The sequence below is a fragment of the Callospermophilus lateralis genome, chromosome 2, assembly GCF_048772815.1.
Source record: "Callospermophilus lateralis isolate mCalLat2 chromosome 2, mCalLat2.hap1, whole genome shotgun sequence".
Taxonomy (NCBI): domain Eukaryota; kingdom Metazoa; phylum Chordata; class Mammalia; order Rodentia; family Sciuridae; genus Callospermophilus; species Callospermophilus lateralis.
In genome coordinates, this window is record NC_135306.1 from 104,095,344 (window position 1) to 104,167,432 (window position 72,089).

Genomic DNA, 72,089 nt, shown 5'->3' on the forward strand with positions numbered 1-72,089 from the left:
TTAAAAAAAACTGTGACATGTAAAAGAAAAGTCACAAGGTATATGATACAAGATCTAGGAGAGATTTAAGATGCTTTCTACATGGAGGTCTGAATAGAATGATTCATAATGATTAACAGTAAATATTTATTGAATAATAGTAACAATGACAACAGGAACAATGCTGATATCTGTCCCAGTTGTTTAAAAATACTAATGTAGGAACTTTGCATATATTAATCCAAATGTGAAATGAAGGTCTGATGGTTATTATTTTGGAAAGATAATACTGAGTTTCAAGGGAGATTAAGGTTATTATAGTATAGTGGGAAATGAGGGTCAGAATACCAAGATCTGGAAGCAATAATTTATTAGCAGCACCACAGCTCAGAGAGATAATTCCCAATGTTTAAGCCCCAAGCATAATAGGGCTTATACTTTTATATATAAACAAATTTGGGGTACTTCAAGGTAAGGGAGTTGGTGCAATTCTATTGGAAGGTGCAATCTACATTTCTTATATAGGTACAAGCTTGTCAACAATCTAGGGACTCAGCTCACATAGCTTAGGGATTTTTATGGCACTAATCCTAAAGGGGGATTGTTCTATTCCCACTACTTTTTTCCTGCTTCTGTTACTGCAGTTATCTGTTACAGTTACTTGTTAGCCACTTCAAACCTCCATGGTTAAATGTCAGTAAGCAGAGTTGCTATGTGTCAGTGTGCAAAACCATAGCCTATCTGCTCTTAAACTGCTAAAATTCTCACTTTGCTCTACCACAGGATCTATTCAATATTCCTAAAGGAACAATGTATTAAACACACTTTTGAGCTTTTGAAAAAGTGGAATTGCTGTTTTAAGTATCCTCAAGAGGTTTCAAGTGAACCTTGTTGAATCATACAGCATCACCCACCCTCACTCCTGGGGTGGGTTGTCATTTGGAAGGAGCCAAACTATCAGACTCTGTCCCCTTTTCCTCCTCCTTTTGTTCTAGATCCAACCCTAACTTCCTGAATGTATTCTTATGCAAGAGAGAGGTTCATAATGTACTAATATTTGGATGCATATCACCCAAATGTCACTCTGCTCATGATGTGTCTTTTCCTCAGATCACCGTGTCAGCATGGAGAGCTCCTGTGGCCTAATCACTCTCCAACAGGAGCCAGGTAAGTCTGATTTCCAACCCTTGTGTACCAGTGCTAGCCCAACCCCTGACCTGCAAGAGGCCTTCTATTAGAGCTTGTCCAACTCTTGAAAGCTGACCTATCCTTAGTGGCACTGAAGAGCATCTCTGTGACCTTGTCCATCCATGAGTTTGTGGCCAGTGTGTCTGCAACCTTAAACTATGAGAATGAGGTGAAAGTCCCTTTGGAAGCCTCCTTTATGTAATCAATGGATAAAGACTTTGATGTCTTTAGCTTTTAGGACTTGGTGGATGGGAAGAAAATGTGGCAGAATTACAGGACAAGATGGAGGTACAGGAGATGGGTTCTTTGTCTTCTCCCTTCCTTTAATGATTAATGTGAACTCTTTAAGATCTCATTCAAATGTGCCTTCACAAAAAAGTGCTGGTGTTGGATTCTTTTCCCTTCACTCACATCTAAATTCTGATTTTCCTGAAATCATTTAGGGATAAATCAGTTAGAGGCATTCAAACTCCAGCTGTGAAATTGACAAGACCCATTAATTTCTCTAACAGTCTTTATTTTCTGCAGTCCTGTCTTTTCATTTGTTGTTACCTTTCATTCCCATCCCTCCTATTTTCCTTAGGCCCCACACAACTATGAGGGTGTCATATCCCAGGGTCAGGAGGCCTACTTATTGGAGGAGGACTCATACTCCAGAGATGATACAATGTGGGGAAACTCCAGCCTGGGTCAAAGGTGGAGCTCACCCTGAGGTATGTTCAGGAGCTGCCCTTGGACGCTGATGGGGTCCTGCGCTATGTGCTCCCAGCCATGCTGAATCCTAGATACCATCTCCCTGGTGAGACCTTCTCCCCTTTGAATACTGGGGTGGCATAATAGGGAATTTTTTTCTTCATTTTGGGGTGTGCCAAAACTATTAGAAAGGAAAGCAGAATGAAAGTAATTTTTTGTAGAACATCTTAAAGATAGTTGCCTTGATATGAAAACTCCTCAAGTCCCCTTGGAGGAACTGCCCTGCACACTCAGCATGGTTGCCACCATCAGCTCCCAGCATGGCATCCAGAGGGTCCACTCCAACTGCCCCTTGAGCGCTGTTGAGTTCCTTGCAGATGATCAGACTTCTGCTCAGGTCATCAGTAAGAGAGGACTGTTGTTGCCAGGACCCTATTCCTTGGGTCCTGACTTTGTCCAGCCCTTCCCAGGTGGTTCTTACTTTTCCCTATTAACCCAGAGTGGGATGCACTGTGGTCCCTCCTCACCCAGGTTTAATGTGCTGAGTCTTCTCCTGATTCTCCCTCTGCTCCTGGTCATGGTCACAGGTGGAGGAAGCCTGTGGCCCTCAGCTCTGTCCTCAGCTCCAGGCAGCAAAGAGTGATGTTCTAACCTGACTCCCTTGATAATCCCCAACTCAGGTTTCCTTGGCTGAAGGACACAAGTTTAACAGGGACATGGAACTCCTGGTTTACTACAGGGAGGTGCACAGCCCCCGAGTATCTGAGGAGATGCGGATGCCTGAGAAGAAGCCAGGTACTTTTTTTCTCCTTTTGTACTCCCCTTTTGGCAGATGACTGCCTTAGAATCAGTCTCAAATATCCCCACTTCCATTTTCTATCCAGTAGCAGCTAAACCTACTATAGTGAAATATTGAAAGAGCGTCACTGCAGCACACAAAGAGATTGTCTTGGATGTACGCTGTGGCATTGTCTTATAGGCAAGGTTAAGCAGTAGATAGTTAGATGAATAATGTGAACAAATAATTCATAACAGAAAATACAGGCATTTATACACATGTAACAGTGATCAGTCCTAAGATAAATGCAAATAAAATGAGCATATGACAATAAATATTTTTAAATATCAAAGATTTGCAAATATAATGCTTCATGTTTCAAAAGATATAGTGAATATGGCACTGTCATAGATTACTGTGAACAAAATGTTTTGTGTCCATCTTTTCAAGACAAATTTTGCCATATATAGCTAAATAAATGCCTAATTTCGTATCTGCAATTTTTGGAATGTTACCTAAGGAAATAAATCTAAATACAAATAAAAATGTACACTGGATACATTTTAATAACAATTTTAATAACATCAAGTGTTAAATGATTAAAATTATGTCATTCACTATGCTGTGTCCTCATTAATATGATAAGTTAATATGTAGTTACCGAAATATTATACATGGGCATCTTGGAATAATTTGGAAGAAAGGCCTCCATGTAACTGGAAGTAAGATATAAGTCATACAAGCAGGTTACCACTATAAAATACATATGCCATAGGAAAAAACATTTTTAAAAAAAGGAAGTATGAACATAGTCTTTGGGATTAGATTAAGACAATGTTTGGTTTCTTAATTTCTTTTTTTTAACCCAGTGAATAACACTTATTGATAGATTCTTCATACCTACATATAATATTTCTGAAATTCTTTCTTTTTTTTTAAAATTGTGACAAATAATAAAATTTAACACCTTAAATATTTCGAGTGGACAGTTCTGTGACTTTAATTAATTCATCTTTCACCACAATCAACACTATCCATTTCTAAAATTTTATAATGCCCTAATTATTAATTTCTAAACTGTTTAGTGTCTTAGTAAGTTCAGTTTCTTACTTTTCCCTAATTTTTCTTATTATCTAAATCTTTCTGAACACATATGTGCTTTTCCTAATAACAAAAATTGGTACAACCAAGTCAGTCTATTGTTCTCTTGGCCTTCCTGGATGCCTGTACTGGGGTGAAGCAGCCATAAAGTATTCTTAGAAAGATACTGCCACCCAGCAGCATTTTCCACATGGTTGGAATGGAGGCATTGTTGGGGACAGTGACATGGTTGGGACTAGACTCATGCTTATACATATACAACCGCTGTGCAGACAGTTCTCTGGAGTCAGTTTCCACAAGCCATCCCAGGCTCTCATTACTGATGTGTGGCCAAGGTAATTTCATACACTTGAACTTGCAAAGTGGCATTCTTTGGGTGGCCTCACTTGGCAACCATTATTCCTTAGGGCCAGCTGTCCATGATGAGGTCCCAACCTCAAAAATGTTTGCTATAACCAGTTCATCTCTCATGAAGCTGCACTCTCTGCCTTGTACATTAGTTATCTTGTTTGATTCCTATTGGTGAGCTCTTTAGACCTGTGAAATATATTACTAGTGATTGGTTCTCAGAACATTATTTCATAATGTTCAATTTTAGAAGATAAGGATTGAGATCTCTGTCTCTTTTCTTGTCTGATATATTTCTAGGCCCATGCAGATGTTCTTATCTACTCCCATGGCCAGTTCTATAGCCCACAGAGGGACATCAAGGACATCCTTATAGGTCTCATGAATCTCTTCCAGCAATGACATTCAGGCGCAGCTTTGTAGCTCACATGTTTGGTCGAATTGATTTGCTGTACACTTACCCACAAGGAAGCAAATGAAATCTTGGAATGGTAACCTGACTCAGTAAAAACATTTTAGTGTTGTGTCACATAAAGCATACCAGTACAGAGGGGAAAGCACAATACATCATTTTTTAAAAAAACTTAAAAGAATTTACTATATTAAGGAAATGATATATTTTTAAAATTAAAATTTTAATTAAAAATAACTGCATAAAAATAACTTTTAGAAATAATTTTATAAAATTATTAAGAGTTCAATATGAGTTGAGTCCTCAGCTAAGATTCATAAGGGTATTGTATCACTTAGGAAAAAAAAAATCATATGATGTAGATATTATTACCTTGATTTTAGAGATGAGGAAACTGGAGATAGCAAGTAGTAAAGTTAAGATTTGAAACACCTTCTTTGAAAACAAGGAAGCAAAGAAAGAATGAAAGAAAGAAAACAAGAAAGCAGAGATTTCTGGAGTTAAAGATAATTTGAAGGAAACTAAAAGAGTTTTAGTAGACAATATACATGCAGTGCATACCATGTATCTGGTGGTGTTCTGAACAGTTCATATGTACTCAGTCCCATTCAACCTTTCTGACCTCTCAGGACAGTGCCAGCCCAACAATACCTAGGTGTCTCTTGTCACAGAAAGGAATATATCTTACTCATCAAAACCAATGCTGCCGCAGTCTGGCTGGGCACAAATCACAAGCCACTCAAGAGGAACAAACTTTATTTCTGAACTCCACCAACACACTCCACACACGCTTTCCAGGAACTCTCTCGAACACCATGCGGCTCCTCCAGGAACTACCAACTAGAAATCCCTCCTCTGGCACTTCCCCAACCAATACAAACTCTTCAGAAATCCCCACCAGAGTTCAACCAGAACTCAACGGGAACTCTGGGAGAACTTAAAAGTCATTATCTTAATGGCTCGCTGGCGTCACCTCTCAACCACTACTTCTGGCAAAAATACCATGTGTCATCCCGACTCGGCTGTGTCCCTCAACATCTCCCCCCTTCTGTTTAATTAAACAACAAGCAATGTGGCTTAGGGACCTTACCTGTTAGGCTGTCCATCTGATGAGCTGACCTCAAGGAGTCAGCCTCCTGTCTTAGGTTGGTACCACTGCAAATGAATCTTACCCGTTACTGACTACTGGTTCAGCATACAGCCATACTTGTGGATAGGCCTATGTACCAGTGGAGGGGAGTGAGGTTCTTTGCCTCATCTCTGTTGGCCCCCAAATTTGGCCTTTGCACCAGTGTGTGGGGGGGGTGAGGTTCTTTGCCTCACCTCTGTTGGCCCCAAAATTTTAGACCATAACTAGCAGAAGGGAGGAGGATACAGAAATGCCATGACACCAAGCCAATTGACAGCTCCTTTGGAAAAATAGTACCACCAATGACACCATCTGCAAAGATACGCCAGCACTACCACAATTCGCTGCACCAACAGATAGCTCACAATGCATACAAGTTATGCATAGTCCAGGAAAGTTCTGCAAGCAGTTCCAAGCAGAGGAATCTATCAATATGTCCATTTCCTCCCAAAGTAAATTGACTCCTTGATTGAGCATTACTTGTTGAGTTATTATTCATTGATGCATCAGTTTATACAGTTTACTGTGATAGCTATCGAAGAAGCTGTAGTTTGGTTTTATCTTTGTCTTCACCTGCACTGGGAGGAAGATAGGAATTCTGGCAATGATGGCTAAAAAAGAAATTATGTAACATTCCAACAGGTACTAAGAAAACAATTTTCTGAACAATTTACATTATCCTGAACAGAATTATTAAATATAATGAAAAGGATAGGTGAAAGTAAAAAAACAGATCTGTTAATCTCCTTTTTTTTCACATATTAAAACAATCCTCAACAGCTGTTTATCCAATTTAAATTAAACCACTTAAATCACGTGAATAAAAAAAATATCTGGATGAATTTTTTCATGAGCGCTCCTCATATATGATATATGGACATACGCACATACAGACATACAACACAAAACACAAGTGTGCACACATAACATACAACACATAAGACAATAGTAAAGCCCTTGTAGCTTTACACAGGTGAAATCTCCATTGCAATGTTTAAAAACTCCACAGTCAAAAAAGAGAACTGATCAGAAAAACATTAACCTAGGTCTGTATGAGCTCAAAAAATAAAATAGAACTTCGTGATGTGGGAAAATGCAATAATAAAATAGATATTGAAAAAGACATTCTGATTACCACCTGGGTTTGACTCTTTTTTGGATATCCCATCCTTTTTCCTATAACTTGCATAATGGGTCTGAAGGTATTACCACAAGAAAGCCCCAAGGTTTTTTACATTTGAAATAGGTTTTAATGGTGTTCATATTTCATTAACCTCCAGGTGTGGGAGAATCACTGTTGCAGATGTAAGAATAGCCAAGCTGGAGCTCTGGATATCAGCTGTTATGGATTTGAGTCAAATCATCTTCTTTTTGGTCTGTAGAAATCACTTTGGTGAGTCTCTCTGGAATACAAATCGGCTGCTGTTCTCCCTGTGGAAACACACAAACAGAACCCCAACACCAGACAATCACTGGGTCAGGACCTTTCCATTGTCCTGTTAGAATATCCTTCCAAAGTACCTTAGGCTTATGTACATTTTTTGAATACATATGCCTTTCCACAGCACTAAGCCCTGATGAATGCAAATTTAAAAATTTTAGAGTAAAAGGGGTTATTTTAAGTTTATCTTTGGGGGATATATACCCCTTTCCAATTCCCTCTTTTTGCTTTAATAAGTACATTTTAATAGTTTGATGAGCTCTTTCAACTATGCCTTGTCCCAGTGGATTGTATGGAATTCCTGTTATGTGAGTAATACCAAATGATGAGCAAAATTGTTTAAAAGAGGTAGAGGTATAGCCAGGACCATTATCTGTTTTTAACTGTTTTGGAATGCCCACAGTGACAAAATTTTTTAAGCAATGAGCTATAATATCTTTAGTTTTTTCTCCGGCATGAAGGGAGCCCATCAAAAATCCGGAAGAAGTATCAACTGTAACATGCAAATATTTTAATTTTCCAAATTCCGGCAATTGTGTGATGTCCATCTGCCAAATATGGTTAGGTATCAGTCCTCTAGGATTGACTCCAAGATTAACTTGTGGTAAAAAGGTCACACAATTTTGACACTGTTTTATTATTTGTCTAGCTTGTTCCTTAGTTATTTTAAAATGCTTTTGTAAAGTATTGGCATTGACATGAAACCTTCTATGAAATTTGTAGCTTCTTCTAGTGTAGAGAAAATATGTATGTCATGTGTAGTTTTATCTGCTAAATCATTGCCCAAACTATGGGCTCCAGGCAATCCTGTATGTGCCCTGATATGTCCTATAAAGAATGGATCTTTTCTGTCCCAGATTAGACTTTATATAGTGAATAACAAAGAGAAAACAGTAGAGGAAGGGGAAATCCTACCAGCATCTTCAAGGGATACTATAGCATTAACTGTATACTGACTCTCAGAATATAAATTAAACACAGAATCTTTAAACCTCACAAAAGCTTGTAATACTGTATTAAGCTCTACCTTTTGAGCTGATTGTTTGGGTACTGAAAATGTAAAAGTTTGATCAGGGGTAACTACTGCTGTTGTACCATTATTTGACCCATCAGTGAATATATTTGGAGCATTCATGATAGGTGTTTTTCTTGTCATTTTTGGAAAAACTACAGGATGAGAAGACCAAAAAGAAAACAAAGGATTAGATGGTAAGTGGTTATCAAATGAAACATTAGATTTGCACATGATTATTGCCCAAGTATTTAACTCATTAGCTAACTCATCAATTTGATCCATAGTATATGGGGTAATAATTTTATTGGGAGAAATTCCAAACACTCCCTTTGCTGCTTTTATTCCTTTGAGTATCAATTGTCCTACAGCCTCAGGATACCTAATAAGAATAGTGTTAGGAGAATAAGATAAATGTATCCAGAATAATGGACCTTCTTGCCAAAATTCTCCTGTAGGAATATTTTTTGTTGGTATTACAATAAATAATAAAGGCAAACTTACATCAATTCTATCCAAATGCATATTTTCCATATATGTTTCAATGATTTTTAATGCATTTTTTGCTTCAGGCATAACATGGGGGGTGAATTTGGATCTGATGGACCTTTCAGGATATCAAATAAAGGTCCCAACTCTCCTGTTGGTATGCCTAGATAAGGCCTTATCCAATTTATATCTCCTAATAACGTTTGAAAGTTGTTATGTGATTTGAGTTGATCTACTCATATTTGAATTTTTGGTGGATGGACCATGGTTGAGGATAATAGAACTCCTAAATAATTAATTGGAAAATTTAATTGTACTTTATCTTTTGCTATCTCTAGATTATAATTTTTTAATAAATTTGTAAGTGTGGCATAACATCCTAGCAATGTGTTTTTATCTTTATGTGCTAATAATACATTGTCCATATAGTGAAATATTTGTAGTTCAGGATTTCGATTTCTAAGTGGCTGGATTGCTTTGTTAACATAAATTTGACACATAGTTGGGCTGTTAGCCATCCCTTGAGGGAGTACTTTCCATTCATATCTCTGATCAGGACTTTCATGATTCAGTGCAGGGATAGTAAATGCAAAACATTTACTATCCTCAGGATGAATAGGAATTGAAAAAAAAATCTTTAATATATATAGCTAAAATATACCAGGTTTTTGGCAAAGCAGACATTGAGGAATCCCTGATTGAGCAGGTACCATAATAACCATCTCATTATTAATGGCTCTTAAATCTTGCAATAATCTCCATTTACCAGTTTTATTTTTAATGACAAAAATGGGAGTATTATGGGGAGATATGGAAGGTTGTATATGTCCCTCCACTAATTGTTGTTTGACCAGGTCATGGCTGCTTGTATCTTTTCCTTAGTCAGGGGCCACTGAGGAACCCATAGTGGCCTTTCTGATTTCCAAGTAATTTTTATTATCCCAGTGACCCCTTCTGAAAACCCAATCCATGTCTTTTTATTCCTTGATCTATTTGAATTGGTGCTGCTATACCTTGTTTTTGTTCTCGTAATCTTTTTTCTTTCCTAAAACCTTGTCTAGCCCTAATAGTGGGCGCATTTGGATTGATGTTATTTGTTAATGTCAAATCTAACTGGTCTAGGACAACTCATCCCCATAAATTTATAGGAAGATGATTCAATACATATGGCTGTATAGTTCCTTCACATTCTTCAGGATCCTTCTAATCTAATACCATTGCACTTCTATGGGGATTAGTCTCCACTCCCAGGCCTCAAAGTGTTTGAGTGGCTTGTTGTAATGGCCAATGTTTCGGCCATTCCTGACGAGATACGATGCTAAGGTCTGCATCTGTATCCAGTAGCCCATTAAATTCATGTCCTTGAATATTTAGTTTTAGCATGGGGCGAGAATCTAAATTTAAAGACAGCATAGCCCAATCTACACCTGTAGAGCCTAATCCCCTGGAACCTTTTTCTAGAGTACTACTGGAAAATTTATCATGCTGGCTGGGTATTATTAACAACTGTGCTATTCTATTTCCTGGTGAAATTACTGGTATACCCCTTGAAGAACTGGCTATAATTTTTATTTCACCTTCATAATCGGGAACAATTACCCAGGACTTATCATAAGTCCTTTTAGCGTAGAAGAACTGTGTCCCAATAATAAGCCTACTGTTCCTTGGGGAAGAGGCCCTTTTACCCCTGTGGGAATGATTTGAACTCCCATCTCTTGAGTTAGTACTGATCTGGCGGAGGCGCAGATGTCCAATCCTGCACTTCCTCTGGTTTGTATGATGAGAGATATAATGGACAATATGTCCTGGGCACTACCCTGATGGTGTTGCTGGGTTCCTCCAGTGCCCCATATATTTGTTGTCATGGGGCCCAGAGCATTGGGCCCCCCTGTCCGTTTTTTGGCAATGGAGGCAGATGCCTTTCTCCATGATATCGTGGGTAAACACATGGTCCTTGTCCGTTTTGTAATAATGGAGTACCCTCTATGGTGGTTTGAGAATGGCATTCATTAGCCCAATGTCTCCCTCTATGGCATCGTGGGCAAATACCCGGTATCCTACTCCTTTGATACCCAGCTTTGCTAAACCTTCCTCCTATGGGGCAATTCCTTTTAAAATGTCCTGTTTGTTCACAATTATAGCATGTTTTCGGCCTGGCATCTAAAGCCTGTTGTACTGTAGCTGCCAAGACTTGCCCTTGTTCATTAATGTCTCTACATAATTTAATATAAATCTCCATGTTTCCATGGTTTAATGTCCTCCTTGCACCATCTGTTTGCTTGCTCAAAGGCTAGCTGTTTAATTAATGGTGTTGCTTGTTCTGTGTCCCCCAAAACTCTGGTAGCTGTTTGAATAAGCCTATCTACAAATTCAGCATAAGGTTCATTAGCTCCTTGTATTATCTTAGATAATTGACCTTGTAAATTTCAATGTCCTTGTAAAGTCTTCCATGCCCTAACTGCATCTGCAGCAATTCATGAATATATAGCAGGATCATATTCAATTTGTTGCCTTTGACCCTCATAAGGTCCTTTTCCTAACAACATATCTAAATTTCTTTGAGGGTAACTGGCTGCTGCATTTCGCCTAGCTGTCTCCATGCAAAATTCCTCATTGGCAACCTTCCATAACAAATATTGTCCTCCATTTAGCACAGATTTACACATGCTAGCCCAATCTGCTGGCATCATGTCCAAATTGGTAATGGATTCGACCATGCTTGCAGTGAAGGGTGCTTGGGGACCATAGGTTGTTACAGCCTCCTTTAACTGCTTCACTGTTTTGAAATGTAAAGCACAGTGAATTCACTGCCCCCCTGCCTGCTCAAATACAGGGCAAGCCAATCTTTGAGGTCCTGTCTCTGGATCCCATCTATCAACTATGGGGGTTGGGGGCCCCATAGGATATGTTGTCTCTATAGGTGGAGCAGTTGGTTGGACACTTATGCCCTCTGGTAATAGAAAAGTGTTAGCAGCAGCCTCCTGTTGTATCTTTTTCCTTGATAGTTCTTCCTCCTTTAAATTTTCTTCCTCTGTCTGACTAGCTCGAGAGACCTTCTCTTTTACTTGATCTAAAATGTCTTTTTCCATGATCTGAACCTTTAACAATTTACTTAACACTCTTTTGGTTTGTGTTTTACTAATTTCTAATCTACTATAAAGATAATGTAACCCAACAACATAACAAAACAAAACAAAAACAGAATGAAACAAAAATGGAACAGAAAATCGTTGTATCAATTTTCCTATTTTCTTGAAATGTATTTTCGTGGTCTATCTCTATCTCTACCTCAGGGCCGAACAACTTCAAACCTTGAGCCAATCATTTTTCCCAGTTTGCCTGAGAAAGTTCTAGGGATAGGCAGCTTGAAACAAAAAGAAAACAAATCAAAACAAGAATACATTTTTTTTGAAATGGTCACCCATTCTCTCGCCTTCCCTCAGGGGCGAGCAATTTCACTTACCTCCGAACTTCAGGCTTTCCCCGCCCAGGCCACCAATTGCCGCAGTCTGGCTGGGCACAAATCTTGAATCACTCTTAAGGAACAAACATCATTTCTGAACTCCACCAGCACACTCCACACACGCTCCCCAGGAACGCTCCCAAACGCCAAGTGGCTCCTCTAGCAATCACCAACTGGAAATCCCTCCTCTGGCACTTCCCCAACCACTACAAACTCTTCAGGAATCCCTGCGAGAGCTCAACTGGAACTCAACAGGAACTCTGCGAGAACTTAAAAGTCATTATCTTAATGGCTCGCTGGCGTCACCTCTCAACCACTACTTCTGGCAAAAATGCCATGCGTCATCCCGACTCGGCTGCGGCCCTCAACAATCAAAACCAATGCAACATTATATATCTAGATGTCTGGATTATGAATACATAATTTTCTCAACTAGTCTTTATCAAATATTTTGTGGATGATACCTACTATATTCAGTAGCCTGTTTGATTAGTAGAGTATCCCATGAATAAAAGATTAAACTGAAACAGGTTCCAGGATCATGTTGAATCCCAGGCTTCTAAAATTTAATTCTACCATTCTAGATTCAGTTTGTAAAAATACAATAATGCTACATGATTCCATATCCTCTTATATTCTCAGAACTATAAAAGTGGATTGGATATAAACCAGCCATTCTCATTTCATTTCCATCTCAATAATGATGTTTTAATTCCAGCCTCAATTTTCATTCACACATAAAAATAAAATCAGATATAGCTTTAACAGTTTATCAACTCAGGGTGGTCTGCTCTGTTCTCCCTCATCCCATGGTTTATGTGAAGCTATTTGAAGTCAACATGAACCCAAGAACGTTCTTCTCTTCGGGAGAATGTCAGTGTGTCCTTTCTACCAAATACATGGAATTTCATTGGTGTGTATATTGCTTATAAATACTCTTGTAATTTATTAACTTCAAAATTATGCATATGAGCATCATTCTTTCAAAGCTATAATTAAAGATTCAAACAATGACCTTTGTGATAAGATTACCATTGGTTTGATATGATATGCCTCTGCAGATAAACATACCTGCTTCTTTTGGCAAATGCTGGAAAATGTTCATTTCGTGTGTCTTATTCATTTGCTAAGCTACAAGGAAAATAGCTTCCAGGGACACTGTTAAAAGGGTTGATTACCCTTCCCTTACTTTTGGTATGTGTTTATGCCTCAATTGCCAAAGCCCTTTACAAGCTAATATTGTATAAGTATCAAACACAGAAATTTAGATTTGAGATTTTGAGTTCACTATAATTGTTTTGTGGTGGCTTTAATTTTCTTGCCCTTTTTTTTCTCACAGGATTTTTGTCCCTTTTGTATAGGTAGTTTAGTGGGAGATCCTTCTGTCATGGTGATTGTCTATTCAGACATTCCTGAAGATGAGGCATTCAATGACCTATGGAGAATTTGTCTTCCTTATGGTCTGCTCAGGAAGTATGCAGTGTCCCATGAATAACCAGGATGGGTCTCAGTCACACATAGAGGCAGCCCAGGTAAATCCAGTTCCTTTTCCTGAGTCAGGTAGTCAAGTAAGGATGAATCTGAGGCATTAAAGTGGGGTGCATTTGGAGGTGTAGGGCTATTCTTCATCTGACCAGCAGCAGGCATGACCACTATGAGGTCTTGGAAGGTAATGTGGCATGAAGTCAGGGTGACAGGCTGCAGTCCTAAGAGTTGGCTCGGCAGGGTCTGAGAAGGTTTCTCACTCTCTCCTCATCCTCTCTCCTCTTCAGGAAACACTGATTCTGCTTTACCTATAGGATGCTATTTTAACATCTATCAATTTGAATCTTCCTATGAGAAATTCTCTCCATAAGTTTCTGAAAAGACCAGAAAATTAATCCTTTAAAGGAAGGGATTATATTTTTAAAGATATTACTGAAGAATTGTTCTAGGCTTTGGGGATTTCAGGTGGGATTACTATTTGACTTGGATTTCTCAGCTGTGTGCAATGTCCAACTGCTGTTCTATACCTGGGTGTATTTGTTTCTCTCAAGAAGAGTGTGAAGTATACTCAGAAAACAATGGAGGAGGAGGTGAAGAGAGTTAAGATCATGAGCAAGGATCTAGGAGGTACTGAAATCTTGGCACCACTTCAGAACATTTACAGAAAGCCCTCCATCCCTGGTCACCCCCTGCGGGTAGGAATTGGAACAGACTTAACAGAAGGACACAGAGAAAATGAAAAAATCAGTCCCTGAGCTTCACTGCAGGAGTTTTAAAATGTGGTGTATAATTGGAAGGCTCTATCTTGTAATACTAAACTCAGTCTGTATTGCCTTTGTGGAGTTCCCAAAAAGCCTGGACGTAGTCAGTGTGTGGAGGAGCTGAAAATCCCGTGTTACTAACAGACCTGAGAGGACGCTGTGCAGTGCCACTGGTGTGCATGTCTGTTTGAAGAGCGCTGGAGTCTCTGGAATGAAGCAAGTAGGGCTTTCAAGGGCAAATTCTGATATCTTACAATGAAATTAAAGTTTAATGTGTGTTTTCTTACTTCATACAGCTTTTTGTCTTCCTAGATGGAGAAGTTGCTGAAACATTTGGTGTAATTTAAAAAGTTCAGTTTAACCACGAGAAACACAGGTACAATCCGAATGTGATTTTTGCTGAGGTGACCAGACCCCAGTGCTGCCACTTGCAACCTAGAGTCTCATAATACCAGTGTTTCCATCAGGAATTGTCCTCAACACAAAATATGTATTGTATAAATTTTTGCTATTATTATAATTATTGTCTTATTTTCATCCACACAGAACATTTTAGTGATTTCTAGGCAGAGATTTATGATCAAAAAAAAGTTTCAGTTTTGATTTCATACATGCAAATAATGTAAAACTATGCATGTAAGCACTCTAAATAGCATAGGGGACAGTTCAAAGATCATGTTGGAAAAGCAGCAGTGAGGGCATCAAGATGCTGGCAGAATTTGGTCTTCAGAGAGAATGATACCAAATTAATTGCATTCATCCTTATGTGATGTCACTAGATTTGAGGATGATGACTCACACTAACCCAAATGAAAAAGGATTTGTTATATAAAACTATAATATTATATAAATCTATAACATTATTTAATCCATAATATTAATTCACAATAGAAACTATTTTTTTCCTGCTGTTTATATGCTTATATTAGTATTACCAAGGCATTATCTGTTCATAGATATATTTATTTGGGAAATCAACAGGTTAAGTATGTTTTGGTGCACACAAAGTAGGACACAGTAAGATCTTTCCAACTGAAGATCAGAAGGCCATATATTAAGAATGGCCTTCCTGGGCAGATCCAGTGCCCTAATAGCACCAGGAAGGTACACAAAGAGAGTTCCTCTATTTTCTTTCATTTTAGAGTAATGTTCTGCTCAGTGTATTGCTTAGTGCCATGTTGACCATTTGGTAGGGATATGGATGTGGATAGATTTGTTAAGTTTTCAGGTCCCCAGTTTTTTATCTGGGAAATGGAAGAGAAACCTGTTGCTGAAGAGACTCAGCATGATTAAATTCTACAATTAATTTCAGGTTATTTGAAAGTTCCCTAAATATACAACATGTTCCGTGAATGGCTTCTATTACAGTTCTCATCAGGGAAGTAGATTAACTTATCCTGTAGTTGTCACCATTCCTTGTTAATTGTGTAAGTCCACTCTTGAGTGCCCATGTCTAACCCCATTTATTTATAATTGCAGATGTTTCTCACTTGGTATTGCAGAAGGTATCTCTACCAGCTTAATAAAAAGCATTGCCCAGGTGACAGGGGGCACTTCAGAGTTCATCACAGGTAAGGCCAGGATGCAGTTCAAGCTGAGAGGCCAGCCCTGTGTCCAGAGTTGGGCAGTCCAAACCAAGTACAGCGCAGAGTGGGGGACACTGCTGCAAGGGCAGGAGCCCAACTTGCTTCCAGTGTGCGTTTTCCCAAAGGCCTGGGCTTTGTCCTTAGTAGGGCTACGTGTGGTCTCATACAAATGTGACCACTGTACATCTAGAATATGGCCCAATTAGTTGGAAAACAAGAAATAAGAATCTGAGAGAGGTTGAGTCTTTTGTATTTAAGAACAAATTCAGAGAAACAAAGAGCTTTGGCTGTCATGTTTGAGACTCCAGACCTGTGCTTCAGGACCTTTTTTAGTGGTAAATTGATGGTACTGGGGATTGAACTCAGGGTCTCTCAATCACTGAGCCACATCCCCAGCCCTATTTTGTATTTTATTTAGAGACAGGGTCTCGCTGAGTTCCTCTTCCCCTCACTCTTTACTGAGGCTGGCTTTGAACTCATGATCCTCCTGCCTCAGCCTATTGAGCTCCTGGGATTACAGGTATGCACCACTGCACCCAGCTCTAAACTGTTCTTTGCCAGTTGCTGCTGTCTTCTTTAGTTCCATTGTCTGGATATCAACTTCCCCTAGCATATCTTCATTCACATTTATGCTATTAAATCTCTCAACCTTTGCTTTCTCATGTGTAAAGCAAAAGAGATAATACCCACATCTCAAGATAGCATTAAGAATTAGGCATAACATGTGTTATGTCACATAGCACCTGATACATAAGAAACATTCAGTTAATTGTGGGTATCCTTTTCATCCTTATTTGTTTCTGCCTATTTGGTTCCCTTTCTTCCATCAGGCTCTTAGGTCCCTGAAGTACTCTCTACAGCTATATGCAGTATCTCTCTGAGTTGGAATTTGCCTCTTGGTGTGCCTGCTACCATGCTTTCCTCAGAACCAACAGCCATGTTTAAAGATCAGAGGTTAATCATAAATGCCTGCTCATTGGTAAAATGCAGGTGGGGCAGATTAGCAACTGCCCTGACAATTTCAATAAAGTTGGTAAGTAGATTTACATTTCAGCAAAACTGCAAATCCCAGGGAGAGCCAGCCCACCATCTTCCCCATCGTTTCAAGTCTCTGACTTCCTGGGCTATCTGATTACTACTTACAAATTTTAATGTGCTGAGCTGGGGAGGTGTCACTGTTCCAATCATTTGTCTGGTCATGTCTGCCTTCCATCACTTCTCTTCTCTAATTTTTCAGCAGTTGAGTCTACAGGAAAAGTATGCCTCAAGTATTTGCTCCAGAACAAGAGTTTTAAGCATAAGCTGACATTTTCTCTACAACCCATGCCAGATGCCAGGTAAGAATTCAGTTTCCCTATTCTTTTCCCATATATCTCATTTTTCTTTCCTTTCTTCTTTTTTTCTGTCATCCTTGCTGTTTGGATTCCTTTTATTGATTTTGGTTTAATTGTTTCCCTACATTTGCCTTTTTCTTTATAAAACATTCAGTCTTGTCTCTGTTCTTCTCTGACCTTTTCTTCCCTCTGCCATTCCTAACATTTGGAACCCAAAGTAACTGTGGGTGTTTTCTGTAATCTCAGAATGTTTTGCTTCATTTTTTCTTTTAGATTCTCCATTCATGTCTTGCTAAAAAGTCCTTGACCAGAGAAAAGACTTGGGGTTTAGTGATTACCCAGTTAACGATAAAGAAGTCGTGTTGAAGATCAGCATTGAATCTGGAGACATCAGCTCCTTTACAGAATTTATTGCTATAAACAAGGAGCTTAAGCAGCCAGGTCAGGGGCCCCTGGCTTACAGGCAGATTCCAAGGCCAATTCTGTTCCATGATGCCTCTAGGAGGCCAAGAATGTATTTTCCTGGTGAATTTATCCCATTCAGACTCCCACAGACTAAGTGTCCTGGATATCTGAGTATACTATTTAAAGGAAAAGCTTATGAAAGACATTAAACTGTCTCATTTTCCTTGTGCCTCCACATCCAAGACTGTCTTGTGAATGTTAAACTTTTTTGTGTGTGTGCTAAGGAGCCAAAATATAGCCCATTGGAAGAGACATTTAATATGGAGGGATATTAGAATATAGAAAGTACATACAAGCATCAAAAATCAAACAGTTGTCAGGCATGTGGCACATTCCTATAATCCCAGTGGCTCAGGAGGCTGAGACAAGAGGATCTTGAGTTCAAAGTCAACCTCAGCAAAAGTAAGGAGCTAAGCAACTCAGTGAGACCCTGTCTCTAAATGAAATACAAAATAGGGATGGAGATGTGGCTCAGTGATTGAGAGACACTGAGTTCAATCCCAAGTATCATCTCCAAAAAAAAAAATCAGTTTAAATCTGACACTGACTTATCAATGAGATGGTAAATCCCACAAATGGCTGATGTTTGTAATGACCTGATACTGGAAGTGATAGAAGAGATGACTCAAGGAAAAGAGAAAGAGCCCCTAAAGTGAGTTGGAAAGTGGAATGCCCAGGGAGAAGTAGAAACATTTGTGTAGAAGAGCGTCCAGGATCTCAATTGATATAGTGGAACCAAACTACTAAAAAGAACCATAGTGTATGTGAATCTTTTTAGCGGTACTCAGCAGATTTGGCAAAAGAATGGAGCAAGTAGAAAATTGGGCTAATTTCAATGTTGGGAGTTTGCCAGACAGGTGTGATGAAAGCAAATTAACAATATGGAGTTGGAAATATCAGTAATGGAGTGGTAACTGTTGAACTTGCGATTTAGATTGCATACAGAATAAAGATGGAAGGAAGTCGATATATGAAAAAAAATGAAGAAATCAAGACTTATATGTTTTAGATGAGGTCAAAGTTCAGGTAAAATAGGAATTTCTAGGTAAGGAACTGGATAAAAATAAATACTTTTAAAGGTAAGATTTTTTTCAGTTTATTTTTTTATAAATGGCACAATTCTGCATGATAAAAGGCTTATCATGACAGGGAGTGTAAAACTGAAGGGGAAAATAGAGGCAAAATCATTAAATTTGAGGATGTTAAGAAGCTTGGCATTAGGAAGCTGGGTAGGCTGTCTCCATTGGTATTCTGAAAACCCTCAAGATGATGGCAGACTTTGGAATGAAGCAGAAGTCTATGATCTGGATATCAGAAGCCTCAGAGGATGACTGACTGTGATAAAGTGGTTTTTGGGTGGTGAAAGTAGTGAGGAAACCTAGAAGGTACCCAGGTGAAAGTAGAAGAGTAAACTTTGGGGGCTCCAGTAGTTTTTAGACTCACCTTTTAAATCTGAGTATTTAGAGTGCAGACATTGAGTAACAACCATCTGAGAGAGATAAAGGGAGAACAATTTAAAGAGGATTTGTGAGTTAAGACTTAGTTGGAAGAGGCCCCTTGTACTGATAATAAACATACAGGAAAGATTGCTTATCATGTGTTAGGAGTTTTAGGGGATACAATAGAAAGCAGAAAGAGCTCTGAGAGTGTGAGTTTGTGCCAGGGTAGGTGCACAGGAGAAGAATAGCACAGGAAGGGTGGAGACTGCATAATACCAGTTACATGACATAAATGGGAAGAAATGTGTCTCACATTACCAGACTTCATTACCTTTGCCTATTGCAGAGGGCAGGGGGTACCTAGACTCAGTGTGAGTTTGGTGTTTTCAAGATATTTCATGGAAATCAGAATGATTCATTTCTTATTCAATGCCTCTGTCTGCCTGTTATGAATTAATATCCCTTCCTTCCACCAATGGGACAAACTTCCAAAGTTACCATAAAGGTGAGATAGACCTTAGCTCACTTTTCTATGGGGACTGAAGTGCTAATCTTCTTTCTAATTGTTGATGGACATTTGTTTTATTTATTTTATTTTTATGTGGTGCTAAAACTTGAACCCAGTACCTCACACATGCTAGGCACTGAGCTACAAACCCAGCTCTGAAGTACTAATATTTGATGCTCTAGTTTCTTGTAGCTTTCACTACCTAGGAGGTAATCTTTTGAAATATAAGGGATAAAATTTGTCTAGACTCTAAATTTGCCAAGGATAGCTTAGCTTCATTAGTTGACAATATAAGACCCTGAAACCTCCTACTAATGGAGTCTGGAGTGACCTGTGGTTAAATAAAATCTTTTGCCATCATTGCCAATACAGGTTGCCTGCAGTTAGAACCTGGCCCCTGCATAACTCTGCTGTCTTTCTGTTTGTGTCCCTGCTTCACTGGTTATCCTTTTACAAATTGGGTTTGAAGGTAGATATGGGTGGTGTCTGATAGCTTTCTCAGTGGAGCCACTTGGTCTGGAATAGTCTTCTTCCAAATTCAAGAACTAAAATCATACTTTACTATAACAACTAAATTTTGCTTTTATAGAATAAATGATACCTTATATTCTCTTCCAAAATTACAATCTCAAGTAATCAATTTAGTTTCAGTATTTTTTTAAAACAGGGATATCTTTGATACCCCAGTTGCTCAAGTAGAAGATAATGCTCTTACTCTTAAGAGCTCTTAAAAGAAGATGCAAGTTGTTCATCAAATACATGATACTTTTTTCTTTGATTTATTTAACTGGTTCAACATTGACTCCTGGAAATGTGTGTTTTGGGATTTTTTTAGTCTCTTCTTTTTATTGTAAAAAGAAGGAAATTAGTCTTGAGAAAGAAGGAAATCTCTCCTTATGCAACAAGATGGATAAATCTGGAGGATATTGTGGTAAGTGGAATAAGCTGAATGCAGAAAGACAGACACTACAGGATAATACCAGTTACATGATGAATTGAAAATAGTCAAATTTACAGAAGCAGAGAATGGATTGGCGATGGCCACGGTGTTAAACAAGTGGAAAACAAGGAGATATTAGTCAAAGGGCCCAAAATTTCAGTTACTAATAAAATGAATAAGTCTAGCACAGGGCTGTTAGCTGATAAAACTGCACTTTATACTTAAAATATATTAAAAGGGAGGATATTGTGTGTGTTCTTTTCATAAATAGTAATAAAGAAGGCAAAGGAAGCTTTTGGAGGCAGTGGATAGGTTTATGGTACAGATTGTGGTGATGTCTACATGGTGTATACTTATCTCAGAACTCATCTAAAAATATTAAATATATACAGCCATTTTTATCTCAACCTTACCCCAGTAAAGTTTTCAATAATATTTTAAAATAAAAATAATCACTTTCAATGAGATAGAAAAAAGAACAGTCACTCTAGCAGCTATGGTGGATCAGCATGCAACTACTAGTGCACAGAGTTTGGAAAATGTAAAATTTTGTTTCCTAGACTCTCTTGCAGTTAGGTCTTGATGTGATTGAAGTTTTGCCCAACAGTTGCACTTTAGTAAGAGTCACATGTGGCAAGAGGCAGGGCATTTGGGTATCATGTTTGCTATTGTAGACTGTGCCAGAGTTTGTTAGTTCTAGAGCAGCCAGCCATAGCAGTGGCTTCACAGTTCAGTAGGAAGCTTCCCGATCCAGCAGCTTTTTGAGTAGCTCAGGTCTTCAGATTTGGGTGCATTCCTGAAGTCTGTTAGACTTGTTTTCTTTTGCTAGCTATCTTCTTTCCTTCATTTAATAATCTTTATTAAATCTTTCTTTTTGTAAACTTTCTGATATAAACCTACCTAGCAAGGTATCAGATAGGGACCAGTCTTTTAAGCAAACTACAAGATCTAGTGTACATGACACAAGCCAATCAAGATTTGGGAAGAGTAAAGCTTTAAATAAGCAAAAAAATATAGAACACGCAGTACAGTAAAACATATCTGTAAAGGAAGTGATTATTTAAGACAAATGGAGGGATAGATAGATGAATGATAGATAGATGATAGAATCCCTCTATGTAACAGTGATTCTCCTCATGTTTTGAATAGAGACCTTGCTACTCTGCCACCGCGGCTTATTTTAAAATGGACATATTTTCTTTTCCTTTTTTCCCATTCCTCCTCCCTAAGCTGGGGTTGAGAGGTGTAACAGGATTAGGTTTTTTACTATCCTGGGGCAAGGTATCTGTCTTTGAGCACACACACACCCCAGAAACTAAGTAATTCATCATCATCAGAGATGACACCAGAAGATCTAAGAAATGGCTATCCCAAATTAGCAAGTGAACTTTAACCCACAATCAGGGCATACCCGGGACCCATGTCAGAGTACACCTGTAATTTAGCTTTTGAATCCTTAAAAAAAACAAAAAACAAAAAAAACTGTCAGTCAGGTGCTGTGGTATATGCCTGCAATCCTAGTGGCTCAGGAGGCTAAGCTAGGGCGATCATGAATTCAAAGCCATCCTCAGAAATTTAGTGAGAACCTGTCTCTAAATAAAATATAAAAAAGGTCTGAGGATATGGCTCTGTGATTAAGTGCCCCTGAATCCAATCCATGGTACAAAAAAAAGCAAAACAAAACAAGAAAACCTCTGTTCTCCCTAATGGGCAGTACTAGTCTTTGGGATGGGAACCCCCTGTGCTTCTTTCTCCTTTGCTAGCAAAGCAATAAAACTCCCCCCCCCCCACTTTTTCTCAAAACCCTGTTTTCATCAATGGACTGGTATTGGGGACAAAGATCAAAATTATGGTAACATTACTATTAAGACAGAAGTGGGGATCTCTTACTACTCCATTTTATCCATATGAATTCAAGAACTGGGCCATTAGTCTGGCTTGCTGTGGTTACCTGACTCATATCCCAGCATATCATAGAGTTTTATACAGGAAAGAGGATCAGAGAGAAGCATGGGAAATTGTGTAGGAATTAGTGATGACTCAGATACCAAATCACTCAAGACATTTTCTGGGGGATTCATGTCCCTGATATTACTTTCATTTCTCCAATAAAATTGTAGATATTGTATATATAAATATATAATTCATTTAATATTATATAATATTAAAATTTAAATATCTATAAATATTAAATATATATACATATATATGGGGGGAGTATTTGTCCTATTTATTTTTTTAATTTTAACTCTCTGTTTGGTGGATCATATCTCTTTCACCAAAACTATTTAATTTTCAGGAAGCCCAAACATTTTTCAACCAAGAAAAAAAAATATATAAAATGAAAATAAAAAGGGAAAGAGGGAGAAAGAAAGGAGGAGATAAAAATAAATATGTCCTCCATTAAATAGCCACATCCTACCTCCTTCCATTCAGGATCAATAATGCCCAGACTTAGCCTGGCTATTTATATTCTGAATTTTTTGAATGATTAGTTGAGAAGCCAATTGTTGCTGGAATATGTCTGTGATTTACTTGAAAACATAAAGGATAATAAGGAATTAAAGTGATAGACTGACCTCTGAAAAAAGAATAATGCAAGTCTATTGCAAATTTACCCACTAGTTATATCAAGACAAGAGAGCTCTCTTGAGAAATATGTGTTGAATGTTCTAGTGGGGTTTAGCCTCATGGAACAGACTGTGAGCTAACACATTTTCTCCCCCCTACCCCTTTTTCCCCATCTATTCCCCATAATTTGGTCATGGAAACACTAATGATTTTAAGGATATACAGAACACTTATCCAAATCCCTAAAATGAATGGATTAATAATAATACACGGAGAGAGGATCAGAGAGAAGCATTAATTGTTCTCTCACAGGGTCAGCTGCAGTTGTGCTAGGAAGCCATGGTGATATTGTGGAAACTGAGCTAATCTTGGGAATGCCTGGGCTCTTCTGTTGTTTAAATTTAGGAAAGGGCTCTAAGTTTCAGTGTTTGTATTTGTAAAATTGGGTTAAGACAAACCATCTTACACATTTTTTTGGTCATCAATCCAAGCAAAATGAAAATGCATTGGAAAACTACAACAACAACAAATGTGAGGTGAAATTACTTATGAATGAGTGTTTCAAAATTAAATTAATGATGAATTTGTTTTTCTTTAACGCAAAGGAGAAGTCATACTGTTTTTGATTTGAGATACAGCTTTATCATTAACCAACTTAGTTACCTCAGTCTTTGACTAAACACTGAGAGACTAAGTCGTATACCTTAAAATACTGGGGAGACATGACCTGTCTAATAAATTTATGGTACTAAGTGAAAGAGATTGCATTTACAGAACCCACAAGACAATGCCAGAACATAGCAAATGAACAATAAGCATTAGCTATTATTTAAACTGTCGTCTAACTAGGCTCAATGGTTCATGCCTGTAATCTCAGTGGCTTGGAGGCTGAGGCAGGAGGATTTTTGCACTTCAGGCAGCTTTATTAACGTTTCTGAGTTTCCGTTTCTTTTCTGTGGATCTGAATAGTAATAGTAATGGTAACTTATTCTTAAAAATACATTTTAAAAATAAATCACAGTTTTAAAAGGTTGATCCAATTCTTGGAACATAAAAGCATTCATTATATGTTGTGTGTGTGTGTGTGTTCTATTATTATTTCCATTATCATTACATATGTATTCAAATATTATTACTATTTTATATATATATATATATATATATATATATATATATATATATATATATATATATTCAATTATTATTACTACTATTATCATTACTAAGTAAATAATGAGAAGAGGAACCTGTAGGAGTTCTGTGTTTGGGATTGAGGTCTCTGATAGCTTCATGGCTGTGGCATGCTTGGTGGCTAGGAAGTTTCTGTGCAAAGACACAGAATGCCTGGCTGCTGGGAAACCTTCTGTGCAAAGACAGAGGATGTCTGGCTGCTGTAGCAATGTTCTTCATGAGGAGGCTCTGTGTTAGTCTTATCAGCCTCAACTTTGACCTCAAGCACACAACTCCTGGGAATAAAGGAACTCTCTTGTTAGATAACTACAATGTATCACTGAGCCTAAACCTGCCCATATAACAGTAACTTTATACAATGAACTTTCTTGAGAGCTACACAAAGCTCCTAATACATTGCAACTTAGTGTATAACTGAGGAATAAGCTGCATAATGTTGCTGAATCTGTAACCTACCTAGTAATACAATGAACACTATGTACTAATGATGCCAATGACCTAAAGTAACCTATTGATATAAATAAGGCTTGGCAGCTTAACCTCTCTGCCATTCTGCCATCTTTCTTTCCTGCCTCTGCATCTTGTCTCTGCGTCCCTTTTCATTTTATTACGGGAACCTACATCTCCCAGGCACCATACTACCCTCGACTTCTTTAACCTTCCTGATTAGCAGTGTTCTTTGCTTTTATTCTACATGAGTCACCATATTTTCCACTTCATCAGTAACATGAATTTGACACTTTCTTTGCTGCTGCTATATTTTGCTAATATTTTCAAGTTGCTAAAGTCCATGTAGAATAGATTAAAGAGATGGAAAGAGCTAGAGCAGTTTCTTGCGATAGAATTGTGCATCTTAGCATTATCAAATCTAGAGGAATATAATCTGAAGAGGATGAGATCTGAGTCCACTCAATAGTGTTAACAAGACATTTACTTGAAAATAATTAGAAAATACCAGCATTAATGGAAGATGCTAAAAGAACTATGTTTCAGAGGTATAAAACAAAGATTTTTTTCTTAGGATTTAGAGGATTTTTTTTTGAGAGAGAGAGAGAGAGAGAGAGAATTTTTCAATATTTATTTTTTAGTTCTTGGCAGACACAACATCCTTATTTTATTTTATTTTTTATGTGGTGCAGAAAATGGAACCCAGTGCCCCGTGCATGGCCGCGAGCATGCTACTGCTTGAGCCACACCCCAGCCCAAGAGGATTTTTAAAAGAATTTTTATTGGTACATTATAATTACACATAGTGAGATTTATTAGTCATAATCTAACATTAAAATTACATGGTTTTATCAGTGTCATTTGCCAGTATCTTCTCTTTCTCTCCCCTCCTGACTTCCTTGATGTACTTGTTGTACTCAACTCATATCCCTTCTACTATTATAATTATGGCAATTATTAGTATTATTTTAATTAATGGATTCTTATTATATAACTTGTATATATATATAATATAATCATACAAATATGAAATAAAACATTTTAAAAATGCTGAACCATTGCTTGGAACATAGTAAGCATTCATTAATTTTATATTAATATGTAAAATTGAGATACATGTATATCATATACATATGATTCATTGTGGTATATTTGTACATGAACATAGCATAATTTCGTAGACTCTGTTTCCCCACACTTCCCCATGTCTTCTGTTTTCTCCCTTCTTCTTGATCCCCTTCCTCCTCTCTATGTGACTCCCTTCTATTTTTATGAGATCCTTTTGTAAGGTGAGTAACAGGTAAAGCCATTATTCATATTGAGTGCCTAGCTTCCTAACACTATTTTTTCTGCTATTTGCAGAGTCTAATGGATAATTGGAATTTGTTACTTAAAGATATGAGAATTTAAAATATAATGGTGACCAAAAACATCATATTCATGGAAAAAAAAGTTTCCTAACTTGGGGATATTTTGAATATATATCTCTAAATTTCTCCTCTTCATTTATTATAAACAGTCATTTAATTTAAAAATAGTCTTTGCAAGATTGGATTGACTGACTCTGAAATAGCTACATCTTATTACCTGAAATATTTACATAGATTTTGCTCTTGACTTTGATATGGAAGGTTCCTTCTTTTTAAAAACATAGTCAAAGCTTCATAATGTGACATTGTTATCCAGATTTTGGTGTTTCAGACTCCTTCTCAGGGTTAGATTTTCTTACAACTATGAGGAATCATTCATGGTGACTGAGTTTGTCCTGCTAACCATCCCAAACACAGAGGGTCTGGAGACCATTCTCTTCATCCTGTTTTTGTCCTTTTAGATCTTCACCTTTGTTGGAAACATGCTAATCTTGTTGGCAATTATCTCCTCCACTTGCCTTCATAACTCCATGTACTTCTTCCTGTGCAAGCTATCTATTTTTGACATATTTTTCCCTTCTGTGATTTCTCCCATGATGCTGTTCTACCTTTCAGGAAACAGCAGAGCCATCTCTTATGTGGGCTGTGTGTCCCAGCTCTTCTACCATTATTCTGCCATTTTCTGGGCTGACTGGGTGTTTTCTATACACAGACTGCTTTTCTGTGCCTATGACCACTTTGTTGCCATATGTTTCCCTCTCGCTACACTATAATCATGAGCCACAAAGTGCGCACCATCTTGGCTGCAGGGACCTCATTTTGGCTGGTTCAGGCCACTTTTCTGACCACTCTCACCTTCCAGCTGTCCTACTGTAATCCCAATGAGGTGGATCACTACTTCTGAGACATCCCAGTGATGCTGAAGCTGGGTTGTGTAGACATCTCAGCCCTGGCTTTGGTCATAACTTTGGCCTCATGCCCTAATTGGTTCCTCCTCATCCTCACCTCCTATAGCTGAATCATCTGCTCCATTCTGCAGATCCACTCTGCAGAAGGCTGCCACCATACCTTCTCTGCCTGCAGAGCCCACCTCACAGCCATCCTTCTTTTCTACATGCCAGTGGTCCTCATCTAAGGCCAACCCCAAGCCCCTGGCTGGATGCAACAGTTCAGGTCCTGAATAACCTGGTCACCCCCATGCTGAACCCCTTGATCTACAGTCTCAGAAATAAGGAGATGAAATCTTCCATGAGGAAGGCCCTCCACTGCTGGGCTTCCTTCCTGAATAATTGCAGAGAGAGATCAGTAGCTAACACTTCCGCCACACATCACAGCAGATGAAATACTTTTATTTGGTTTACATAAGGTATTATTATTATTTCCATTTTACAACATGGGGGACTGAGATGCTGAGAGTTAAATGGACTTGTCTCAGGATGTGTGAGGAACAAATATCAGAATGAAGACTCCAGGGTTAGTCTTCTGACACTGGGATCCAATGTTTTCTTGTGGACATGTCAGGACTCATAAAGAGGAAGGGAACTTTTCCCAGTAGGTAGAAAAAAAATGTTCCTTCTGCTCTTCAATATTAATTTTCTTCTCCTTTTTCATTCCTACACCTCATCTTCTTCTCACACTGATTTTTTCATCTTGGCTACAGTGTTTGTCTCCCCAGATGCCACCATTAGACAAGCCATCATTTTATTTGCTAAAGGGTTTTTAGGGAATGAGAGAGATGTATTCTCATGGCTTCCAATAGCATCCTATTACTTTGGAACCACAAAGAATTTGTGTAAAGAAAATGCTTCTTGCTAGGACCTTGGGCCGAATTCTTAGGTGAAGCAAAAATATCAGTATTCTATACCACTTATAAACCATGACTTTTGGGCTTAAACCTGGAAATAGGCATTGGTGGTAGACATCAGCTTGTGAGTGGGAAGAGAGAAGAGATAAAGGGATCCATGGAGAGGGGATTGGGCTGTGATTCCATGTTAGAAAATCTGGACTTGTCTTTGCCTCATTCAGTACAACCAATGGGCAATGCTGAGCATTGCTGGGGCCAAGCTATTATTTTTCTGTGTTTTGGGCTTCTTATTTACTGAAAGGGTTTGGCTTTGACTTATCTTCCTCTATTTATTGATTTTTTTTGGCTCAGCTAGGCTATGAATGAGAAATATTTCATTTCAATCAGGCCAGGTATAATTTTCATGACCGAATTTAACAAGGATACTATCATGCTTGGGGAACACTGCTGCTGTGAAATTTGTTGTGGAATGAATTTGATCAAATTGTGTCACGTGTATATATGGATATGCCACAATGAAACCCACTGTTGTGTATAATTAGCATGTAACCATTAAAATGTATTTTAAAAAGCAGATGTTTCTGCAAATTAAATGGAAATTATCTGAAACAAATATAGAGAAGAAAATATCCTGGTAAGAAGGTGATGGAAAAGGAGGGGGTAGAGAAAGAAACAAGGCTTTTCTTTTGTCTTCTCAGATTTAGAAAGCAACCAAGAAAAACCTGCCAGACCCAACCAGCAGTTTTGTGTCTGCCTATACCACCAGAGTGAGCCGGCACATGGTCCAGGCAAACTTTTGCCTACTACTACTGTGAACCTCCTAAAATCCTTCTATCACAGCTGTTTACCTTTTCCTTTTCAGTAAACAAAGGCCTAAATGGGAAGTGGAAATACATCCCAGGTTATTTGAATTTTACTGTATCACAAACCCTTCTCATTCCTCTTAGTATCCACTCTAATGATTCCCTTCCTCAGTTTCCTGGCTATATGCTCGTTCAAAACACAACAATGTATAAGGATAAAATATGGGCTCCTGCTTCTTTTCCAATTTTGCTCATCACATATCATTCGATGAGTAATCCCAAGCTAAAATTGGGTATTTCAGAGACACTAAGAAAGTCAGCGTTTGCTGAGGAAAAGAAGCAGATGGGCAACTGACCAGAACATCACACTAAGACCAAGGTAGAAATTAAAGCAGAAAGTAAGGAGTACATTTCCTGAGGCCAGAGAAGGACTTCACAGAAGTGTTTAAGATTGAAGATGTGTTTGTTTGCTGGCTTATTTTATCTAGAAGAATTAGAAATTAGAAATCAGAATTAGGAAGCAGCCAAGGAACCTGCCATATCCAACCAATAGAGGAGTATTATCCAGGAAGAAACAGCATAGTTCTCGGTCTTTCTCTTAGGAGACTGTGGAGGAGGGTGAGGGAAAATTTCTTGGACTGGTTTTTCTTAACCACGAGCCATTATGAGGAGACGTCTTTGCAGTAAGGTCAAATTTATTATATCTTCTGATTTCAGGGTTTGTCTCCAGCTCAGCACATTGTTCTTGGATTGGGGAAGAAGCCTGAACAAAAAAACTCCATCCATATCTTCTTAAGCAAATTAACTTCTCTGTTTGTCCAAATAGCTTTGAGAGATTCTGATAGCTCTTGGATCTCTGGGTAGAACCTGAACACTGTCCTCCCAATCAGAAGGCAGGAATGCCAGGCCCAGGTTGGAGCCCCAGGTTGGCTTTCATTGTAGGATAAGATTTTTATGGGTTCTATCACATAAGTGGCAGTAAACAAAAGCATTTGAGAAAAAGTTTCAATCAAAGAACCTTAATTCAGGTAGCCCACCCCTCAGACTAATCCACAGGGGCAAATGAAAATGAAGAATCAAATTTTAAGACTAGGCAGGCCAGAGAAGAGAAATATGGGAATAGAGGTTCAGAAGATGTTTTGAGCAGGTGGGCTGCAGGGCAGCACTTCCTGAGATACTCACAAGCTTCAAGCATGGCTCAAGGGGCATCCAGCACCTCCAACCCAGATTCTAGATTCTCTAAAGGCTTCTACATTTATTCCAACAATTTCTGTAAGATACCATAATTTGTTATAAAGCCAAAGCCTGTTCTGAATTTGACCTGTATTTTGATTTACCTGCAGTCTTTTTAGAGAACTAGGACATAGACACTAAAAGTGAAGCCCAGATGATGGTACTGACAAGGACACCCTGGAGAGAGGCTTTCAAGGGAATATCCACAGGGGCCAGGCCCTGCACCAGTCATTCCCTGCTCTGCTTAGTGACTTGTTCCCAATGAAGGTGACTCAAATTAATGAATAACCAATCAGAACTTAATGTTCTCAGTCACCCCAGCTGCAAGGTTTTGGTAAAAAATCCTAACTTTACCTTTACCAGAATAATAATTCAAGCTAAGAGAATAGCATTATTATATTTTTACATAGTGTCCTCGTTGACGAGGGTTGAAGGTTAACAATGCCTGTCCTTATTGGAATGCTAGATTGGTGAGAAACAATCTTGCATATTACTTATCATTCCTTTGTTTTATATTCCAGGGCTTAAACAATTATTTTAATTCTCATTTCAATGATATCCTAAAATGATATCATAAATCATCTGTCATTGTCCTATTGGTCTTTTTAAAATGTGTTTTATCAAATATTAAAAAATCAGAAGATAATATTAGTGGGAAAATATGTAGAATATTTTTGTACCATGATACAATAAGCACATATGTGTTTATTTTCTCTACCCACTAAAGGAAAAGAGCAATTCCAGTGAAAATTCCAAAATTTCTGGCCTGATCCCACTCACTTCCCTCCTTCTAGGTGCCATAATTTTCCTGAATTCCATGTTTTCTTTGAGTTTTCCCTCATAGGTTTGTGTTTCTAAACATTATACAACAAGGTTCTGAAACTTATATCAATGAAATTCTTTTGATATTTTCTTTTTTTCACAAAAATTTTGTTTGGTACTTACATATTTGCATGTCTGAGATTAATTTATTCACTATTTTCAAAGTGTAGTAGCCCATTTTATATATATATTAACTTTGCATGACACAAAGGTAGCATCATCAACCTCTTCTCACAATTTCCTTTCATAAAAAAAGAAGGAGGAAGGGGAGGAAGGAGAAGGGAGAAGGGAGGAGGGAGGAGGAGGAAAAAACAGGAAAAACTACTCAGGATTTTCCCAAAGGTTGGGATATAACCTCATTTGGAAGAGACTCCCAGGAAGCATGGTAAGGGAATAGTGAGAAAAGAAGGGACAGCCAATCAAGCATATATTTATGGCTCACCACTGTGAAGAACTGTGCCTCAATCCAATTGGGAATCCTCTGAAAAATGGTGGAGAAAGACCTCCATTATTGTACCTGGGCACAAAGGAAGCTGGGGTATTTTTGTATCAAATATTTTTTAGTGGATGTTCTTGGGAGCATTAATTAGCAGATCCTTCTGGACTGCTACACTTATATAGGCTAAAAAATCTTCTTTGGTCAGAGACAACCCTAAGGCAGAGGACATGGGGATCCCTCAGGTCACCAAGACACTCTGAAGTAGCTTGAAGAATGTGGACAGACATCTTAAGATGGGTTATGATCATTGTTGAGGGCTGAAATCAAGTCAAGATGGCGCCTGGCACTTTGCCAGGAGGAGTGGTCTGTGAAGCAACACCAGGGAGTCATTAAGATGATGAGGATTCCTTATTGGTTGACTGCTGTATCTAGTTTATGTTAATTGAGTTAAGCTGTGTGTAATGAATTAAGTATATATATACCTCTGCTGTCTGGCAGAGAATCCACTCCTGCTATCTCGGGTGACTGCTACTTTGAGTTCTTGCTTGAACCTTCAAGTTGCTTGTCACCTCCTGGTTATTTGCCCAGCCAGACTGTGGCAGATCATAATTAATTTAATTTCTAAAGTACTATCTTTCCACAATGCAAACTACATGGTGCAGCTCTAATTCTTTAAAATTTTTAATAATTGTTTGTCACTTAAAATTAAATTAAAATAACTTAGTAACTTAGTATAATATCTGTGGATTTAACAACCAGAATTAATTACCTCTTTAGTCTCCTCAAAGCCATAGGATACCCCAGCACTACATCCATCTCTCTTCTTCTTATCTTACTCAAGATCCACTTTACACTTTTTTATTCATCCACTTACTTTTGATTTTTGTTGTTTGTTTGTTTTTGTACTGGAAATGGAATCCAAGGGCACAATACAGCAGAGGTACAACCCCAGTTCTTTTTAATTTTTATTTTGAGACAGGCTCTGGCTAAGTTGCTGAGTCTGGACTTGAACTTGTAATCCTCCTGCATTTGCCTCCTGGGTGGTTGGGGTTAGAGTTTTGCCACTCAGCCTGGCCCATTTGTTTGATAATAAACTATTATATCTTAATTACTTGTATGATAAGTACTGGAATTATAAAGATCTCTGAATCTTAAGAGGCTCTTAGCTAAGCATGGTTGGCAGACACAGAAATAACTAAAATAAAACATAGTAAATATTTAATGAAAATACATGAAATATTGACCAGGTCAATAAAGACAGAAATGATTAATCCTGGACAGATGTTGGAGATGATTTCAGAAAACATTTAAATCCAATCATTCACAATTTTGTATCTTTAACTTTTTTATTTTTGCCTCTGGTTTACTTATCCATAATTCCTCTGTGGGACAAACTTCAAGACTCAAGCTAAAAAGTCATTTACTTTGTATAATTTCCCTATCTAAAATGAAGTTCTGATTTCTCTGTATCAGTTTTATATCATGACATAAACCTACTTGCCATTATTCACTGACCAGTATGTGTGTGTGTGTGTGTGTGTGTGTGTGTGTGTGTGTGGTGTTTGTGTGTGTGTGTGTTTCTAGTATATAGCTATGGTGATTTTCAGAATAGTCAACCTATAGTTTTATGAAAAATCCCTTTATAAATTACAATTGGAATGGAGACTACACAATTTATTTTGTGTCTATCATTTCCTAAGTTCCTTAGGTCAACCCCTTTCACCCCCAAGTCTTTCACTGAGATGACGCCATAAGTGTCTTGAAAACTACAGAGACCTACACAGAGCAACTTTCACTAATTATTACAAATAATTAACTATTGCTCCAAGCCTTCAGTAAACAACAAGGATTGAAATCATGGCTTTAAACATTTCAGATATTATTTCCAGATAGGAAGTGACTGTCATGAAGACCTGCTAGAACTGTATCAATGAGGCTTTAATTTCTAGTCCTTTACCTAATAACTTCTACTTTTTCAGCCCAGAGAAATTATTATACATGAGGGAGCTAATGACAGTTTCATATGAAAGATGAAAAAAAAACATTTAACTGCTCTTACATCGTAACAGCTCATCCCTGGTGAAAAAAAAAAAAAATCCTGGGGGAGTTTCTACCTCTATATTTTTATGACATCTATTATGGATCAGAACTCTAGACAAAAATGAAATTGTTTTGATGAGTGTCATGGGATAGCATTTTGAGGAATCTACAAGGAGGAATTGTGGCATTTGATTTATAATTATGTAAGTTACCTCCTTGTATATTGAAATCTGCACTTTAATTCCCTAAGGAAAACAAAGCCTGGGAGTCTCTATGTGGAACTGCCACCACCAAAATCATCCAGAGTTATTTCCCTCAGAGGCTTTTGGTCTAAAGCTAATGTATAACCTGGATTCCTGTTTCCAAGTAGAGAAAGACTGAGTATCTGAATTCCAATTATTCTAGACCCTTTTACTCTCCGAAGGTAGGAGGACTTTCATGAAGTTGAGTCTCCTTATAATATAACAGTGATTTCCTGCATCTACCTGAAAATGATTATTCATTCATTATGCAACAAATCTGAAGGCAGAAAATTATGTTTTTCATAATTCAACTCATACAGCTTCCAGGTATGTTTAATGATAAAGATATAAAGATAAAATATATCTCTATGGCTATAGATCCTCCCTTTGAAGTAGGATACAATAAATCCTGTTTGTTGTACTGTCATATAGATACTAGGTATAAATTATTTTAATCTAAGTATTAAATTTTTCTGAATAATTGCAATCAATAAACCACCACCATAAAATATAGCCTCCCAGAATTAAGCACAATTCACCAGATACAGTTTCTATTGGGTATCTGCCACTTCCCTCATTTTGGATACTCTGTTTCTTATAAAGAAATTACTGGTATTTATAGTTGTTTTCTCTCTGGATCCAGGGACTTGATATGAGGAATTGTCAGGCCATTGATTCTCTAATTTGAATGTTGTGCAGAGCTCACTCATTTCTACTTATGTGTCTACATTCAGGTTCCCTTAAAAACCTTATTTGACCCCACTCTGGGCTAGCACCATAACGACCATGTTCCTACAGGACCCCACAGTCATGTTCAGCACAGTAATTTGTGTCTGCCTCCCGTCCCCTTCAAGATGGTATCATTCTGAAGATGAGGAATTCTATAGCATTTGTGTCCTTATGCTGAATGCCCACAACAAACATTTGGCTTATCCTTGTCAAATTTGTTTTAAGATTAGTTCACATTCGTAGCCCAATACTATCAACTTGAGTCATTACAATCGTATAATTTTCCACCACTATTTTCTACTTGGGCTTCAACCATACCAAATTCAGTTCTCCTTAGTTATATTATTTTTTTTTTACTTTTGTTCTAGTTGATTTTTATCTCTATTAAAAGACATATAAGAAAATGTTTAGATTGAAGAGGTGCCTGCCTTCTGTCTGTACCTTCTTCTCTTCTTTTTTCTTTTCTTTTTTTTTTTTTTTTTTTTTTGGTAAGGGATGAGGGATTAAACCCAAGGGGCACTTAACCACTGAGCCCCATCCACAGCCCTTTTTATTTTTTATTTTGAGACAAGTTCTCACTAAGTTGCTGAGGGCCTGGCTAAATTGCTGGGTTTGCCTTTGAACGTGTGATCCTCCTGCCTTGGCATCCTTCACTGCTGGGATTCCAGGTGTGTGCCACTGCACCTGGCTTGTCTTCATCTTCTTAATGGTTAATAGAAAAGCCTATCATTTTCTCATTTCCATGTTATAAAAAATCCTGTGGTAGAAAATTTATTATATTTTAAGACAATATATTATAATAGTTTTTGTTGTTTATTGGGGAGATAGAAATGCCACACTGGAGAAATGCAATGGGCATGAGAAACATAAGTGCAGAGGAAGTCCCCAGGCATAATCTAGATAAGGAGGACTTGCAGGAAGGTGGCAAATTAGTCAGTTGTGATGGAATGTTCTGTGTAGTCAGCAAGAGAATATTGTTACCTTGTGGCTGTTTTAATTTTTATAGTACTTGCATTGAAACATAATTGATGTGTCATAAAATTCACCTTTTTCAACTGTACAATTCAGTGCCCTTTACATGAAATTGCACAACCATCAACATGTTCTCATTGTAGAAGACCTTCACCACCAGCATGAACATATCCCCATACCCTTTAGCAGACCTACAACAGACTTTCCCTTCCACAGCCTCTGGCAGACATTAAACTACCTTCTATCTCTACAATATTTCCTATTATGACAACTCCTACAAATTGTATGACACAGTATATGATGGCCTTTTTTTTCTGAGTTTTTTCACTTGGCATTTTTTAAGTCCATTAGGATATGGCATATTTCAGTGCTTCATTCCTTTTCATTGCAGAATAATGCTGCTCACTTTCTTTGTCTCTCTCCCTGCCTGTCCATGCAACATTGGAGGGACATTTTTGATGGCTTCGGTTCTTAGGCTCTTATAAGTAAAGCTGCTCTTAATATTCAGGTACAAGGTTTTTGTGAATGTATGCTTTCCATTCCTATTAATAAATACCTGGCAGTGAAATTGCTGGGCTATATGATAATTCTGTATCTCATAATTTGAAGAGCTTCTCAACTGTGTCCAAGCAGTTTGTAGCAATTTACAATTCCACCAGCAATAGATGAGATTTCAAATTTCTTCACATTCTTGTCAATAATTATGTTTGTCAGTCCTTTTGATTATAATATTCCTGATAAATAAAAAATGTTCTCTCCCTGTGACTTTGATTTGAATTTCCTGAATAATTAATGATGATAGATATATCTTCAGATGCTTACTTACTGGTCATTTGTATACCTCAAACAGAAGAAAGTTATTTCAATCCCCTTACCATTTTTATTGTGCTATTTGTCATTGTAATTGATAATACTTAATAGTTCTTCTTATATACTAACCTCAATTTCTCCATCAGATACATTACCTGAAAATACATTTTCCCATTCTGTATGTTCTCTGTAATTTTCTGGATGGTTTATTTTAAATTTTTCATTGGTATGTATCAATTTTTCAGTATAGTGGGTTTCATGTGGCACATTTGTAAATTCACATGACATAATCAAATCTATTTTTTTTTTTTTTTTTGGTACTACGGATGAACTCAGGAGCACTCAATCACCGAGCCCCATCCCCAGCCCTATTTTGTGTTTTATTTAGAGACAGGATCTCACTGAGTTGCTTAGTGCCCTGCTGTTGCTAAAGCTGGCTTTGAACTCTGGATCCTCCTGTCTCAGCCTTCTGAGCACCTGGGATTACAGGCCTGCACCACTGTGACCAGCAATTAAATCTATTTCAACCCCTGGTATTTTTCTTTTTCCTCAACTCCCCTCCCTCCATTATCTCCTTCTTCTAGCCTGCCTTTCTCCCTTTCATTTTCATGAGTTTCACTTTCTTTTTTTCTCTCCAGTTGCCATGTATGAGGAAACACTATAAAAATACTTCTCTAAGTCTGACTTAACATGATACTCTCCAGTTACATCCATTTTACTGCTAATTACATAACTTCATTCTTTATAGTTCAATAAAATTCCATTGTTTATATATACCACATTTTCTTTATGTGTTTATCTGCTGACATATACCTATGCTGGTTTAGTGAATTATCATATTATTAATTGTGCTGCTATAAACATCGGTATACATCTATCTCTATAGTATGTTGACCTTAATTTTTTTGGATAAATACTAGAGAGTGCTATAGTTGGATCATATGGTGTTGACATTTCTAGCCTTTTGAGGAACCTCCATGCTGATTTTCATACTGATTCTATTAATTCATATTCCTACCAAACATATAGAAAAGTTTTTTTTCCCTCATTCTTATTATGTTTAATTTACTATGTGTTTTTTTTTTCCTGTGTTAGCCTCTGATTTGGGGATCTTACCTAAAGCTCTTACCATCAAATCCAAGGTCATAAGGATTTAGTTTTGTGTTTGTTTCCCTAATATTCTTAGAGTAATAGATCTTACATTTATTTCTATGGCACATTTCTAATTGCTTTTTGTGAACTGTGTGAAAAAACAATTTAAATTAATTGCTTTACATGTCCAATTTAATTGTCCTAGTATCACTTGTTGAATAAAATGTTTTTCCTTGTGGAATTGTCAATAAACCCTTATAATAACTAAATTCTTCATAGATGTGAGTTTATTTTTGTATTTCCAATTCTATTTTATTGAACTGTGCATCTGAACATATGGCAATACCATACTATATTGATTATAGTTACATTGTAGTAACTTCTCAAGTGGGAAATGTGAGAACTTCAAGTTTATTCTCCTTTCCTCAGTTTGCTTTGATTATTTTATGACCCTTGAATTGTGGTAGGAATTTTATAATCAGTGTGTAATTAACTGCTATAACATAGCCAGGATTTTAATAGGGATTGCACTAAGATTATGCATCAATTTGGGAAGTACTGCCATTTTGACAAAATTGAGTATTGTTGAATCAAGAATATGGTATGTATTGTTGTTTAAGTAGGGCTTTTATTCCTTGTAACAATGTTTTGTAGTTTTAGGCAAATTGCCTTGCATTTATTTTATTTAACTTATCAGGAAGTATTTTATTCTTTTTTCAAGTAATTTCAAATGAATTTTTTTTTGATTCTTCAATGCGAATGTAGAAAAATACAATTCAATGTTTCTATTGATCTTGAATTCTCCATATTCATGAACTTTAAAATTCATCCTCATAATTGTTTCCTAATGAGTCCTTAGTATTTTCCATAGACAAGCTTGTGCCTTTTAAAAATAAAGATGATTTTATATCTTGCTTTCAAACCTGTATGCCTTTTAATTTTGTTTTCTTGCCTGGTTGTACTAGCTGGATCTTGGAGTATACTGTTGAACAAAAGTTGGGTGTGGACATCTTGACATGTTCATTACCTTGGGGAAAAGTTTTCTTAACTCTTTCCATTTTGTGATATTGGTTTTGTGATTTTTGTGTTGTTGTTATTTTAACATAGGCAAAATATTTGCTCTACAGAGCATTTGAAATTATTAGAAATAAGGTATGAAAAGTTCTCAAAACAGTCAATCATAGTTATCAGAGCAGTTCTTTGGATTATCAGGAACTAGTTACTAATAACAACTCTTTAGCCAAATAATACAGATTAGGAAAATGCTGCTATTTATTGACATGTCCCATATTGGGGGGATCTCAAGGTTTTTGGCTGCAAACACAGATGAACAGTGGCCAAAAAAGCAGAAATCTGGCTGAAAATGCTTGAATTATGACTCACACTTCAGTGAGATAATAAATACTTATATCAAATTTGATTTCTCTTCCTCCAATAGGGTTCAAAAAAAAAATGACACAAAGAAACCATTCCACCACAGTGGCAGAATTTATCCTGGCTGGATTAACAAACAAACCAGAGCTGCAGCTGCCCCTCTTCCTCTTCTTCATAGGAATCTATGTATTCACTGTAGTGGGGAACCTGGGCATGATCATGCTGATTGGGCTCAGCTCTCACCTGCATACACCTATGTACTATTTCCTCAGCAGTCTGTTTTTCATTGACCTCTGCCAATCCACTGTCATAACCCCCAAACTTTGTAATGCAGAAGAACATCATTTCCTACCCTGAGTACATGACTCAGCTCTATTTCTTCCTAGTTTTTGTTATATCAGAATGCCACATGTTGGCTGCAATGGCATAGGACTGCTATGTTGCCATCTGTAACCCTTTGCTTTACAATGTTACTATGTCTTCTCAAGTTTGTTTCTGGTTGGTAGTTGAAGTGTATAGCATGGGATTGATTGGTGCCACAGTTCGCAGTCTGCATGCTAAGAGAGCTTTTCTGTATAGCTGATATAATCAATCACTATTTTTGTGATATACTTCTACTATTAGAGGTCTCCTGCTTGAGTACTTTTGTGAACAAAGTACAAGTTCTGTGCTTCAGTGTATTTAATGTCCTTGCCCCAACCCTGACCATCCTTAGCTCTTACATCTTCATCATTGCCAGCATCCTGCGCATTCACTCCACTGAAGGCAGAGCCAAAGCCTTCAGTATGTGCAGCTCACACTTCTCAGCTGTTGCTCTCTTGTTTGGTTCTGTTGCATTCTTGTACCTGCAGTCAATGGCAGTTAGCTCCATGGACCAAGGGAAAGTGTCCTCTGTGTTTTATACTATTATTGTGCCCATGCTGAACCCTGTAATCTATAGCTTAAGGAATAAGGATGTGAAACTTGCCCTAAATAAGTTCCTTGAAAAAAAAAATGCCCTGAAAAAAATAGTATTTTGCTTTAGTAAAATTTACAATTTCTGGAGGTTTGATAAAGAAGCAGTCCAGAGTAGCAATATATATTTACAAGTCATGAGATTAATGCTAGTGTTTGATTTCTTGGAAGACAGGTGCCAAGGATAATACTGGATACCCAGGATCAGATAGAGAACAGCACCTCTTTAAGATGTGCCATGATCTGTGCAAAATAACTTGAATCACATCTAAACACATTTATTATAAATCTTCAAAACACTCCTTAGAGTTGAATATGCCTCATTTTAGACAAGTTTTTTTTAATCTTAATTCTGGAAATAAATATATTTGGACAGTATCCTTTTATATTCTCAATATTTTGTATAACTAATCTTTTTTACTAAGTTTATTGGCAAACATTTTTGAAAGTTTGAGCTCTTAAATACATAACCAAACATAACAATTTTTAATACATAATGTATAATGCCTAATTCTTATGAATTTTGTAGAATACTATAAGGAAATATGGAAGCATGTGATGAGTTATGATTGTTCCAACTCACAAGGAGATAGCACTATAGTTGGAAAGATTGACAATAATATACATGATGAATAATACTAGGAATACTTTTACATAAATTAAGCAATAATCTTTGCTCCTCAGTTTAGAGATGATATTACTGCCTCTATTTTCTTCATAATTCTATACTCATTTTCCCTAAATCCAAAGAGATAAATTTTCCCAAACTTTATTATAGAATCTCAAAGTTGGAAATGATCTTTTTTGTTATTTACTTGTGCATGCAGTATTTTTTCCAATGAAAAAGCTAAATTCAAAAATTATTTTTTTGAATAACTACAAATATCATTTCTAACCAAAGACCATTATTCACTTCAGAAAAAAAAAAATATTATTTTTTTTAGCGGGGGTGGGCGGTGGGGTGTCGGGAGGAGACATCCAGGAAAAAGACTTCCAAGAAGTAAATTTGCTTCTTTCCCCCTTTCTCATATTGATGTCTTTTCAAACAGCAATCAGAAAATTTGTGATATTTTCCTGGAGGCAATTTTCCCTCTTATTAAGTCTCTCTTGGTGGCATTTATTAGATGTTCATCTCCCACATATTCTCTTGGTGGTAGTTTAACCATGTCCACTTTATGCTTTGAATATAGTCCTCGCTGTTCTGTCACTGATGCTTATTTTTAAGTGGACATGTTTTTTGCTCTTCTCCCTCTCCCAAATTAGCAATAAATTCAATCCCCTGTCAGAGCACACCTGGAATGTAATCTTTGAATTACTTCATTTAAAACTCTGTTTCCATGGATGGGCAGAATCTCAGTCTCTAAGTCAGGAGTACCCTGTGATTTTCCTTTGCTAGCAAAGCTGTAAAACTTTTTACCTTTTTCTCAAACCATGTCCTCATTGTTGGATTGGCATCAGGGAAAAGGACCAAATTTTTGTTAACAAATTGGCAACCTAGATGGGACCCAGTGCAACCCCTGCTCCAATTTTCTTGGGCAGGTCCAGCACATTGGACACCCCCACCCCCTTCCATGCTGAAGATTCAAGGTATCTGGTAAGTTTTTTGAAAGGTGACTACTGGGGAATTAGGAGATGGGGTGAATTTCCCTTCAGCAAATCAGAGGAGTTTTTCTGTAAGTAAAGGGAGTGACTCAGGAACTCTCCTAGCAGCTGCTGAAGCTCCTTCTCTTCAGAGAATTTTGGACTTCTTTCCTTGAACTGTACAAAATACTGCCTCAGGTTGGTCTAAGAGAAGCAATGTGTCTGTCACACAAAAGGACTAACTCACTTTGCCAAGAGATCTGTAAATTACAGTTAAAGGGATTCCTCTACTAAATAGAGACAATGCTTAAAAAAAAAAAAAGCTATTTTTCAGAAATCAAATGACATTACATATCTTAACTACAGCTCAAGGGGACACCTGTGCTATTATAAAAACTAAATGCTTTGTGTGTTTCTAAAAACTGTGTTAATGTTCTAAAGTCTTAAATGGCCTCTACTCACAAATCAGTGTCATATCAGTGCCATCTTAAGCTCTATTGAGTTACTGACTTCATGGTTTTCAGAGACCAGCTAAAATATTAATTGTTTAATGCTAATTGTTTACCAAAAAATAAAGTGTTGCTTGTTTATTGTTGTCCTAGCATGATACCTGACCTATGTATGCCTTTTCTAGTAACAAACAAATGGATAGCATGAACCTCTGGACTGCCCAGAGGCTAAATACCCTTAATTGTCTATGGCTCTCAAGATAGAAAACAAGGATTTGGGGTCACTTCCCCCCTACTTTACCCTCTGTCAACAGAAAGTGGCTTGGAAATATTACCACCCACTTTTACTTAGAAATGGAAGGCAGAAATTGACAGTGGGCAAATGTCATAGTGGTTTAAATGAATTTTGTTTTTTATTATTTTGTTTTTTTATTAGTTGTTCATGACAATACAATGATCTTGACATACATTACATTTGAATCAAATTGAGTATAATTTCTCATTTTTCCAAGTGTACAGGTAGCAGAATCACATTGGTTATCCAGCCACATATATATATATATATATATATATATATATATATATATATATATACAGCAATACTAGTGTCCATGAAGTTTAAATGAATTTTTTTTGCTCTGTCACTGAGGCTTATTTTAAAGCAAATATGTTTTTTCCTCTTCTCCCTCTTCTAAATTAGCAAGTAAATTTTGATTCCCCAAGTACATCCCAGTCAGGGCACACCTGAAATATAATCTTTTAATTATCTTTTAAAAAATCCTCCATTCTGGTAAATGGATGGAGTTGGAGGATGTAATGCCAAGTGAAGTTAGCCAATCCCCCCAAACCAAACGCCAAATGTTTTCTCTCACATGAGGAGGCTGATTCATAGTGGGGTTGGATGGGTCTTGGGAAGATTAGAGGAACTCTAGATAGGAGGAAGGGATGGGAGGGAAAGAAAAGGGGCATGGGAGTAGAAAAAATGGTGGAATGAGAAGGACATCTTTATCCTAAGTACCTGTATGAAGACACGAATGGTGTGAATATACTTTGTATACAACCAGAGATACGAAAAATTGTGCTCTCTATGTGTAATATGAACTGTCACATAACAAAGTGAAATAGAAAATAAATTATAAATATCCTCCATTCCCACAATGAGCAGAATCACTGGAGATCTTGGCATTTTTCCTTTGCTAATAAAGCAATAAAACCTTTTTTTCCCATTTTTCCAAAACTGTGTCCTTGTTATTGGATTAGCATCAGTGACAACAACTGAGCTCTTGGTAACAATAACAGTATCTACATTTTTTTGTGTGTGTGTGTCTTTCTAGAAGAAGTTCTCGGATTTTTGGAGACAAGATGTTTGTATTTTAGTTCAGTACCACTTCTACATGACAGGCCATTGTTGTATTCTTTCTGATACCGCTAAGCTTCAAAGTCTTCAAAAACTTTGCATTAAAGAGAAAAGTATGTTCACCTCCAAATAACATTGTGCTCTTCCCTGCTCCTGTCTCTTCCACTGTGTCCAGAGATACAGCAAAACGACACTTGATTCTCAAAGCTAGCATGAGAATTTAACCTTGATTAAGTTGCATTTCTCTCATTTAAAAGACATAAAACTGTGCTTGTATTGTCATCAGCTGACCTTCTATGTGACAGGAACACCTCAATTCAAAGTCACCTTTATGTCACCCTATAAAACTCTTTCAAAAGCTAAACCCATACTTGGATTGAGATACTTCATTTTAAATCTACAACATGAGCTTTTCACTTTTACTCTAAAAGCTTCTCCACACTCCATTGCCCATTTTGCCTATATGCAGGTCAGCCAAAGGAGTTCTTGCCTTTGTGGTTAGCCCTACTCAGTAGGACAGGAGATTGTATAAGAAAATCACATTTCCTGTCCCTCTGGGCACCCATCTTGGAAAATATTATGCATGTTCCTAGAAGGAGGAGGCATAACAGAATCTCTATGGCCCACAGCCGCACTTCATGCCACACTTAAATGTTAACTTCCCCTTCCTCCAAAAACAGTAAAAATTATTTAAAAATCAACAGATTAAAATTCTACTTTTGCAGAATAATTTCAAGCACTTCAAAGTAAATTAATTTTCAAATATATTGCAATTATTATCTCAAGATTATATTCATGAATATTTTTGGTAAGAACTTTAAATAAAATTTTTATTTCCATCAAATTACTTTCTCCTCACATAAAACCAAACTAAAACCTGTAATACACACATTTCCATTTTCTCCCAACATTTTTCTTTTGAAGAAAATAAGTCATCATTTTTCATTTATTGGCTCTTTAAAAACTCCTGATGGGTTTATGGCATCATCTACCAGATGCTTTTATTCAGTTCACAAATTAAAATATTCAGATGCTTTTATTCAGTTCACAAATTAAAATATTCCTAGTGTTTCTAGGATCGTTCATTTCTCTCTCCCTCCCTCTCTCTCCCCATCCCCTCTCTTCTTTTCCTTCAAGATGCCAAATCTAGTTTAGGGCTTCATGCATGCTAGGCAAGCACTCAACCACTGCACTATTACAGAGTACAACCCAAGTCCCAACATTCCTGCTTTACAAGTAAATCACAATATTCAATACACTTGGTAAATGTCAATGAAAATCAAAACTTTCAAATCTTGCATAGTGTATTGGTTTCTAAAACTGGATGACTTTAAACAACTGCAATTTGTAACATTCAAGGCTAAAAGTCTGAAATGAAGAATTAGTAAGCACCCTGGGAAAAAAATTTTGCTGTGCTTCTTCCTCACTGTTTGGTGATTGTCCACAATCCACCCTAGGCTTATTTTTAAATAACAATAGGAATAACTGTAAATGTGATGTAACAAATGCAATAATAATCATTATTGAGATTTTCTGAGCTGCCATGCACCTTGCTCAGAACTTCAAATGTGATGTTTATAATGTTACTCTAGTATATGATACTACAATCATTCTCTCTGAAGAAATCACAGCTTACAGAGTTTACAGTACTTGCACAATGTCTCAAATGTAATAAGTAATTAACCCTCACATCTAAGAAATAAGTTTGGCTTCAGTAGGCATAATGTAGCTCACAGTGCACTCTGACCCAAGAGATGGAGGCAGATCTGAGGACTCCTAAGCCTCCCTTTCTGTGCACTGAACATTCCTATTTCCTTATAGGACTGTGCTGCTGTCCTCAGAATGTCTTTCATCTTAATTCCAATTTTGTTTTCAGATGAAATCAAAGTAAGCAAAAATCTTTCTTATCTGTTCTGATGGAAGCAAAATGGAGAACCAGGGCCTTTTTTATTAAACAGACCCAAATTATTATAGATGATTACAACTGATTGTGTAGACCCATTTTAAACAAGATTGTCTTATTTTCACACCATTGATAATGTGGCAGTTTATGAATCAATTGCTCTTGAATTCCACAAATCTAGCTAATTCATAGCATGTCCATGTGGTGTGTGCTCTTTCATCCCATAATTCCCATAAGGAAATGTCTAAAAAAAAAAGTCTTTTTTCTACCCATATATTGATCTATCTGGAATGTGAATGTTAAACAATTGTTTTTTCGTGCTAATTTTAACTCTCCCCCTTATCCTTGTCATCTCCCAATATCCACTTTGAAATTTTATTCATCCACTGACTTGTTCTTTTTGTTTTTTGTTTGTTTGAGTACTTCTTGTTGTTGTTGTTTTGTTGCCCTTAGTACTGAGATACATCCCAAGTCTTTTTTTCTTTTCTTTCTTTTTATTTTTCCAGAAAAGCTCTCATTAAGTTGCTTAGGGTCCCACTCTGGTGGTCTCAAACTTAGAACCTCAGTCCTGAGCTCCTGTTTTCCTGATTTTGCTTCTTTCTGTCTCTCAACATTCAATATACAACAAATGTAATTTTATTTTTTAATAGTTTATGTTTAAAGTATACAGTATGAAATCAAATCATATTGTTATACTATGAGTATACACAGATACATAACAACAAACCCCACCATTATGTTCAACTATAATGCACAGATTTAAAAATGGGGGGAAACAGTTTCTTCACAGCAAAGGGAACAATTAAGAATATGAAGAGAGAGCATACAGAATGCAAAAATAACTTTGGTAGGTACTCTACTGGTAAAAGATTAATATCTAGAATATATAAAGAACTCAAAACTTAAAGCCAAAAAAGCCCAATTAACAAATGGGATAGTTAATTAAGCAAACACTTCTCAAAAAAGCAATACCAATAGCCAACAAATATACAAAAGTGACTTCAACATCCTTAGCAATTAGGGACATGCAAACCATAACTACCCTGAAATTTCATTTTGTATCAGTCAGAATGTCAGCCATTAATCTGATATTACTACTATAAAAATCTACAACAAATTTAGTAACATAAAACAAAAAAAAGTTTGGTATATTATCTGTGAATTTAACACTCAGACCCAATCTACCTTTTCAGTATCCTCAAAGCCACTTAGTACCCCAGAACCATACCTTTCCCCCTTATTCTTGTTATCTACTCAATATCCACTTGGAAATTTTATTCATTCACTGATTTGTTCTTTTTGTTGTTTGCATGGTTGAGTACTTCTTGTTATTGTTGTTTTCCTAGTACTGAGGTACATCCCAAGTCTTTTTTTTTTTTTTTCAGACAAGTTCTCATTAAGTTGCTTAGGGTCCCACTAAGGTGCTGGGTCTGGTGGTCTCAAGCTTAAGTCCTGAGATCGTAGGATTATAGCCATGTGCCACTGTACCTGATACACTGATTTTTTTTAATAATAAACCATTATCTGTTAATTACTTGCTATTATAAAAATTGGAATTACAAAGCTCTGTAGGTGTTATTGTTAAGAAGTTCATATCTAAGCATGGGGGACAAAATATGTAAATAATTTTTTAAAATGTAGTAAATATTTCATGAAAACATATAAATTGTTGACTATTAAAATAAACTAGAAAAGATTAATCATAGGACATACGTTGGAGATGGTTTCAGAAAACACTTAAAATGGAATCATTCACAATGCTACCTTTAAAAATCTTTATTTTCTCTTCTGGAATGTCTTACCCTAATTCCTCTGCTCAACAACTTCTAGCTATTCTTCAAGACCCAAGCTGAAAGTTCATTTGCTTTGAATAATTTCCCTACATCAAGCCATATCTAAGTTTTGATTTCTCTGTTTTCAGTTTTATATCATGGCATAAAGCATCATCTCATGATTCAAAATAAGATTTACAAAGTTACCTACAAGAATAAGAGTTAATGTTATCCTTTGTCTTTTGACAGGCAACTGGACTGGTTCCCTAACATCAGTATAATGAATTAAGCTGCTGTGAAGAATGATGTGCCTATATCAGTAGAGTGTGCTAACTTTACTTCTTTGGGCTAAATACTAAGGAGTTGAATAGTTGAGTCATAGTGGTTCCATACCTCAACACTGCTTTCCAGAGTGGTTTTATTAATTTGCAGTCCCACCAATAATGTATGATTATATATTCCCCTATCCACACCTCACCAGCATTTGTTGTGATTTGTATTCTTGATGATTGCCACTTAATTGGAGTGGGATAAAAACTCAGTTAGTTTTGATTTTCATTTCCCTGGTTACTAAGAATGTTAAACATTTTTTATATATTTGTTGGTCATTTGCATTTCTTATTTTGAGAAACATCCGTTCAGTTAATTTGTCCATTTGTTTAGCAAGCTATTAGTCTTTTTGGTGTTAAGTTTTTTGAGGTATTGAAATATTCTGGACATTAATTCCCTCTCAGAAGAGTGCCTGGAAAAGATTTTCTCTCATTCTATAGACTCATTCTTCCTATTCTTATTTTAAAAATTTTTTTTTGATTTATATAAACCTCTTAATTTGAAGCCATCCCATTTATTGATTCTTGTTTTTATTCCTTGAGCCTTAGGAGTCTTACTAAGGAAGTTGTTGCCTGTGCCAATATGTTGGAATGTTGATTCTGTTTTTTTCTAGCAGTTGTAGTTATGATTAATGGATAAAGAAAATGGGAATATATATATATATATATACAGTAGAATTTTACTGAGCCTTGAAGAAGCATGAAATTGTGCCATTCACTGGTAAATGGTTGGAACATCATACTGCGTGAAATAAGCCAGACTCAGAAACTCTAGGGTCAAATGTTTTCTCTTGTATACATAAGAGAGAAATAAGGAATTTAAAAAGAGGAGGATGATCTCATAAAAATAGCAGGGAGAACATGGAGTAGAGGAAGGGAATTGAGTAGGAGAAAGGAGTGATGGAAAAGAGGAGGAGCTGCAGAAAGAAATTGACAAAATTATGTGAGGGACATTTATGAATATATCACAATGAATTCTACTCTTTATGTATCTATACCCCAGCAATGAAAAAAAATTAAAAATCAAGAACAATAGAGCAGATGAAAGGGGTTAGAAGATGGAGGAAGGGAAGAAAAATATAAGTACTAGAGATTGAAATAGAGCACATTATATTTTATGTATGTAAGGAATATGTAAAAAATAAACCCCACTATTATGTGTAACTATAATGCACTAATAAAAATAAAAAATAATAATAGTTACCTATGTATAGTAAGGAGAAGAAAAAAGACAGTTCAGAACTGTCCAATTCTTCATTGTTGAAGAAGTAAATGGAAGCATGACTTTGGGGTGACATTTCATGGATGGTCAGGACTTCAGTTTATGCATTTGCTACATGTTGTTAAGTGTCTAGCAGTAATGGGCTCAGCCTCTGCTTTGAGAAGAATAGTGATGGTCTATGTTGACAGGGGACAGAATCACATATATAAATGTTATGACTGTTAATAAATTTCTCAACTGATTCAAATTGCTACATTTTCATTAGTAGAAATATAAATATATGTGTATATTTTGTTGAATTGTAAAGTCTGACTTAGTTTTTCAATTTACCTAAAATGACATTTGAAGGTAATGAGGATTTGATAAATACATTATCTTCCCTCTTTTCTACTTTATTCTTTAAGTAAAAAGAATAAAAATAAAAAGCAATAGAAAAGCAGTGTTCAATTGACAAGAATTTTCTTTGGAAATAGGTCTTCAAGCATATTAGTGACAAAGAACAGTGTTTTGAAAAAGTGTTTTCTGAGCTTTAAAGTCAGATGGATCTGAATTTAAACTCATGCTCAGCCAACTTGCCCTTGGTATATCATTAGGCAAATTTTCTGAGTACCGTATTGTCAAATTTATTAGGAGGATAAAAATGATCTAACTTGTAGGATTAATGTGACTATTAAGTGAAATCTTCATGACAAGAGCTTAGCTCAGGGCTTAGCATACACTAAGAAATTAACAAATGATAGCCATGGATGAGTCATGCTAATCATGGTTCTCTAGAGTACCATAACTTATAGGAAAGAGGGCCATAACCCTGGATTTATGGTAGAGTTTCATGCTGATAAACTTATGTTAAGTTGAAATATTATAAGTTGAAAGTGCATTTAATACACCTAGCCTACTGAACATCCTCTGAGCAACATAGCACAGTGTAGAGTGTTGGTGGTTCACCCTGGTGATCCTGTGGCTCTCTGGGGGCTGAGGCTTGCTGTGACTGCCCAGCATCATGACAGACTATCATATCACGTATTGATAGTCCAGGAAAAGTTCAAAGCTCAGAATTCAAAGAACAGTTTCTACTGAATATATATTGTTTTTTTCATCATTGTGAAGTTAAAAAGGTAATTCAATTCATCATAAATAAAAGATTGTGTGTGTGTGTGTGTGTGTGTGTGTGTGTGTGTGTGTGTGTTACAAGGAATTGGCTCACAACTATGGAGGCTAAGAAATCCCAAGTCTGCAGTTGGCAAGCTGGAGATGAAAGAGAGTCAATATAAGCTCAGTGTGACTCTGAATACCTGAGAATCAGGAAAGCCAGTGGTGTAAATTTCAGTCTGAGAGCAGGAAAAAACCATGTACCATATTAATCAATAAAACCACCAGATTTCTTTCCTATTTAATCTATTTGTTCTATTCAAGTCTTAAAACTGATTGGAAGGTGGACATCTGCATTAGGAAGGCAATGTGCTTTACTTAGTCTACTGATTTAAATGTTATTCTCTTTGAAAACACTTTCATAGGTACACTCAGAAAAATATTTGATTAATTCTGGTCACTTCTGGCCCAATCATGCTGACTCTTACTATTAACCATCACATCCAGTATTGTATATAACAAAGTATTTTAACTTAATTTAATACAAATACTTTGTATTTTAATGTATAATTATGTGATATGTCAGATTGAAGCAAAATTGGCTAAGTATCTTTTTCCCATAATAGTTCTCATGATCATTTTGAATTCTTGAAATCATAGCTCCATAAAAATGATAGCTATTGCATGCTAAGTGAAATAAGCCAATTCCAGAAAACCAAAGGTTGAATGTTTTCTGATGTTTGGAAGCTAACCCACAATAAGAGGGAGAAAGAGAAGGATACAAGTTCATTGGATTAGACAAAAAGGAATGAAAGAATGGAAATAGATAGGAAAAGGAAAGCCAGTGGAATAAATCTGAGGTAACTTTCCTATGTACATATATGAATATACCACTGTGAATATCACCATGGTGTACATCCATAAGACTTGAATTTTAACTAGAATAAGATGTATCCCATGCACTACCCAAAAGTGATGGACACTAGAAGTTGGACCAGGTTGGAAGAGGTGGGTAGCCTGGGCCACGTCTTTGAAGGTAATATCTTGTTCCAGAACCCTTCCCAATCCTCTCTCTCTCTCTCTCTCTCTCTCTCTCTCTCTCTCTCTCTCTCTCTCTCTCTCTGTCTCTCTCTCTCGGTTTCCCAGAAACCAGCAGAGGAACAGCTTTCCACTGCCATTCCCTTTTGCCCTCATGTTCCTACCTTGAAGCCAGCAGATGGCCAGAAACTGAAACCTCTGAAACACTGAGCCAAAATTCATGGTTATTCCCTGAAATTGATTATCTCAGAATTTTGTCACAGCACTGAAAAACTAATGAATACATTCTTTCTTTAGAAATTCTTACACACCACATTGCAATTCCCTGGTTACTGGCATGAGCTGCCACTGAACCCTTTTAATATTTTGTAATAGTGCATTCCACACTCTGTGATGACTTATAGATTCTCCTTAGAGAATTGATTTTTAGTCACCTGTTGACTGGAAGAAATTGAAGAAAAGAAGAAAGCAAAAATCATTTCATTATAAAGCACTGTTCTATTTTACTTCTAAAATACAAATTACTTCCTCCCTCTCCTACCTTTTCCTTCTTTCTCTCTCTCTCTCTCTCTCTCTCTCTCCTTCCTTTCCTCCCTCTCTCCTTTTTTCTCTGTAATATTTATTTTGTTCATCTGTCCAAGGGGAGTTAATGTGGCTTATGAGAAAAGTCATAAATAATTAGTAGATAAAATATAAATAGAGGAAATAATATACGAAAAGATAAAGGAGAATTATATTCACTATATAATTTAGTATAGTTTCTAGAAACAAAACTTACCTGTTTTACCCTCAGCATTATGGAACACAGAGATTAGAGGAAGAAAAATGACTTATATTGTTTGTTTTATGAGAAAGGAAGAAACATCAACTTCTCGAGGGAGGGAAATTTTTTAATCCTATTTGAATTTAAGCAATTTTAATTAGATTTTTATTTATAGACACAGAAATAAATCAACATCTTTTTTTAAAAAAAGCCAAATAGCGAATAGGAGTTATTTTTATTTTTTAATCACATTTTCCAAAACACAAATTCTTAGTTTGTATATCTAATGAGAAACAACATAGACTCATGTCTTTCCAGGGGTCTAATGATGCAATGAAAATATCTAGGTCCAAAGGAATCCACACAATAAAAAACTCTCAAAATCCCACAAGACTTTATTCCAATAAGATATTACCTTAAATGTTACTTAATTTAGTTTGAATTTTGGTGTTGCTTGCTGGAAATTGGAGTTCACACTCTAAAAGTGAAAAGACAGAATTCTGATGTTATGTATTAGCCTTTCTTGAATTTTTTTTCTCTCACTCTCTTTTCCCTCAAGATGTATAAGTGTACACTTTTAACCAAGACCATGAGGAAACATATGTTTTTTAATTCTTTCAACTATTTAAACAACTAAGAAATGTTTTGGGGTACAGCTATGCTGAGTCAGAATTCACACAGCGTAAGTGCAATGTCAAGTAGCAACATTATCAGTTCTATTTCATTATAAACATGGGGGGAAAAGATGGACATGTATATTAAAATACTGAGATTAAGAGGTAGATTGATTCAGAGTATATTTTATTTCAATACGTCCTGAGAACCGCAGATGAGAATTTGTCCTAAGATATGGAAAATCAGACTTCATCCTGAAAAGCTTTAGAGGCTTTTATTTATTTTCCAGAGCAAGACTTCTCTTGGAAAATACATTCCTCAGGGCTGATTTGACATCCTTATTCCTCAGGCTGTATATAAGTGGGTTCAGCATGGGAGTCAAAAGGTTATTCAAGATCTGAACGACAGCACCCAGCAGGGGCCTGGGGTTGGGCTGTAGGTAGATAATGATGATAGGCCCATAAACACAAAGAATTGCAGCCAGGTGAGCACTGCAGGTAGAGAATGCTCGTTGCCTGCCCTCTGTTGAACGAATTTTGGATATGGAGATCCCAATGCAAGTGTAGGAAACAAGGATGAGAATAAAGCAAATGATAGACATAAGACCAACATTTGTAAAACCTACTCTCTGAGCCAGAGATGTGTCCTCACAGGCTAGAGGTAGCACTGCAGGTATATCACAGAAGTAATAGCCCACCTCATTGGAGCCACAGTAGGATAACTGGAAGGTGACGGAGGTTAGGATAGTGGCATGGACACAGCCACCCATCCAGGTCCCTGTGGTCAAGACCGAGCACACTCTGTGGTTCATGATGACCATGTATCTCAAGGGAAAGCATATGGCAACAAAGCGATCATAGGCCATCACTGTGTACAGGAAACACGCGGTGCAGCCCAGGAAATGGTAGAAGAAGAGCTGAGCAGCACAGCCCCGGAAAGAGATGCCATGTTCCTGCCCTGAGAGGTACAACAACATCTTGGGAGCAGTTGTGGAAGAGAAACCCAAGTCAAAGATGGAGAGGTTTCCCAAGAAAAAGTACATGGGAGTGTGAAGCCGAGAGGAGGAGATGATAGCAGTGAGAATGAGCCCATTTCCCAGGAGGGTACACAAATAAACTAATGAGAACACGATGAAAAGGGCCATCTCTAGGCCCTCTGTCTCAGGGATTCCCAGCAGGATGAATTCGCTCACCGTGGTTTGATTTCTCATTTTTATAGAAGAATCAATTCTTGGTTGTCTGTAGAAAGGAAGCTGTGGTTAAATTTAATATGTATGTAAATTTGCTCTGTTTAGATCAGTGCAATGAAATAGAGAAGAAAATTACCTAGCTATTTAGAGAGTGATGCTTCCTGAAAAAATTGTCTTTATCTGCCCACATCTCCCAAGATGGGAACACCCTTCCACAGTGCAGTTTCCAGTAGCAGGTGGCACTCATGAGCAATCCCACTCAACCTCATAGGTCTATTCTCCTATCTTCCATTCTGCATACACACTGTTAAATTGCATTAAATGAAATGTTCCTTTGTGACACTTGTGGAAATCACACGTGCAAAAGATACAGTATCTTTTCAATGGTCTCATCCTCTGGAGTCCCTGAAAGTAGTGCAGTTGAGTGACTGGCAACCTCCACCTCAGGCTCCAAAGTCTATAATTCTCTAAGCAGGTCCAAGTTAAACAACACTAGTTTTGTACCAGTAGGAGACACAGGGGAGAGGGTAGTAAAAACACCTTTACAAGTTTTATAAATTGAAAACCTTGAATTTTTTATTGTTTTATGTTTTCCAACACAGTAAGATCTTTAAATTATAGATCGCTCCATGGATTCTAAAAAAAAAAAAAAAAAAAAAATGCCTAAGACCCTATCAATATCTATTATCTCTCTCTCTTTCTCTATCTCTCTCTCATACACACACATCTATATATGATTGTGAGGAAATACAAGATAAAAAATAAAGGTAAGCTGGGCATGGTGGCCCAGCCCTGTAATCTCAGAGGCCCAGCATGCTGAAGCAGGAGGATCATGAGTTCAAAGCCAGCCTCAGAATTTTAGCAAGGCAACAAGCAACTCAGTGAGACTCTTTCTTTAAATAAAATACAAAAACAGGGCTGAGGAGGTGGCTCAGTGGTTAAGCCCCTGTGTTAAATCCCTGTACCAAAATATAAATAAATAAATAATAAACAAAGGCAAAACTTCAGGTACTCACATAGCAAACACTGTGCATAACTGGCTGGATCCGTTGAATGTTGTTTTTGTTTCCTCCCCAGTAGAAGAAAGAAGCTTCCCCTGCCTCAATTCCCAGCAGCCTACAGGTTGCTAATAAGGATTCTGAATTACTCTCTTTTTTAGCTACTTTCATGTAGAATGCCACATATCGAAGGGTACTCCAGCTCCCTTACAGTCATTTCCTGTCTGACTCCAGGAACTGCAACAATTCATAAACACAGGAGATTTTAATAAGCTTTCTTTCCTTTGGGAATTAATCCTTCAAGTCAGGAACCTCATTGTGCAAGAGTGCAATTAGCTACTTGGTATAATTGGAGCTCAGAAATGAGAAAGTGAGATGAAGAGAAAGAGAGAGAGATTATTATAATTTTCTTTGTAAAATATACTTTGTGGAATAAAGGGTTGATCTGTTACCTATATAGCACATACTTATGTATACATGTTTTTATTTAGTGCTTTTTTATGTGCTAATGCTTTTAATAGATCATTTATACATTATTTTACTCCACAATACTGCCAGAATTGAGCTATTGCAATAGCAACTACAGTAGCTGAGAGAATTAAAGAAATTGATGAAATGCTAGGCCCAGTAAGTGTGGGAACAAGGGCAGCTCCAGGGCCCTTAGAGTTTTATGAAGCAGCTTTAGAGCAAGGCTGTGCAATGACTCAGGCTCACAGCCCTCTGCTTTTGTGGAACTCAACTTAAAATTCAGTATAATGTCCTTGGTTAAGTGATATGCTTGCCCTGTGTTCAGGGTCCAGGGCCCAGGGGAACAAATATGGGCAGTGCTTGATGGTATGGAGAGGGGCTACTGCCTAGATAGACAAGTAGAAAATATGCTGAAGGGCCATTATGAGTTTGAAGCTATTACTTGAAATGTCTGCCTTATGTACTGCGTGGCATATATTGTGTCTTTCATGTTAATGTTATGAATATTCAATAAATATTGGGTAGAGGGCACCAGACCTAATTCTTCAATGAATACAATTATTCATTTGTTTATTTACATGTACATGAATTCCACTTATTCCAACATATACCTAGAGTCCAATTTATGCCATATATTAATCACTTGCTAAGAGAGATAGACAAGTGAACTGTAAAATGTGTTAGACATATTCCCTTGGCTCAAGAAATGTAAACTATCTCTGGGAGAAAAACTATTGTACAGTCTTATTTAGATTTAAAAATTCTGATGAAATCTACAGAGATAGGAAAAAGTAAGTAATAAAGAGAGTTTTTGTTGTTGTTGTTGATACCACTGTTGTTTATAAATGCCCCAAATCATGGAAGGAGCTGGCATTTGGCTTGTTTTTCAGGACTTTTGTCTGTGAAGTTTCTGATCAAGTTTTAGTGCATATAGTGCCTTAGATAGCTACACCACTCTGAAAACATCTGGAATCTGGAATCATTATTAAAAATTAATAATGTTTTCCTTACATACTAAACAAATGATAAAATGATATAAAACTAGATAATTCTACTATCCTATTTATCTTTCTTTCTTTCTTTCTTTTTTTTTTTTTTTCCTTTTCAGTATGAGAGAGGAAACTCAGGTTCTGGCATATGCTGGGCAGAAACCTTACCTCTGAGCCACACCCCCAGTCCAATCCTTGATTATCTTTAAATTTTGGAGCACCATGACTGGTGTGAAGAATTATTTTCTTATCAAAAAAGAGACAATTCATTTACTTATGACAAGCAATCAAATTTCTTTAAATTTACATTACCTAAAATTTAGGAAGGCAAATAAAATAGACTATGTTAGATATTCACTTTAGAACCAAGGTGGCATGTGTTAAAATACTGTGATTGTCACAGTGATAATACATCCACATCCCAAAAGGTCCAATGTTCTCAGTGATGATACTTATTACAGAATTAATAGTCATCAGAGGACAATGGGACAGAATTTGATAAAATAGCAAAAGGTCTCTTATTTGTGCTTATAGTTCTCTTCTTCCAGAAAGCAATAAGATATTCCAAAATTATCATAAACAACAAAATAAAATTGCAAGTTGTTTTTTATCAGTATTTTTAAGCAAAGTTTTACTGTTTGTGTCAAATAGATTTTGCATGTGTCTGGAAAACATCAAATACTCATTTTTAAGGAATTATTACTATTTAATTGAGAAAATGTAGATATATATTTATGTAGTACAATATGATGTTTTCAATTAGGTAACAATTAATGTTTTATTATCTTATGAAATGACTAAATCAAGTTAATTAATATATGGATTACCTTTTTTGTAGTGAAAACACTTAAAATCTACTCTCAAAAAATTTAAAGGCTACAATACAATTTTATTAATTCTAATCATAGTATTGTGCAATAGATCCCTTGAACGTGTTTCCCCTGTTTAACTGAAATTTTGCATCCTTTGATCAATATTCCTTTTTAGCAAGCCCCAGTCCTTGATAAACCCCTTTCTACTCTCCACTTCTATTAGTTCAAATTTTTAATAATTCCTATACCAGAGAAAATGCACAGTACTTTTCTTCCTCTTTGTGGCTTATAAATAAGATCCCTGAACTACAGAATTTTGAGATACTTGTTCAGGAAAATAGGAGAAAAAAATAGACACAACATCAAAAAAAAAATGCAATTGGCAAAGGGCAAAAGCATGGCATTAGCCTCATCTGATAGCATCAGAGCAGATATTTATTTACTTAAGTTTCTATGTATGACAGTACACTAAAACCAGATTTCAATTATCTTATCTGGATGGGCCTCCCACAAATGCCCTGCCCTCTAGGAATGCTTACAAGGTAGGAACCAACAGAGGAGAGCAACAAATGGGTAGGAGAATAATAAACCCCACTCTGTGGCTTTAGAACATTTTCTTGTAAATGAGTTTAGGCATAATGTAGAAGCAACATAATTACTACTACACCACTGAGTTTTGAAATGAGTCTGCTTTTCTTGCTCAGGAGTAATTACTCTGTATTTTTTCCACTTCAATTTTTTAGATTTTCTTATCATTTTCATTTGATCCCAGTCTGAAATATTCTTTCCTTCTCTTGAAAACAGCTTTTTAAAAAGTAAATGTTGCAAACTCATTGCAAAATAGTAAAAAAACACAAAAAATAAAATGAAAGTTATTCAAATCCCCACAAATAGGATTACATATTTTAACATTTAGGTGGACATTGTTTCCAATGTCCATTTATACATGGACAATTTGTATTGGGGTAAAATAATGTGCAAGTATTCACAACTTCTGTAAGAGATGGTGTGGCTCAGGCCAGGGAGATAAAATACATCCTATTTGTTACAGATGGGAACAACATGTCAAAAATAGATAGAAATCCCAACAATAAATACATGGGACTTTCAATAGTAGGAGAAGAAAGGAATGCTATAAAGATCAATCATCTCCAAGCAGGGTGAAGATGACAAAGAAGATACCTTAGAGAAAAGTCTTCATTCCCTCCATCTGAGGTATTCCCGGTGGGGTTAACTCATTGAGTACAATGTGATTTGGTGACAAAGAGTGTTCTGGTATTGTGTCTGTCACAATCACACTCCACCTTCCTATTTTTGTGTTCTTTGGGAAGTCACATCTTATATAAAGATGCAAATATAGTATATTTAAACATTTCTAACTATGCAATTCATGAAAACTTAGAGTCACAAAACTAAAATCTTTAAATATAACATTTGTGTGTCTTCTGCATTGTAAAAATTTGTATTTAAAATGAGTATTTGTGGTAAGAATATTTAAAATTGATCTACCTTAACAGATTTGTAAGTATACTATACAGATACAGAAGAATGTGTTCATAGCTGTATCTCTAGAATACCATATTTATTATGATTTATTTCCAGAATCAAATTTTCAAATGCTCTTAAATTATTGCTTTTGATCAAAACCAAATTTAAACCTTTTTTAATAACCCAAGAGAGCAGTTGTTGCAATGAATTTGTTTTTGGCGCTAGACTCCAGGCCAAATGAAAAGAATTTAGATATTCATTAAAATATCATGTGGTCTACTTCTTCATGTAGGATAGATAGGTTGGGTATTGAACATCCTCACACTTGCTTGCAACTGATCATTTTCTACTGCTGGAGTTAAAAACTGTACCTCCTGCCTTTGTGGGACTTCAAATGATTTCATGATCCCTCTGAAGCCTTATTCATAATATATGCTGTAGCAGGAACCCTCTGAGCATAAGCAAATAAATACTGAATGTTCAGGGAGTTTGGGAATTACAAAATAGTGAACAGTCATCAAGTTTCTTTTCAGGATATTTGATATCAAAAAGCTTTGGAATCCTTCCTGACCATCCCATTTTTCTGTGTTGGGTTCATATCTCATCGACACCCTTTGTTCTCTATAGATGTCAGGATTTGGCCTGTCCTGTGATTATTTTCAGTTTCTACTTATTTCCTTACTTCTTGTGGTCCTTGTTTCCCATGGGACAGAACTTCATCATAAGGTGAAACTGGATTTAAGAAAGACGGGAAAATGTTTTATTTTGGAATAGCAATAGACTTGGTTTCACTTAGGATACTTACTAATATGAAAAGAAGGTGAGGATCAATGTTCAGAAATACCTAGCAAGGCCAAAGCATAAGAATAGACTTTCATGTGGAGATTCCTCATCTGAAGTAGCCTCTATTTGTTCTGTAATGTACTACACTCATGTATTGCATAAAGGGGTTTCTGTCCACAGGCAGTAGCACTCTTTAATGGTATCCCATAAAATAATTATAAAGCTGAAAGATTTCTATTTCCCTGTGGTGTCATACCCATCCTAATGTCATAGCAGGATGCATCATATGTAATGCTGTATAAATGAACCTATTGTGCCGTCAGTCACATACAAGAAGGGCACAATAAATTATGGAAGCTACATAGTATTTGACAGAGATGAGAAATGACTATGTTATTGATTTATACATTTCCCATACTATATTCTTTACCATTGTTTATAGTGTACAACTATAAAAACCATTTAGGAAAAGAAAAACTCCCTGTATACCAGCAGGAGCTTCATACATCTTATGTTTGATGCATATCTTGATTACATCAAGGGCCCATGTCCTGTAATTGACATGGACTTTTGGGTCTGTGTTAGTATACTTTTGATAAATAATAAAGAAATTTCCCAATGAAATATGTTTCAGAACATGTTCATTAGCTGAGCCATGCATGATGGTTTCAGTTTCTTGAAGCACTTTTACTATCAGATATTTACTTTATGCTTATTTGTTTGTTTATTGATTTTTCCCTCCATTTACAATATAAGCTCAAAAGGGAGAAGAATTTGTCTTTTTTTTTTTTTTTGCCAAATGCCAATGTGCAGAATAGTATCTTCTGTTTTGTATAGAAGCCCAGTAAATACATGTTGACTAAAAGAATGAATTATGTGTTTCTCTAATAAAAGTTTGTCATTGGACTCATTAAATATTTTATCTGAAAAGTGTAAAACTGTTGACTGTATTTGAACAAATGTGAATAAACTCAAAATATAATACACCCATGCTTTAATAAATATAAAGGTTTGTTTACTTGTTATTGTGCCAGGTTCAGGGTCATTTCACCTATTTCTCTTTACAATAACCAGCAACATATATGTGTCCCCTGATTCTGTCCTTCCAAGCAGATTCTGTGTCTGGTCTGCAGCAGACTTCTTTTTCTAAGCTTGTGACTCAGCTAGATCCGAGGATGAATGCTGCTCATTTTTCCAGCTTTTTTCTCCGTTGCCAGAAACTTCAGCCAATAAAGTGAAGATGTAGCCGAGGGGGGAAAAAAAAAAAAAAATATATATATATATATATATATATATATATATATATAAACATATGAAGTATATAATATATATATAAAATATATAAATATTTTATATATATATATGATTTCTATCCAGAGAAATAGACAATCCCATCTCATAATTAGTTAGTCATATAATATATATATATATATGTATTATTGCTTACTACTGATAAAATCAAATTTGTTCTTCTTATGCATTGCTTTACTCTTTATGTATATATGTGTGTGTGTGTGTGTCTGTGTGTCTGTGTTTGTTTACTTTCACATGTATTAAGATCAATTAGATCTTAAAAACAACCCAGGGAATTAGCTACACCACTATCCTCATTTCACAGATTCAAGAAGAAAAAAATTGCCATGACAAATACATCACAAAGACCTAATCAAACTGAGTCTTTCATACACATATATGTGCTACATAGATTTTTCTATATTGATATGAACTTCTTTGATCCAGATTTAATTGGTTAATATGATATATAGAGAAGACAGAGGGAATTTAATCACAGGTAGTGTTCTTTAGCCAGGAAAATGAGCACAGATATTCTCAGCTATTTACACTGTTACACCAGACATGTGATTTACCATCCTGAAGAGACACACAAATCACCATGCCTGGAAACTACAGACCTTAGAAAACGGATGCTACCTCAACAAAGCAGAAGTGTGTACTCAGCCCTAGCATTGGGTATCCTGCAGAGACAGAGAATTGAAGTTAGAGGTGGGGAATCAATGACACATGCTCACAATGTTTCTATTAACAGGGCCAGAACAGCAGCAAGCTCTTGGTAAAGTCTGTTACAGGGATATTTAGCATCTGATATCATTGCTAATGTTACTCTTGCAGCATTTTCACTGGAAAAAACAGCCCCTTCTCTCTTTGTCTCTCTAACAGCTCCTTTGTAGACACCAGGCAGATGGAAAAAGCAAATATTCTCTTGTTGGGGACTTTTTCATGATCCAAAGAAGAGCAGAAGTTCAAGTATTTGTTTAGTAAATATCAGTAGGTCCCTTAGTGATATAGTTGCTAAATTATAGCTGGTCCCTAGAAGGGGGCAGAACTTCCTGGGAAATTTAACTTCATTTGCTTTCACTTTTCATCAGCTCAGAGCTCTGGGAACTTCAGGAGGAGGTAGGTAACCCTGCTGCCTGCACTGAGACAGAATCCCACCCCTGCACCTGAAGCCTGAGCCTCCCATTTTACCTCCCTTTCCCCTGTCCTTACATCTATTGGTGCCTGACTTCTAGTTGCAAGCCCCAGGGTGTGGAACTTAGTACTGGTGTGTTTCCTCAGGATTTCTGCAAGTTTACTTGTTTAGGGGAATCTTGGGGGAAGGCCTGGAGGGAAAATTTGGCCATCTTCTGATAATCCCCACCTTTCCCATTTTACTATTGCTTTTCTATCTCTCCATCCCTCTACTTCTCCTTTCCTCCTCCTTTCCTCTGGGATAGGTGATGTTTTCTCAGTTTTGTGTATGTTTGTGCTGTTGAAGTTTGGCTTTAAGTCTCCACCCAACTCAATCATTGCATCTCCCAAGCCTATCTATGTCAAAACTGAGATTGCTGCTGTCCCTTTTTGTAAATACCTGGGCAATGAGAATCTAGGACTGAAAATTTAAAGATTGAATCACTCTCTGATTCTGGGTAAGCCCCACTCTGCAGCCCAAATCACTTCCTGGCTGACCCAGGTTTTCCACTTCTCATAACAGGCTGTTAGGGTGTGGTCCACTGGATTCTCTTGCTCTTCCCCTCCCTGCCTGCATGTGACTGTTTCTGTCAGACTCTTACATCTCTGATGTCCTGTCCAGACAGAGCTCCCAGGCTGAGAGAGAAGTTCTCTCTCCTGGGTAGCTGAGAGCTTGGATTTTTGTCAGTCTTTGGTTTGCTTTGGTCCTGTGTGAATCTACTGCCTTAAGTTTCCTGTGGGTGTTATTAGATGTTCTTTCTCTGACTTAGCCCAGACTCTTCGACCTGTCCCACTTAAGGATCATCCTGGAAGCCCTTTTCCTCAGAATGTTCTCCTGTTCTCTAACCTGCTACTTTCCTCTTGTGTTGCTTTAAAATGTGGGGTGTTTTACAATGCACTGTTTTTATTCAATTGCCTATAATAACAGATTTGCAATGAGGATGCTGGTTATTGCTGTGGATTTGTATAACAAGGCTTGTTGCCTGTTATACAAATGATATCACATGGATAATCAGCATGGGCATGATTTCCAATTTTGTTAAAGTGGATATTTTGTTTGTTGTTCTGGGTGTGGGTATGGGTGGGTATGTGTGCAAGTTTGTGATTCTGTGGATCTAATCTAGGTCTTATTTGTTGTAGACAAGTATGTCATCACTAGCAAAATCATTACCCTAATATGTGCTTTAAATAATGATTTGGATCAGTATAGTGAGTTTACAAATATTTTTACCCAATGCTTCAGAAAGCTTGGGCAGGGATCGTTCCAGAAGGAAAGCTGTTCCTCGAAAGGGCCCCTGTTTTCGTGCCTGCAGGTCCCTTGGGGAAGCATGGCATTCTCTATATTCTGTCCAGGGCTCTGGATAAGCACATGAGTGCTATTGTTCTCCAGCATGCTCTGAGCTCCAGGTGGTGCCATTTTAACTCTTTAAGTCCTATTTTTAGTTAAAGCCCCTATTGGTCCTGGAGATGGCAGCCCAAGTCACACTGTGTCAGATCAGGGAGAGGCAAGCTAGCATATGATCCAGTGCAGAATGGACTCAAAATGACTCCCAGGAGCATGAGGATTCAGAATTAGGATCAAACCCACCTGTGGGCCCCCCGGATAAAAGAATTGCCATTAAATCATGCTTTTGGAACATAAGATGTATCTCTGTTGATATGTATCAAATTACATGGAATGTACCTCCAAAATTATTGTAAAATTTGAGAGGGATGTTTACGACAGCCTGATTTAAAATGTGGGACATGTTGCATGTACACTACTTGAATACTAGAATAATTTGGACATAGCAATTAAAAAAAAGAACTGTGACATGTAAAAGAAAAGTCACAAGGCTTATGGTACAAGGTCTAGGAGACTTAAGATGCTTCTTACATGGGGGTCTGAATAGAATGATTCATAATGATTAACAGTAAATGTTTATTGAATAATAGTAACAATGACAACAGGAACAATGCTGATATCTGTTCCAATTTAAAAATACTAATGTAGGAACTTTGCATATATTAATCCAAGTGTGAAATGAAGGTCTGATGGTTATTATTTTGGAAAGATAATACCGAGTTTCAAGGGAGGTTAAGGTTATGATAGTATTATGGGAAATGAGGGTCAGAATACCAAGATCTGGAAGTAATAATTTGTAAGTAGTACCATAGCTCAGAGGGATAATTGCCAATGTCTAAACCCCAAGCATAATATGGCTTATACTTTTATACATAAGCAAATTTGGGGTATATCTAGGTAAGGAAATTGGTGCAATTCTACTGGAAGGTGCATTCTACATTTCTTATATAGGTACAAGTTTGTCAACAGTCTAGGGACTCAGCTCACATAGCTTAGGGATTTTTATGGCACTAAGCCTAAAGGGGGATTGTTCTATTCCCACTACTTTTTTTCCTGCTTCTGTTACTGCAGTTATCTGTTACAGCTACTTGTTAGCCACTTCAAACCTCCATGGTTAAATGTCAATAAGCAGAGTTGCTATGTGTCAGTGTGCAAAACCATAGCCTGTCTGCTCTTAAACTGCTAAAATTCTCATTTTGCTCTACCATGGGATCTATTCAATATTCCCAAGGGAAAAGTGTATTAAACACACTTTTGAGCTTTTGAAAAAGTGGAATCACTGTTTTAAGTAGGCTCAAGTGTTTTAAAATTTCCTGTTTAGTGAACCTTGTTGAATCATACAGCATCCCCCACCCCCACTTTCGGGGAAGGTTGTCATTTAGAAGGAGCCAAACTATCAGACTCTTTCCTCCTCCTTTTGTTCTAGATCCAACCCTAACTTCTTGAATGTATTCTTATGCAAGAGAGAGGTTCATAATATACTAATATTTGGATGCATATCTCCCAAATGTCACTCTGCTCATGATGTGTCTTTTCCTCAGATCACCGTGTCAGCGTGGAGAGCTCCTGTGGTCTAATCACTCTCCAACAGGAGCCAGGTAAGCCTGATGTCCAACCCTTGTGTACCAGTGCTAGCCCAACCCCTGACCTGTAAGAGGCCTTCTATTATAGCTTGTGGAACTCTTGAAACCTGACCTATCCCCAGCGGCATGAAGAACTTCTCTGTGACCTTGTCCATCCATGAGTTTGTGGCCAGTGTGTCTGCAAACTTAAACTGTGAGAATGAGGAGAAAGTCCCTTTGGAAGCCTCCTTTATGTACCCAATGGATGAAGACTTTGATGTCTTTAGCTTCGAGGACTTGGTGGACAGAAAGAAAATTGTGGCAGACAGGATGGAGGTACAGGAGATGGGTTCTTTGTCTTCTCCCTTCCTTTAATGATTAATGTGAACTCTTTAAGATCTCATTCAAATGCACCTTCACAAAAAATGCTGATGTTGGATGCTTTTTCCTCCACTCAAGTCTAAATGCTGATTTTCCTGAGATCATTTAGGGATAAATCAGTTAAAGGCATTCAAACTCCAGCTGTGAAATTGACAAGACCCATTAATTTCTCTAACAGTCTTTATTTTCTGTAGTCCTGTCTTTTCATTTGTTGTTACCTTTCATTCCCATCCCTCCTATTTTCCTTAGGCCCTACACAACTATGAGGGTGTCATATCCCAGGGTCAGGAGGCCTACTTACTGGAGGAGGACTCATACTCCAGAGATGATACAATGTGGGGAACCTCCAGCCTGGGTCAAAGGTGGAGCTCACCCTGAGGTATGTTCAGGAGCTGCCCTTGGACGCTGAAGGGGCCCTGCACTATGTGCTTCCAGCCATGCTGAATCCTAGATACCATCTCCCTAGTGAATCCTTTTCCCCTTTGAATACTGGGGTGGCATAATAAGGAATTTTTTTCTTCATTTTGGGGTGTGCCAAAACTATTAGAAAGGAAAGCAGAATGAAAGTAATTTTTTGTAGAACATCTTAAAGATAGTTGCCTTGATATGAAAACTCCTCTAGTCCCCTTGGAGGAACTGCCCTGCACACTCAGCATGGTTGCCACCATCAGCTCCCAGCATGGCATCCAGAAGGTCCACTCCAACTGCCCCTTGAGCACTGTTGAGTTCCTTGCAGATGATCAGACTTCTGCTCAGGTAATCAGTAAGAGAGGACTGTTGTTGCCAGGACCCTATTCCTTGGGTCCTGACTTTGTCCAGCCCTTCCCAGGTGGTCCTTACTTTTCCCTATTAACCCAGAGAGGGATGAACTGTGCTCCCTCCTCACCCAGGTTTAATGTGCTGAGTCTTCTTCTGATTCTCCCTCTGCTCCTGGTCATGGTCACAGGTGGTAGAAGCCTGTGGCCCTCAGCTCTGACCTCAGCTCCAGGCAACAAAGAGTGATGTTCTAACCTGAATCCCTTGATAATCCCCAACTCAGGTTTCCTTGGCTGAAGGACACAAGTTTAACAGGGACATGGAACTCCTGGTTTACTACAGGGAGGTGCACAGCCCTCGAGTATCTGAGGAGATGGGGATGCCTGGGAAGAAGCCAGGTATTTTTTTTCTCCCTTTGTACTCTGTTTTTGGCAAATGACTGTCTTAGAATCACTCTCAAATATCCTCACTTCCATTTTCTATCCAATAGCAACTAAACCTACCCAAGTGAAATATTGAAAGAGCTTCACTGCAGCAAGCAAAGAGATTGGCTTGGGAGTACGCTGTGGCATTGTCTTATAGGCAAGTTTAAGTAGTAGATAGTTAGATGAATAATGTGAACAAATAATTCATATCAGAAAATACAGGCATTTATACACATGCAACAGTGATCAGTCCAGATATAAATGCAAATAAAAATGAGCATATGACATCTTTATATTTTAAAATGTCAAAGATTTGCAAATATAATGCTTCATGATTCAAAAGGTATAGTGAGTTTGGCACTGTCATAGATTACTGTGAACAAAATGTTTTCAAGACAAATTTTGCCATATATATCTAAATAAATGCTCCATTTGGTAACTGCAATTTTTGGAATGTTACCTAAGGAAATAAATTTAAATAGAAATAAAAATATGCACTGAATACACTTTAATAACAATGTTAATAACATCAAGTGTTAAATGATTAAAATTATTTCATTCACTATGCTGTGCCCTCATTATTAATGTGATAAGTTAATATGTAGCTAAGGAAATATTATACATTGGCATTTTGGAATAATTTGGAAGAAAGGCCTCCATGTAACTGGAAGTAATAAATAAGTCTCAAAAGCAGGTTACCACTATAAAATAACATATGCCATAGGAAAAAACATTTTTAAAAAAGGAAGTATGAACATAGTCATTGGGATTAGATTAAGACAATGTTTGGTTTCTTAATTTCTTTTTATAATCCAGTGTATAACCCTTATTGATAGATTCTTCATACCTATATGTAATATTCCTGAAATTCTTTCTTTTTTCAAACTGTGACAAATAATAAAATTTAACACCTTAAATATTTCAAGTGGACAGTTCTGTGTCCTTAATTAATTCATCTTTCACCACCATCATCACTATTCATCTCTAAAATTTTATAATGCCCTAATTATTAATTTTTAATACTGTTTAGTGTCTTAGTAAGTTCAGTTTCTTACTTTTCCCTAATTTTTCTTATTATCTAAATCTTTCTGAACACATATGTGCTTTTCCTAATAACAAAAATTGGTACAACCAAGTCAGTCTATTGTTCTCTTGGGCCTTCCTGGATGCCTATATTGAGGTGCAGGGACCATAAAGTATTACTGGAAAGATACCTCCACTCAGTAGCATTTTTTACATGGTTAGAATGGAGGTATTGTTGGGAATAGTCACATTCACAGTGACATGGTTGGGACTAGACTCATGCTTATACAGTTACAACCACTGTGCAGACAGTTCTCTGGAGTCAGTTTCCACAAGCCATCCCAGACTCTCATTACTGATGTGTGGTCAAGGTAGTTTCATACACTTGAGCTTGCAAAATGGCATTCTTTGGGTGGCCTCACTTGGCAACCATAATTCCTTAGGGCCAGCTGTCCCAACCATGATGAGGTCCCAACCTCAAAAATATTTGCTATAACCAGTTCATCTCCCATGAAGCTGCTCTCTCTGCCTTGTACATTAGTTATCTGTGTTTGATTCCTATTGGTGAGCTCTTCATGCCTGTGAAATACATTATTAGTGATTGGTTCTCAGAACATTATTTCATAATGTTCAAGTTTAGAAGATAAGGATTGAGATCTCTATCTCTTTTCTTGTCTGATATTTTTCTAGGCCCCATGCAGATGTTCTTATCTACTCCCATGGCCAGTTCTATAGCTGGCCATCACAGAGGGACATCAAGGACATCCTTATAGGTCTCCTGAATCTCTTCCAGCAATGACATTCAGGAACAGCTTTGTAGCTCACATATTTGGTCGATTTGATTTGCTGTACATTTAACCACAAGGAAGCAAATGAAATCTTGGAATGGCAACCTGACTCAATAAAAACGTTTAATTGTTGTGCCACATGAAGCATACCAGTACAGAGGGGAAAGCACAACATTATTTTTTAAAAACTTAAAAGAATTTACTATATTAAGGGAATGATGTCTTTTTAAAATTAAAATTTAATTAAAAATAACTGTATAAAAATATCTTTTAGAAATAATTTTATAAAATTATTAAGAGTTCAATATGAGTTGAGTCCTCAGCTAAGTTTCATAAGGGTATTGTATCACTTAGCCAACAAAACAATCATATTAAGTAGATATTATATACCTTGATTTTTCAGATGAGGAAACTGGGGATAGCAAGGGGTAGGGTTAAGGTTTGAAAAACCTTGTTTGAAAACAAGGAAGCCAAGATTGGTGAAGTTAAAGATCATTTGAAGGAGGCTGAAAGAAATATAGTAGACAATACACATGCAGTGTTCACCATGTATCTGGTGGTATTCTGAACAGTTCATATGTACTAACTCCCGTCATTCTTATTCAACCTTTCTGACATCTCAGGACAGTGGCAGCCCAACAAAACCCAGGAGTCTCTTGTCACAGAAAGGAATTTACCTTACTCATCAAAGCAATGCTGCATTGTATATCCAGATGTCTGGATTGTATATACATCATTTTTTCAATTAGTCTTTATCAAATATTTTGTGGATGATACCTACTATATTCAATAGCCTGTTTGATTAGTAGATTATCCCATGAATAAAAGATTAAACTGAAACAGGTTCCATGGTCGTATTTTATCTCACGCTTCTAAGGATTTAATTCTACCATTCTAGATTCAGTTTATAAAAATACAACAATGGTGCCTCATTCCATATCCTCTTATATTCTCGGAACTATAAAAGTGGAGTTAATATAATCTAGTCATTCTCATTTCATTTCCATCTCAATAATGATGTTTCAATTCCAGCATCAATTTTCATCCACACCTAAACATAAAATCAGATATAGCTTTAACAGTTTATCCACTCAGAGTAATCTCCTCTGTTTTCCCTCAACCATGGTTTATGTGAAGCTATTTGAATTCAACATGAACCCAAGAACTTTCTTTTCTTAGAATATCAGTGAGTCCTTCATACCAAATCACGTGGAATTTCATTGGTGTGTATATTGCTTATAAGTACTCTTGTAATTTATGAGCTTCAAAATTATGCATATGAGCATCAACCTTTCAAAGATGCAATTAAAGATTTAAACAATGACCTTTGTGATAAGATTACCATTGTTTTGATATGAAGAAGGTGTGCCTCTGCAGATAAACTTATCTGCTGCTTCTTTTGGCAAATGCTGGAAAATGTTCATCTCATGTGTCTCACTCATTTGCTAAGCTTCCAGGAAAATAGCTTCCAGGGACACTGTTAAAAGGGTTGATTATTCTTCTCTTACTTTTTGTATATGTTTATGCCTCACTTGCCAAAGCCCTTTATTAGCTAATACTGCCTAAGAATCAAACACATAAATTTAGATTTGAGATTTTCCTGTTCACTATTGAGTTCACTATAATTGATTCCTGGGGGCTTTAAGATTCTTGCCCTTTTTTTCTCACAGGATCTTTATCCATTTTGTATAGGGAGATCTTTCTGTCATTGTGAGTTTCTATCCAGACATTCCTGAAGATGAGGCATATGTGACCTGTGCAAAATTTATCTTCCTTATGGACTGCTCAGGAAGTATGTGGTGCCCCATGAATAACCAGAACCAGTCTCAGTCACGCATAGAGGCAGCCCAGGTAAGTCCAATTTCTTCTTCTGAGTCAGATAGACAAGTGAGGATAATCTGAGGAGTTAAAGTGGGGTGCATTTGGAGGTGTAGATCTCTTCTCCACCTGAGCAGCAGCTGGTACGACCACTCTGAGGCCTTAGAAGGTAATGTGGCATGAAATCAGGGTGACAGGCTGCAGCCCCAAGAGTTGGCTCGGCAGGGTCTGAGAAGGTCCTGTCACTCTGTCCTTATCTTCTCTACCCTTCAAGAAACACTGATTATGCTACTGAAGAGTTTGCCTATAGGCTGCTGTTTCAACAACTATCAATTTGAATCTTGCTATGAGAAATTCTTTCCATAAGTTTCTGAAAAGACCAGAAAATTAATCTTTTAAAGAAAGGGATTAGATTGTTAAAGATATTACTGAAGAATTGATCTAGGCTCTGGGGATTTCATGTGGGATTACTATTTGATTTGGATTTCTCAGCTGTGTGCAATGTCCAATTGCTGTTCTATACCTGGGTGTATTTTTTTTCTCTCAAGAGGGTGAAGTATACTCAGAAAACAATGAAGGAGGTGGTGAAGAGAATTAAGTTCATGAGCAAGGACCTAGGGGGCGCTGAAATCTTGGCACCACTTCACAACATTTACAGGAAACCCTCCATCCCTGGTCACCCCCTACAGGTAGGAATTGGAACAGACTTAACAGAAGGACACAGGGAAATGAAAACATCAGTCCCTGAGCTTCACTGCAGGAGTTTTAAAATGTGATGTATAATTGGAAGTCTTTATCTTGCAATACTTAACTCAGTCTGATGGACAGGGGAGCTGCCTTTGTGGATTGCCCAAAAGCCTCTGACAAAGTCAGTGTGTGGAGGAGCTGAAAATCCCCAGAGTTGGAAACAGAACTGTGAGGACGCAGTGCAGTGCCAGGGGAAGTGCACGCCTGTTTGAAGAGCCCTGGAGTCTCTGGAATGAAGCAATTAGGGTTTTCAAGAGCAAATTCTGATACTTTACGATGAATTTAAAGTTCAATGTGTATTTTCTTTCTTTATACAGCTTTTTGTCTTCACAGATGGAGAAGTTGCTGAAACACTTAGTGTAATTTAAAAAGTTCAGTTTAACCACAAGAAACATAGGAACAATCTGAATGTGATTTCTGCTGGGGTGACCAGACCCTAATGGTGCCACTTGCAACCTACAGCCTCATAATACCACTGTTTACATCAGGAATTGTCCTCCACACAAAATATGTATTGTATAAATTTTTGCTATTACTATAATTATTACCTTATATTCATCCACACAGAACATTTTAGTGAGTTCTAGGCAGAGATTTCTGATCAATAAAAACTTTCAGTTTTGATTTCATACATGAAAATAATGGAAAACTATGCATGTAAGCACTCTAAATAGCATAGGGGACAGTTCAAAGTTCATGTTGGAAAAGTAGCAGTGAGGGCATCAAGATGCTGGCAGAATTTGGTCTTCAGAGAGAATGATACCAAATTAATTGCACTCATCCTTATGTGATGTCACTAGATTTGAGGATGATGACTCACACTAACCCAAATGAAAAAAGTCTTGTTACGTAAATCTAAATCCATAGTATTAATTTACAATGGAAAACATTTTTCCTGCTGTTTATGTTAGTATTACCAAGGCATTCTCTGTTCATAGATACATTTATTTATGAAATCAGACAGTTTAAGTATGTTTTGGTGCACACAAACTAGGACACAGTAAGATCTTTTCAACTGAAAATCAGAAGGCCACATATTAAGAATGGCCTTCCTGGGCAGATCCAGTGCCCTAATAGTACCAGGAAGGTACATGGAAAAAGTTTCTATATTTTATTTCCCTTGTCAGAGTAATATTCTGCTCAGCATAATGCTTAGTGCCATGTTGACCATTTGGTAGGGAAATGAATGTGGATAGATTTGTTAAGTTTTCAGGTACCCAGTTCTTTATCTGGGAAATGGAAGAGAAACCTGATGCCAGAGATTCAGCATGATTAAATTTTACTGTTAATTTCAGGTTATTTTAAAGTTCCCTGAATATACAACATGTTCAGTGAATGGATTCTATTACAGTTCTCATCAGGGAAGTAGATTAACTTATCCTGTAGTTGTCACCATGCCTTGTTAATGGTGTAAGTTCGCTCTTGAGTGTCCATGTCTAACCTCCATTTATTTATAAGTACAGATGTTTCTCATTTGGCATTGGAGAAGGAATTTCCACCAGCTTAATAAAAAGCATTGTCCAGGTGACAGGGAGCACTTCAGAGTTCATCACAGGTAAGGACAGGATGCACTTCAAGGTGAGGGAAAAGCCCTGTGTCCAGAGATGGGCAATCCAGACCAAGTACACACCAGGGTAGGGGACACTGCTGTAAGGGAAGGAGCCCAACTTGCCTCCAATGTGCATTTTCCCAAAGGCCTGGGCTTTGTCCTTAGCAGGGCTATGTGTGGTCTCATACAAATGTGACCACTGTACATCTAGAATATGGCCTAATTAGTTGGAAGACCAGAAATAAGAATTTAAAAGAGGTTGAGTCTTTTGTATTTGAGAACAAACTCAGAGAAACTAAGAGCTTTGGCTATCATGTTTGAGACTCCAGACCTGTACTTCAGGACCTTTTTTAGTGGTAAATTGAAGGTCCCTTATCAATGCGCACAAGGAGATATCTCTGGTTCTATTTCTAAACTCCTCTTTTCTTTTTCTTTATCTTTTTGGTACTGGTGATTGAACTCAGTGTCTCTCAATCACTAAGCTACATACCCAGACCTATTTTGTATTTTAATTAGAAACAGGGTCTCATTGAGTTGCTCAGCACCTTGCTTTTTGCTGAGTCTGGCTTTGAAGTTGCAATCCTCCTGCCTAAGCCTCCTGAGCTCCTGGGATTATAGGTGTGCACCACTGCACCCATCTCTAAACCCTTCTTTCCCTGTTGTTGCCATGTCTTCTTTAGTTCCATTATTTGGATATCAACTTCCCCTAGCATATCTTCATTCACATTTATGCTATTAAATCTCTCAACCTTTGCTTTCTCATGTGTAAAGCAAAAGAGATAATACCCACATCCCAAGATAGTATTAAGAATTAGGCATAACATGTGTTATGTCACATAGCACCTGATACATAATAAACATTCAGTTAATTGTAGGTATCCTTCTCCTCCTTATTTGTTTCTGCCTATTTGGTTCCCTTTCCTCCATCAGGCTCTTA

At 37.0% G+C, this 72,089-nt stretch overlaps 5 pseudogenes; 4 read left to right on the forward strand and 1 right to left on the reverse strand.

Moving 5' to 3' along the window:
* The first annotated feature begins 1,103 nt into the window (after positions 1-1,103).
* On the forward strand, positions 1,104-17,813 carry LOC143387062 (von Willebrand factor A domain-containing protein 5A-like; annotated as a pseudogene).
* Positions 17,814-26,612: 8,799 nt separating this feature from the next.
* Positions 26,613-27,471, forward strand: LOC143387073 (olfactory receptor 10D1B-like; annotated as a pseudogene).
* An 11,097-nt stretch (positions 27,472-38,568) lies between these two features.
* Positions 38,569-39,632, forward strand: LOC143387084 (olfactory receptor 8G50-like; annotated as a pseudogene).
* A 12,204-nt stretch (positions 39,633-51,836) lies between these two features.
* On the reverse strand, positions 51,837-52,772 carry LOC143391088 (putative olfactory receptor 10D4 pseudogene; annotated as a pseudogene).
* An 11,040-nt stretch (positions 52,773-63,812) lies between these two features.
* LOC143387095 (von Willebrand factor A domain-containing protein 5A-like) overlaps positions 63,813-72,089 on the forward strand; it is a 10,979-nt pseudogene continuing 2,702 nt past the window's right edge.